Source organism: Neofelis nebulosa, chromosome 11 (genome assembly GCF_028018385.1).
Source record: "Neofelis nebulosa isolate mNeoNeb1 chromosome 11, mNeoNeb1.pri, whole genome shotgun sequence".
In the NCBI taxonomy this organism is placed as follows: domain Eukaryota; kingdom Metazoa; phylum Chordata; class Mammalia; order Carnivora; family Felidae; genus Neofelis; species Neofelis nebulosa.
This window is the reverse complement of record NC_080792.1, coordinates 33,434,935-33,507,023: the sequence shown is the minus strand read 5'-3', so window position 1 is coordinate 33,507,023 and position 72,089 is coordinate 33,434,935.

Here is a 72,089-nt window from a genome sequence, read left to right as displayed (position 1 = left end):
TACTAGTGGTTTCCAGAGTTTCAAGTAAGCTTACCAGTTTGGGGCTATTTATCCATAATACAATTCTAAATATTCAATATCAAAACCATGGGTTTTCAGCTTAGAGTAGACTGATGAATGTTCTTTGAGGATTTCGGGGAAAGAGAGGAGTTCAATATATAAGGGATGTCATATGATTCTACCTCTCTGTTACTACCTAATATTTACAGTGAAAACTGTACCACTGCAGAACTAAAAGAGGCCTTGGAGATAATCTGATTTAATGCATTCATTTTGTAGAAAGGCCTGAAAATGAGTTACCCAAGATCACACAGTTATTTAGTAGAAGAATAGAAATACGAATCTGGGTTTATAACTCTGCACAGGCGTATACTCTATTCAGAAATTGAATTGAATTCACTTCAACAGAAGCCCAGAGATGTTCTACAAAAGAAGTAAAAGGCATAATATTTTTCCTCAATAGCCTTATGCTGTCTACAAAACACATGGATAAAGTACATGATTCTTTTTTGCTATATATGATTCTAACCTAAACTGAATCTGTTGAAATAGCAAACGGGTGATGTTCTGGTCCAGAAAACTTATTGAAGGTGCTCATTAAGTTAATCTTTGAAGGATAGCAAGGAGATGTATGGATAGAGAAATGAGTACTTTTTATACTATAATACATAAACAAAAAGGTGTAGAGCCATGAAATTAAAAAAAAAAGGGGGGGGGGGAAGAGAATGAAAACCAGATCCGAATGTAATGAAGATAGAGAAAATACATATAGTCACATTTTTAAAATTAAGACTCAATGATATTACTTATGAGAGAAGTATTTCATTTACTTTCAGAATCTCTTCTAGGCTGATCAAACTATCCTGCAGGAAAGATAAATTATATCTATAAGTATCAAGCAGTAGCAACAGATTTACTTGTTACTTTGTCTTTCAATATGTGAATTTTAATGTAAACATGTGTGAAAAGAATATGTATTTTTATTCTTTTTAAAAGGTTTATATTAATAGTTTTTATTTTGAAGTATGAATATTTCAATAATAGTAGAGAGTTCCTATGTAACTTCTCTCCACTTACCCCAAAAATAACATCTTATGTAAGTTTAGCATTAAAACCATGTTTTTACATTTGTACAACAATATTATGTATTTTTAAAAATCCCATCATTTTGGGGCACCTGGATGGCTCAGTCGATTAAGCATCTGACTTTGGCTTAGGTCATGATCTCACAGCTCATGAGTTCAAGTCCTGCATCAGGCTCTGTGCTGACAGCTTAGAGCCTGGGACCTGCTTAGGATTCTGTCTTCATCTTTCTGCCCCTCCCCTGCTCATACTCTCTCTCTCTCAAAAGTAAATAAGCATTAAAAATTCTTTTTTTAATTTAAAAACCCATCTTTTTACTTATCCACTTTGAAATACAGTTTACTGATTGCCCCCAGACCTGACAAACAGAGAGGTCAAAACAAGAAAATTATTTAATACCTGTTTTAGTTAAGGTCCCTTCAAGAAAACAAATGGCATGCACAGAAGAGTAACTGAAGAGATTTTAAAGACAATTTTTAAAGTTTGGGCAGGATTAGGAGAGAATGACAAGAGAGAAGCTTCCTATAGTTATCAACAGTAGCCAGTAAGTGGCCCAAGCTTAAACCACAAGCCAGGACAACAATGAGCAAGGAAGAGAGCTACACTGTTCTTTGAGTGCAACGGTACATCAGACAAGAGCTGTGTAGCTTTTGGAAGAGGAACAGAGCTACTATGTACCAGTGGCGTTGCAAAAAGCAAACTAGGGGATAAATACCCCAATTCATCTCTCTCCTGGTCTTCTGCTGTTTCTTCCCATTGCCCCAACCACCCAGAAACAAGAGGATAAGAGGGCAATTGATCCATTCAATAGAGGTTAACTTCCCTGAACACTGAGTTGAGTGAGAAAAGCAGGTTCTAAGTCCAGAGGGGAAAATAGAAAATATCCATCGAAGTACCTTAAATATATAACAAACAATTCTAAGTAGTTTATACAGTATTTATTCATTACCAATCCTGCCATTCATTTGTTGGTAGATTTGATAAAGCAGGTATGTTATTGATTTACCTACTTACCATCAGAACTTTATCATCTCGAATCCTCTCATCTTTATGAATGCAAGCAGTTCATAAACAACCTAGTCTGGTTCTTCCCTGTGAAGTTTCAATCCTCCCACCCCTTAAACCAAACACTTTCTGGATTACTTCAATATCAGTGCTAATAGTTTTAGACTTCTGCTTCTGTCCAAGAAGGAGTAACAGAACCATATTTCACTGCCTTCCAGAAGCTATGAGTGAAAAAGTGACAAGTGTATTAAAAAACAATTTTCAGGACACAACACATCAAGAAGCAAAGGAGTTATATCTGAGACAGGACACAAAGTGAGGCATAAGATTTCCCCAGCCTACTGCCATGAGCATTTCCAGTCTCTGGACATCGAGGTAGAGTCTAGTGAACTTACTCATTTGAGAAGTTGGAGCTAAACATTCCAGAGACACAGGGCAGCTAGAACTAACAGGACAGAGTGCCAGAGAGAAAAGATTATGCAGAGGGAGAATGCTGGAGATTTGCGGAAGGCTCCTTTCAAGAAATGAGTAGAGTAATAAAAAGTATAACCTCGTGAGGAAAATGTCTGATACTAGGGAAAAATTCAACTGAAAGAATTAGAGGAAATAGTGCCAATATTTAGCCATGTCTGGGAAGAGTGCTATTCCCATTAGACAGACTGGGAAAAACAAAACAGAACAAAACAAAACAGAAAACGAAAACACCTTGTAATTGTGGCCATTTGGTAGTACATTTAAGAAGCTCTTGCCACAGCATTGGGAAATAGTTAGGTTTAGACTGAACACTGCTCTAGACCTGCCTTAACAAATGATAGAAGCATCAAACTGTTTCTACATAACTTAAGTGAATCCCAGAACAAAGCTCAAAAATATTTATAAGAATACAAAAATTTCTAGCACCCAACCAGTTAAAATTTACAATGTCTAACATCCAATTAAAGAACAGGAGGTATGAATAGAAGCAGGAAACTATTTCCCATAATGAGGAGAACAATCAGTCCATTAAAACTGTCTACAAATTAACACAGATATTGGGATTATCAGACAAAGATATTAAAATAGTTCTTTTAACTGTATTCCACATCTTTAAAAGCTAAGCAGAGGCATGAACAGTATTAAAAGTGATGAAACAAAGCTCTAACCAAAGATAACTACAATACCTAAAACAGAAATATATATATACATATATATATATGTATAGGTTTTCATATGTAACAAATGTACATATATGTATACATACATATACATATATATGTGTGTGTATATATACATATATATATACACACACATATATATATAGGTTTTCACAAATGTAACAAGAGTTATTATCATTATTCAGATACAAGCATTTGATTTGGGACTGTTCAATTGTGCCATGAGGTAAGGTATAATAATGTTTCAGGTATAGTGTATGAAAAAAGTCCATCATGTGTACTTCTAGAAAGCTCCAGTTCTATAGTGGAAACACTTTAATTAGCTAATAGGAATTTAAAAATAATACAGAACCTGCACAGAGGCTTTTATGTGCCTTATGTTTTTAAAATGGAGTCTATTGTATTTGTTTGAATATGCAACATAACCAATAAAGCAAATGCTCCCCCTGTCAGAAAGTATATATATTTAGAGAGAGAGAGCATGCATGCTGTGGGACATCAAGTGGCTTTATAAATATATCATTAGAGTTCTCCCTGCCAAAAGATTGGAGGAGGAGGAAGAAGGAGAGAGAGTGAGTGAGAAAGAAAGAAAGAAAGAAAGAAAGAAAGAAAGAAAGAAAGAAAGAAAGAAAGAAAAAAATAATCAAGGGACAATGGCCAAAATCTTTCCAAATTTGGAAAACTATAAACCTACCAATCCAATAATCTCAATTAGCTGCAAGAAAAGGATACCTGAAGTAAACTGCACGAAGGCACATCATAATCAAATTGTGCAAAACCAGTGATAAAGAGAAAATTTTTTTGATGATTCAGAGAGAAAAAGAATATTTATATTTATATTTATATTTATATTTATTTATATTTATATTTATATTTATATTTATATTTATATTTATATTTATATTTATATTTATTTCAAGAGATGCCTGGGTGGCTCAGTCAGTTGAGCATCAGACTCTTGTTTTTGGCTCAGTTCATGATCCCAGAGTCATGGGATGGAGCCCTGCTTTAGGCTCTACACTGAGCAGTGGAGCCTGCTTAAGATTCTCTCTCTCCCTCTGCCTCTCTCCCCCTACTCATGTGCTTTCTCTCTCTCCCTCTCTCAAGAAAAAAAAGGGAAGAATATATACTTCAAAAATGAAGATCACATAAAAGTTCAAAGAATTTATCAGCAGCCAACAAGCATTACAAGAATGTTAAAGGAAGCCTTTCACAGAGCAGGTAAATACTAATCGAAGGAGATATGAATCTATATAAGTAATAAAAGCACTGAAATGTTAGCTAAATGAGTAAACGGAGGTATAGTTAGATCTATAGATAAAAATGTCATGCATATTTACAAATATATAATGTATATTTTTAAATATATATATGAAGCCCCAGGAGGGAAGAAGGAGCAAAGCATAGTTGAGGTGGATGGAAATCATTTGACTATTTTCACCACACAGCCATATATCTCCTGCCCTTTCTACTCGACTGACACTCCTCCCTCTTTTAGCCTGTCAATGGAATGTTTTTATTCTTTGGTTAAAGGGTTTCCTGTTGCTCCTTTGTGTTCTGTCTGGCTTCTGTGATCTCTATTTCTCTTCACATGGCTACCTCAGAAATGTGGCTTTCATGCCTAAACGGTGGGGTAAACACCAGAGTGAGAGACCACCGATTCCCATTCAGAAGAGTGCTATTGAAACTCATGCTGGTTTCCTGAAGATCTCACTGAAGTGTAGCTCCTTCTTCATTCTTTTTGCTATAGAGTTTCTTTTTTTTTCTTCTTCCTTTCTTTGAAAGATGCTAGCTGGTCTGTTAAAACCATTTTCTCTTAAGCTGTACCACTGCATGGCTTCCATTATGAGCATGGTTAAATAATTCTTAATGAATCCTCCTTTATCAGTAAGACTCAGCTCTTGTGAGGAGGATTTGCTACTTTTAATTCTATATGGAACATAAATGGGTCACCAAACTGTTCCATACTCTGACAAGATATGTTGCCATCATTTAATTACATTAAATTTTCAATTTTTGAGAGTCATCTTTAATGTATCTGACTACACATATGGCGTACAAGGGATATGACAAAAAATTGTGTCCAGGGTCCTGAATTGGACGTGGCAAGGCAATTTAAAGAAGGGCTAAATTCTGGGATAGTGTATGAAATATAACACATGACTTCAGAGTGAGAGCATTTATAGAAACCAAGTGCTTCTCAGAATTAGTGGACATAAACATGCATTAAAATGGTCAAAATATCATAATTACCGAGACATTTGGAGATGCTGCTATTTGAAGACAGACCATTTAGAATTCTAGTTGGGGAAAGGCCCAGAAGAGATCCAATGTGCTTCAGTGATCTTCTAAAAGTTACTCCAATTGCTGCCTGTATAAATCATTTGCTAATTAATCACACCATGTGTTCTATAGCAGTCTTGAATTATAACTCAAGTAATTCTTGTTGTATGCTTGTCCTGTATCTCCCCAAACAAACTGTAAGATTCTCAGGGGGAAGCCCACATGTGCTTGACTTACAAGGGGAGGTTGTTTATAGTGTGTGCCCAATAAATATGTTAATTTTTGATAGGTTACTAGAACAGAATGAATAGGGCTTGTGTGACAAATAAATATAACAGAATTAAAGGGGATATTATAAAGTCTTGAAAATTTTAAGGCACATAAAAAGAAGTCCCATTTAAGGGTCCAGAGTGGGAGAGGCATGAAACCTGCTACTTTGTATGTACTGAATGGATCAGGAAATTGAAAAGTAGGGAAAATTATATATTAATGGTTGTAAAGGAAAAACATACGTATTTAGGAGGCTTTTCTAACTTTTGAAGTTAGTACAACAACAAAAATCCATGAATGTAACAAAGTACAACAACAAAAATCCATGAATTCTACTAACCTTCCTAGATTTCATGAGAAGTTGCATCTTGAGCTTTAGACTCATGTATTCGTATGATCTCATTAGACTGACACAAAGCAGGCACATGACATAAGAGAGATGTATTTGTTTCCTGTGGTTGCTATAACAAATCACCAAAAAATTGGTGGTTTAAAACAACAATTTTTTTTTTTATCCCACTGTACTTGAGCCCAAAAGCCAGAAATCAGTATCAGTGGTACAAAATCAGGGTATCAGCAGAGCCACTCACCCTCTGGAACATTTAGAGAATCCTTTCCTCGCCTTTTGGTGGCAATCTGTGGTTTGTGTCTGCATCAACTCCAAATTCTGCCTCTGTAGTCATATTGTCTCCTCCTCTTCTGTGTGTCAAATCTCTCTGTGCCTTTCTCTTATAGGCACACTTGTGATTGCATTTAGGACACACCCAGATAATCCAGGATGAAGTCTTGATTATTTAATCACTCATGCAGAGAAACGTTTTTTCCAAATAAGGTAGCATAGACAGAGATTAGGTCCTGACATCTTTGGAAGCAATTATCAGTCTACCATAATAGCTATCTTTGCTGTTGCTGTCATTCAATGTAGCAACATATTCATAGCTTTGTGATTAGACAGAGCTACCTAAGTCATATTGAAGAAATTATGTATCTTTGCGTTTCAACTTCCCCATCTATTAAATGGGATATGCATGAGTAGAATCTCACAATGTTGTCATAATTATTAAATAGGATAGTATATATTAAATTTTAGCAGTTTGGACTTAGTATGTTCTCAATAAACTATAACTATAATTATTTTTATAAAATCAATAAACCTTCTCATTTACTCAAAAAAAAATGCTAGTTAATATAGCAGTTCAAAAATATTCTAAGGCCAGGGGCTCCTGGGTGGCTCAGCTAGTTAAGTGTCCAACTCTTGGTTTCTGCTCAGGTCATGATCTCAGAGTTCACAGGTCTGAGCCCCAAGTCAGCCTCTAGGCTGGTGGCATGGAGTCTGCTTGGGATTCTTTCTCTCTCCTTCTCTCTCTCTGACCTCCCCTGCTTGTGTGCACTCTCTCTCAAAATAAATAAATACACTTAAATCATAGGGCCTGGCCACTATTTTCAGAAGCTTACAATCTAAATGGTGAGATAAAATATACATGCATATAAGAATACCAGAGAAGAAATGCATACTGCAAAACATAATGCTACAGCAGTTCAAAATAAGTATTAATCAAGGGCATGGCAGGTGTTTCCACAAAAGGTTTGGACTGGTGGGGCTGACAGATAAGAGATGAAAAGTCACATGGGAATAGGACATGTGTGGTAAGTAGTAAGGAAGGATAAGAAAGGATAGTAGACAACTGATAGACTAGAACACAGAGGGGGTGTGAAGGACTGGAGTAAACTAGTAGAATGGAAGGCTAAAGACATATTGGGGTCAGTACACTAGCCTAGAAGCTTGATGAAGGCAATGGCCATGTACCTACTGCAATCTTCCCTATCCACCACCCCTCCCCCCCCAAATTCTCAGTTCCTAGTTTGATGCTTGGCCTTGAAGAATTATTTAAACAGCATTTGTTTCATGATTGCATGAGAAGATGGAAGAAGAGTAGAACAAAGATTGAGAACAAGAAAGAAAGGTCTTCCTGAAGCTGGAATTAACTAGATAAATAGATTAAACTAGGATTTCTAAATCATTGGTCTATTGACATTTAGGGCTGGGTAAGTCTTCATTGAGGTAGGGAAATGCCATCCTGTATAATGTGTAGTGTGGGATTTTAACCATCTCTTTCTACTCACTAGAGGCCAGTTTTACCATTCCCCATGTTGTGACAACCCAAACTGTCTCCAGACATTGACAAATGTCCTTAAGACAATGGGGACAGAATCATCCTGGGTTAAGAACTATTGGCTTAAATCAAATGAAGCATTTTGGGACTTAATTTAAGTTGAACAGTTTCAAAAGAAGAGAAGCCAGAGTAAAATCAACCAAATATACTAATGGATTTTCAGAAGACATGCACTCTACTGACTTTACCTAGTGAAATCTAGAACTTGATTCCCTTGGTAATATAATACTGTAATTATTTATAAAATTCTAAATAATTTTTTAACACCCAAAGACCACAGACTGAAATGTTTCATATGTTGTCATAGCTCATACATTTGGAAGGGAGGGTCTCCATGAAGCACGAGGCACCAGCCTGCCAGGGGTGCCTAGAGGGCTGTGACCTGGAGTTCTACACCTCATGTTTGCTCCACAGAGGACACCAACATACGAAGGTGTGCCAGTGCATATCCTCTTATCAGAACTAGACTTGATTTAAAAGGAACAAAGTGAACACACATATTGATTTCTACTGCATTAAATACATTTACACATCAAAGGAAAAAGAAGCCAGAAATGTTTCAATCTGAGTTACATACTTAAAATTCCATTATTTAAAAAAAAACACATACACACAAAAAACATTCCATGTTCTCTAGCAAATTTGGTTATATTATTTTTGTGCACTTTCAGAGCCAAATGGTTTCCTTTTTACGGGCTATATTTTTTGGAATACAATGAAACTGGCCACGGTCATAGGAAAACAAAGCATGCAATTGCCTATTTAGTATAACAATATAAACATAACAATACAAAGAAATTTGGAAATACTCCATACTATAAAATTTGATATTAGGAACTCCAGATAGAGTTACTTTCCATTAACTCGTGGTAATAGAGTAAAATTTGAAACTGGACAAATTAACAGAGAATACAAAAATCCCTGTGTTTTAAGCAATATTTGAAGTAAGTCCTTGCTCCAGGTAAAATAATAAAGTTGCGAAAATTTTGGGGGGTCACCCTCTGTTCCTTCTTCAATAGCTTTTTTTTCCTTGTTGAATGTGCCAGTGTATGGACACCTAGTACTTTGAGGCTTCTATATGGGTGATGTATACATTTAGGTATCAACAAACATTAATTTGCTACTTACTGTGTACCAGACACTGTATTCAATGATGTTACTATTAAGATGGATAACCTACAGATCCCCTCTTCTCCCTGACCTTGTTTTTATCTTTAATTAAGGTTTTCTTGCCCAATTTGATTTCTTTCCAAACCTAGTTTTCCTTTTACCCATGGGAGTTTTATTCTATGTTATAGATGATATGATGAATGAATTATTGCTAGTGTATTTCTTAATGATATATGACCCCTTTCTGATAGTAAAAATAATAGCAATAGATATTTTAAAAGTAAAAATAATAGAAAGCAGTTTTTTTTTTAGTATCATAAGTGGGGCCAGCATTATTTGAAGGTGAGGCTTGTTATAACATCTGTCTAATCACATCATCTAGGAAGCCTAGACTTATGATTACTTGGAATTTATGTTTCCCCAATTCACCTTGTTTTAGAGCCCATAAATTACTACTCTTGTCTACTGAGGGGAAAAATATTGGAGAATTTGGTTGCTTGGCCAAAAGATATTAACAAGTGTTGGGAAGCAAAATAAAACAGATAAATGGACTGGTTAATTAGCTTTGTCTCAAATGTACACTTTCCTTTTTTTTTCTTTAGGTAAAAATTCCAACTTCCCAGTGGCCAAATCACAATGAATTCTTGACAACCCCAAGAAAGAACTATTTGTAAATGAAAGTCATCAGGGACTGAAATATAAGTGAAGAAATGACTGAATACTGACTCTATTTCTAGGCCCTGTTCTAGGCCCTGTGGAAATGCAGAAACTATGCCATAACTCATTTCTCCCTGGGACAGCTAAATAATGCAAGCATGAAATATTCCAGAGTGTCAAAGTGGATAGAGATCAACATGAGTTGCCATGCTCAGGGATGACTCCATGGTGAGTTTTGATATATCCTTTATGTGTCTTTATGTCACAAAGAAAGAAATATGTGAAAATAAGCTTTAAGATGATTAAATTACCCCAATTTGCTTTTATTTACAGTTGTATAGTTCCTGAGGATAGTGTTTGAACTGAATTCATTTTGACAGGACAACAATACAATTCCCATGTTCAGTATGAGATTACACATTGCTGTACAGATCCATTACCTGCTTTTTTGCCTTTTCTTATATCTGGTTATCTACCATTCACCATGTAGTAGATAATTACCATCTTATTATATTTCCATCTTAAGACGGAGTAGGCTAAATAAAACCAGAGGAATATGAAGAAAATCAGACAATTTCATTGAACCAATGAAATGTAATTTGTATTTTTTAAGATTGTGAACCATCGTGTGTATTTAAGAACATTTGGATCTCAGTGCTAGAAGAAGGCAAGGAAAAGGATAAGCAAAGTATTCTTTTACTGTACTCAAAAAAATTGGTTCATATTTTCCAAAACCGTATTTTCCTCCAACTACTTTTAAAATCCTTGGGGGGGCGCCTGGGTGGCGCAGTCGGTTAAGCGTCCGACTTCAGCCAGGTCACGATCTCGCGGTCTGTGAGTTCGAGCCCCGCCTCAGGCTCTGGGCTGATGGCTCGGAGCCTGGAGCCTGTTTCCGATTCTGTGTCTCCCTCTCTCTCTGCCCCTCCCCCGTTCATGCTCTGTCTCTCTCTGTCCCAAAAATAAATAAAAAATGTTGAAAAAAAATTTTTTTTAATTAAATCCTTGGGAATTTTCATAACAAAAGATGCTCTAAGCGCTCAGTGCATCCACAACAGAGATGCAATTATATGAATCACAAATAGGTAGTTTTTTCACACTTGATTTCCAAAAATCTGAATTTTTAAATTTTGAGATGGTGGGAGGACCACACTCTTTTATAATGAGTAGTAACAAACAAAAGTATCTGGTATCTCTACCTGTTGTATACGTGGCTACAAAGGGTTAAATACAAATCTCTCTCTTATTAAGCATGTATTGCACAGAGCAAAAGGTCTCTAAGAGATCCTGACTTGATTTTTTTTTTCCTTATGGCTCTACGTAACACATGCTTAATCAAGTAGGGTCATAATTTGAGAGCAGTCAGATGGTTCTCTGTTCAAACATATCTCTTCTACCAGTATGCCAAAATTATAAAATGTCCATCATTAGAATCCTTTTTAGTTAAGACATTAATGTTTCTTATTAAAATGCAAATATATTATTAGACATTAATATCTTATTACTAATTAGTTAATCAATTTTATCCTGACAAAGAGAGGGACTATGAGACAGTGGGAGATTGGGCTCGGGCAAGAATATTTATGAGGTGAAAGATCAGCAAAGGCCTGAACCATAGGGCATTTCTGGGAGAGAGTTCAGATGAAGCAGCACCAAGGAAGGATTGTAGGAAGGCAGATAATATTCTGGGAGCACTCAGACTTTCAGATCTCTCTCAAATCTCGATACCAGAATAATCATATATGCTAACTGAGCCAGTGACCTGACCTGAAATGTGTGTGTGTACTGGGAAGAAGGGAAGAGTCATATGTACATGGCTTTTATGGATTTGCATTCTGATCATTTAGATTTACTTTGGAGGAAAGATGTAAGACAGAATTCATGATTTTTCTTGGACATATAAAATGCCTAAATTTGAGCACATAACATGACCACAATTTGGGGAAATTATTGTGGTTTTGTGAGATACTGAGAACACACAGCAAGACAAAATAAAATAATAATGATTAATAATTAATAATAATAATAGTTTAGGCAGCAGCCAGTGCACAGAGAGACTATGCAAAGGTGAAGAAATGATAGGGAAATGTGAAAGAGCGTAAAGGAAGGTCAGCTGGGTTGGCATGAAAGTTGTCTCTGGATGTTTCACTCTTGTCCTTCCCATGTAACATCCTCAGAGAACAGTCCTCTCTAGTCAGTAAATCCTAGTTCCTGTGGTTCCTTCTACAAGGAGAACATTAGTTGGCATAAGCTGTGGTCGATATTAATAATAGCTAAATACTTTGAACCCTTGCAATATATCAGGCACTCTGCTAAGCATTTTATATGTAAAGGTTATGGTTATGGTTATATGGTTAAAAAGGCCACGACAGACAATAAATTACAAAGTCATCTAGAGAAACCATCTCCAACATAGAAATGTATTTAAATGTAGTGCTTTAGCCTGTCTTTCCAGACATTAGGATAGAAAGGCTTTCTTTCTGTCTCACCTTCTAAATAATAACAAATACTTCAATGTCATAACACATTACCACTTCACTCACTATCAACACTTTGATGCCTAGAACATTTACATGCTTACAATTTTTAATTTCTTATTCAGTTCTCAAAACAACCTTGGAAATAATGATAAGAAAACTGTGACATAAATTAGGAAAGAAATTTGCCCAAGTCACACAAGAATAATTATTGGAGTCAGGTTTTAAACCCAGGCAGAGTTTTGAGGCAGAGCTCTCAATCACAAGACAGGGTGTGTGGCTTATGGGCCTTGAGTTGGTGTGACCTCAGTAAGTCTCTGATCTCTCATTGGTCAAATCTGTAAAATATAAGGGGTGGCATTGGAATTCTGAAGTCCTTTCTAGCTTTTAAATTCTATGACTCAATCCTAGTGAGGCTATGGGGAAACAATCATAATCATATTCCACTAAAGGGTCTAAATGTAGATTGCTTTATAGCAGAAACTTGTCAATGTATTATTTCATTTGTAAGAATCCAACCCAGGGTTCAGAAGATATAAAGGCAAAACATGGTAAATGAGAATGCTTATCTGAGGTGTATGGATACTAGCAGACAATTTGGGAAAGGGGTTGATTATTTACATTTTGATACATGATCATACTCTTATTAATATCATGTTTTAAAAAATAATCAATGATATTTAAAAAGTTCACAATAGTAGGAAAAAAATAAAACAAGTTATAAATTATAAATATGAGACTATCCAGTCTTGATTTATATTGATGCATACATGTGAACAGTATATGTGTTTATATCTTTTAAAGGTAAATGCTTGCAAGTATTACCTTTTTTGATAACATCATTATTCATAATTTCTATTTCCAAAATTTCCCCCAAACCATTACTTTTATAATCAGAAAAATAAAACAATTTGAAACAAAATATATTCAACAATATATATCAAATTCCATGAACAATTTCTCTCTTTTACTTTTTCCATTCCCCATATCTTACTTAGCAAATCAATGAGAATCTAGTCTAAGGCTGACTAGAAAGTCAGGATCCCTCAGGAACTCGTCACGTTCTTGTTGCAACCACTTGGATAAATCTGTGGAATGGCCATATACTTTTGGAATGATTGCAAGAATTCCTGCATGGAGAGCATGCTGATGGCAGCAAGTTATCCATGGTCTGAGACCCTATTTCTGAAGGCTTGTGTAGTGCTGTTAAACCCATGGTCATCTGATACTGCCTCTAATAGTATGTAACATATTGTTTGCACTCAATAAATTTTAAGCCATAGTAATCAATAATAATAATAATGAGGCAATAAAAAATAACTGAACTCAGTAGCACTGATGCAGTAGCTCTTTATGAGTTCCCGATAAGGAAAGCAAGATATAAGCAAAACTAGGAAGGCCATAGTGTTCAGCATGAGAGACCTTCCAGAACAACCTGCGAAGCAGAACCAATCTTAAGTGTGCACACATATGGGCATGTAGTAACGCCAGTTTGCAATTCTAGGAATCAGGGCTGATTAAATAGTGTAAGAAGGACTGGAAAAAATTTTCCTGACTCCGATTATCTCTCAAGTGTATCTATGCTGTTATGATAACAAGGTTTGACAAATATGAGAATGTCATGAACTTGATTGGGTATACAGGCAAACCCAGTGTGAACTTGTTCCATTGTAATTCTTATCTTCCCCAAGGAATCTGTTTAAGTCATCCCAGTCTTGGTGTTCTTTTCCCTTCCATACTGGAGTTAGCACTTGTCACCTTATTGGTGCCTTCAGATATTTGAATATTTTACTTTGTACCTTGGATGTATTTATGCACTTTTCCCTCTGTATCTTCTTTGTGAATTTTCCAAATTATAGGATTATTTGCTTGGTTTTTGTTGTTGTTTTTGTTTCTTTTTGTTTTTTGTTTTTTATCCTACCAACTAGTGATGTTAGAAAGTTAAGGCTCCTGTGAGCAAGACATTGGTCTACTTCTAGGAAACAACAATGGAGTAGAAAGAGGGGCCTGAGCACTTGATATGTACATATTTATTTCTTCTATTATTTTCTTTCCCTCTTTGTTAGAATGTAAGTTGCAGGAGGGTATAGCTTTGTTTTATTCATAATGTAACTCCAGTCATTGGAAAAGTATTTGGAACATAGGGAACACTCGATAAATATTTCTGGTGAACAATATGTGTGTGTGTGTGTGTGTGTGTGTGTGTGTGTGTGTGTGTGTATAGGAAAAGTTGCCCTCCCAGAAAACATATATCACTATGAGAAGTCATCTCATCAATTCTCAAAAAAAGGCCTTTTAAATCCATGGGGCTTGGCCAGGTGAAGGGGTGGAGCAGCTGATTTGAGAACATTCAGCCTAAAGGTGACACAATTCCCTTGTATCTATTAGAGCACTGTGCGAATTCATCTATTTTCCCAGCCCCTGACAGTGACCTGATTACTTTCTGACACTTAATTGTGACAGATCAAGTATTTCTCCTTGTCCATCTTTCATCACGCTTTGTGATCCAAGACACTGACTTTAAGCTTGTTTAATCCAAAACAATCACAATTGACCAGGCCAAACAAAACAAAACAAAACAAAACAAAACAAAAACAAAAATCATAGGTTTGGCCACAAAGGGGATATTCACTAAATACCTATTGTGTCAAATGACACTCTACTTGCACAGCAGCCATCACAGGAAAGAAATTCCTATGTGTATAAGACACAAAGTAAAAGACTTATAATGATAATTGTTATTATTCAATAATCTCTCTTTGTTTTCAGTTAATACACAGAGGAAGTGGATTATGCATTTTCACTGAGCTTTCAATTATATAGCTGTAGATAGTAAATATGAGATATGCATATGTTGAAGAATTAAGACTATTCTGACTTCCCCTGACACCTATTTTTAGGTTTTGCTGAAAGTCTCTGTGTGACCAGGGAATTGAATAATAAAACACATGATCAAACAAAATTTAAGGAGGTTGTTGTCTACTGTTGAGTCATACTCCACAAATAGCATGTTCAGACACTCTCAGATAAAGATTTGTTCCTGTATTTAACGCTGTGTGCCTGTGTGTGTGTGTGTGTGTGTGTGTGTGTGTGTGTGTGTGTGTTTTCACTAAGGATGTCACGTCTTTTTCAGAATGTAGGTTGTTTGGGTTGAAAGGTTTCCTAGTGCTACCCAGAGGTAGCAAAGGAGCAGGCCTAAGAAGCATTTCTGGATTGTTAGTCTATTGTTTGAAGACTTATGTTTAGGATCCCTGCTTTGCTTTGAGCAGGGAGATTTAATGTTCATCTACTCCAAAAGATTTACCTTTGTCTTCCTCAAAATTAATCACAGACTTTCTCATCTGAAAATGTCTGTAGGGATCATTTTGCCAATCCCTGATCTTAAAACATGAAATTCATTCATCCCATGCTGAATGGGTGGTCATCTAACAAATTCTGGGCTGAGAAAATTTAAAAAGTAGAAATTCAAGGCCTGCATGTTAAATATGAGATAGCAGCAAAACCAAAGAGACAGGATCCCGGGAAGAATAAAGGACAATTGACTTTCAGAAAATTTGACAAAGAGATATAATATCAAGTCTGATACCAAGTTGATCAGTGTCAGGAAACATCACCTTTTACATGAAAGTAAATCAACGAGACCTCCCTCCTCTTCACCCATGCCTCTTTCACAGTCCAATTAAAATCATGTTTTCTTTGAACACACAGAAAAAGAAGAAAGTGTCTGGGCACGTAAGGGACATCAGTCGTCTGGTTCTGCAGACAGGTGCATTTGTCATGCCCTGGGGAGCAATGACGGTAGTTTCATTTTATTAATTGAGAAGATTATACATCCATGATAGCTACGTTTCCTCATTCTCCTTCTTGGAGAGAGGATGGAGGAGCGAAGTGAACATTCCACAGTTAAGCAGGAAAAGCCCCCCCCCCCCACCTTTTTGTTTTATTGCATTCTAATTAAGCATGATGGGAGTGAGAGATCCTACAGCAATGCAGCAGGCTTGAAACACTGACAAGGTCAATTATCTCCTGATAAGCCTTGCACCAGCAAGGATTAATAATATGACTAATATTAATTGAATGTGAGTTCATTGAGTTTTATTTCTTATTTTAAAGTTCTCTTGGCGGGTGTGCATGCCATGGTGCACAGAGAATGATGGATGGAAGTGGCAGAATCACTAATAAGCCCTTAGACCCCCATGGCCCACTGGGCACAGAGAGGATGCAGGTTTGAATTTCTTTCTGGGTTTCCAAAGAAACCCTGGCAGAAACCTAAAAGGGGCAAGTTTTATAATGTAATTTCTTCCATGAATAAAAAAAGTGTGAGAGATTTTAGACCTGTGGATTCAGAAGTTCTCAAAAGTGCAACCAACTGATAATGTCACTTATGGTGAATTCGGTCTAGGTGCTTTCTATAGAAAAAAAAAAAACAGAGAGGAAAGAGGGAGGACAGGTCCTACTTTCTTTAATGGGATCTAAACTCACAGATAAATTGGTTATTATATTATTATATGATTCCATAAATTCACATCTCTCCTTTTCAGAGTTGGGAAGAAATGTAAGGGGTGGCATATTCTAAAACACAGAGAATACAGTGATTTCTTATTTTTGAAACATTGATTCTATAAAACAACATCACACCATATACATATACATACACACACACACACATATATACATATATATAGTAAATCCTGTATAATGTTCACTTTAATTTTATGCATGAAAGTAGTTAGGAAATTAGGAAAGTATGTCCGTGGATAAGACTTGCTTCAAATGAATTGAAAGATGAACGCCAAAGCATATACAGTGTGTTGTGATCCTGAAAGTGATTTCATTGACTTGGGAATTGAGATACGCTATTTTGGTCCAATTTCTTCCCCACACATTGGCATGCTTTCATATCCAGAGGTATGACTTCCACTCACTGATTCCATAAATTCACATCTCTCCTTTTCAGAGGTTGGAGGGGATGTAAGGGGTTGCATATTTGAAAGCACAGAGAATATAGTAATTCCTTGTTTTTGAAACACTGATTCTATAAAACAACATCACACTTTATTTTACTAATCCTTTGTGTTTGCTTTTAAATAAGTGTTCAGTTAAAATGATTGTTACTCGTGGAAATGAACATGAGAGAACCAAGGAAAGAACCAAGTACAACAAATAACATAAAGGACCTAAAAGCAATTTGAGCACAGCTTTGTCGACGCTTTGGAGTTACTAATTACATGTGAGATTCTAAACACAATGTCGACTTCCAATTTAACCCATCTTTAAATTTTTCCTGCCCACCTCAGTGAAATATGAAAGGAACCTCTCTCCCCTGAACTCATAATGCAAAATTGGGTAACTCTAACTTGGCAACTAGAAATTACCTTTACTATTTGTATCTCTACCATTTTTCAATTCAACTTATATATAAATCTGCATTCTTTCATGTGGGCTGGTCTAATCTCTTCCATAGAGAAATTACTTGAATATGGAGTCCATTTCCTTAACAATTTCATATCCTGTACAGTAGCATGTGAGGCAAAGGATGCAGTCAGTGCTACGTATTACATTGAGTAACTAATGCTCCAACTTGTTCAATATTCAAAAAATGACAGGAAATCAGTGACAGGCATAATCAAGGCACATGTGGAGGCGTTTCGCCCCAGGTGATCCTGATAACTTCTAGACAATCATTTGGATTTAGCAAATGATAATCATGCTGGGGAGAAGAGCAGAGATCATAGGACACAGTACCTACTATTCAGAATGAACATACCATAATGGGAAGGGGGAGTGAGGGGGTGAAAGAAGAAACAACTTTTACTGCAAAGCAGAGAGGAGAGGAGATTCATTTGTGGCAAAACAAAGCCATAAGCCAGACTCCTCCAGAGGCACCAGAAGTTCAGAGCAATGAAAAAGGCGCTGGAGAGGTTAGGACCATCTGTAAGTTTATATGTTGATAGCTTAGGGGGGAAACAATTACAATTATTCAGAAATACTGATGAGAAAGTTCATAATTAAGGAAACCGAGATTTAAATAGAATATAAATAGTTGGAGGTATTGTTCTCTGTTTTGCTGATTTCCTTAGTTTTCCTGTGATCTACCATTTTACATCATCCAGGACGAGTGAAAGATCCAGGGCCTGATGATACAGTTTCTGATACACAACGTGCCCAGTGATTTTGTCCACTTATTTGTCCTCCTCTGTGAGTGGCATTGGCAACAACACCCACCACAAAGTGACAGCAGTCGACGGCTAGAATATTACAGTCTGATGCATGTGACTGGGGTTCAACGAAAATACATCAGGAAGGATGAAACCCTTCCAATCCAGTCATACACTTTGCTCTGCAATTTTCAAAACCAAAGTACCTGGAGTCTCTATTGAAACACAGTGCAATGTCCCTTCACCCGTGTCTTTGAGAATGCGATCTGACATTTCCTTCTCCGTTTTCCATTTTCTCAGTTAAATGCAATGCATATTTATAGATGGTATTTATTTTATTTCTGCCTTCTCTTAATGAATTCCTATGAAGTAAATAGAGGTGGGGGCCCAGAATCTAGACAGACATCTTCCCAGTTACCATGATGGAGAGGGTGACAAGTTGGGTTTGGAGTCACACTCTGTGCTTATATTTGGAATTATACATTACTGAAATGATGCTTAACAGTTTTTACATAATAATGTCTATTCGCCCTTACAGAATTACCTGTACCCCTACTCTTTCTAATTCTGTTAGATGGTAAAGATCCACTTGGGGGTATGAGACGGCACTCTTGATGAGGAGGCAGGCAGTTCTACATTTATACTTGATAGTGGGAGAAATAAGACAGGTTACGCCTGCCAGTGGCTAAATATTGGAATCTAAATTTTCTTCTGGTGCCTAAAAAACATTTTGAAGCCCCTTTCCCAGAAAGGGGAAGACATAGAATTTCCCTCTCTTATCCATAATCCTAGTACACACTCTTTACATTTCTCCCTCTAGAATCCTGAAGCTTCAGATCATCGTGCAGCATGATATGGAAGACTGCATGTGGTAGTAGGTGGAGACTCATCAACGCTGAATGGTACATAAAGCATTGACTTTGAATTATAAACCTGCAGTGTAAGATCGGTGTGTTTTTGGATAAGTTACATACATTCTCTGAGCCTCACTTACCATTCTTAAAATGAGAATATTAGCTTATATTCTAGAATGTGAGAATTAAAGGAAATAATCTATGCAAAGCATCCATTTCTGAGAAAAGTAAGAAAAAGATGGGGCTAACTTAACTCATCTGGAATTCAAATTCCTTTGTCATAAAACGAAAATGTCCTAATAATTAATACTCTACACTTTAATGGGCCTGTCACTAACCTTGTGATTCAACAGTAGTGCAAACGCATGGAGCATTCATTTCAGGTTGGTGAGGCTGTATTGCAATCATCCATCTGTGAGAGATAAAGAAACTGAGGCTTAAAGAAATAAATTATGTGCCCTAAGTCATACAGGTGACTGGTAGAGTCTAAACTATTTGACTTCAGAGGGCCAGTTTCATTTACTGCAACACATTTTATAGGTATTACTATCCCATTCAATGGATAAATAAGACAGGTCCTTTGTTAAAACACTGGTAAAGAGGAGGAAGATAAACCTATGCCATGTTAACTCTGAAATACTTTAAAAAATATCATTGGGAAATGTTACCTCAAAGACAACCCTTAGATGTAAGGAATTATGCAAAAGTGGAAGTTTACTTTCCATGAAAATATGAATAGGAGACCTCAATTTATGCCATTATGAACTGGGAGTTGTTTTTTAGAATGTGGTGGATTTGTGGTTTTGTTTGGTTGGTTTTTTTGTTTTGTTTTGTTTTTTTGCATCTGGGTTGTTTCAGATATGACATGATAACATATACAAAAGTTCTTTGAAAAGTAGGCAGGCTTATGCTTGTGTCAGATAAATCAATGGCTTACTTGCCAGTAGGTAATTTTGAACAATCTCAGCTCTTCTGTATTGCCATTCCTAAAGAAAAAGCTGTAGGAGGAGATATTTTTTAAGCAAAGGTTCTTAGCAGCAAGGGAAATAATCTCCATGCTCTTAATATTGCTGAAGGGAAATGACATATAGCCTCCTCAGCCCCCTATTTGGACAACTGTGTATAAAAGAAGGTAGCAAAGTAGAAGCAGAAAATAAATACCCTAACCCTAACCCTACCTAGGTGGTAGAACTCCTAACATGCCCTGGAATTCAGAATACATTGCCATTACCAGAAGGACGGGTGTACAAACTTGGACATCCTACAACCATGATTTTTATTCATGAAGATGACTCTAAGACAGTAAGAAAATGTGAAACTATTCTCATAGTTACCCATTTAAGAAGGCAGACATTTTTATAAAAAACTCTTTCCAAAATTTTAACATAAATATTAAATATTTTTACTGCTTTATATTATGATTTTGAGTGAGTGCAGCAGATGATTGACTTACTGCCTGAGACAAAATGTTGCAGCATAACGGCTCCCCTCAATAAAGTGACTGAATATGTCTACACATATAGCAATCCATGTTGAGTGCCTATAAGAAAAGTGGTTTACTAGAAAACGTTCTCTCAAATAGGGAAATGGTGACCAAAAATTGTCACCACACCATATGGGTCCATATCTTCAGTGCTGATACCGATTGATTCCACTAGAGGAGACATCTATCTAGCATCACTTAAACCAAGGAACTGGTCTATCAGATGGTTCTGTGCACTTCAAATGTGGTGACTAGTCTGAAAAGATTGAGAAGCACCCCTAGTGTAAATAAGAAATAGAGGAACCACAGATGTGCTAGTGTCTGAGGAAGAACTTCAGTCTGGTGATCTTATCCGGTCTCATTATTTCAAATATCACTCATATGCTGACAGTTTGTTTTTCTAGCCCATACTTTTCTCTCGAATTCTAGATTTAGTCTTCCTACCACCTGATTAACATTTTTTCTTTGGGTGTATACTAGACACATGTTTAAAACTGGCATGGATGGGGCATGAGCTACTCATTAAGGATGACTAGAATTTGGCAAAGAAGAGAGGAGGAAGAGAAACACACACACACACACACACACACACACACACACACACACAAGCATGGGCATGTGCACACCACCTCCCCCACACACACATGCACCAGAACAGAGTTGTACAAAAGCATGGCATAGATCGACCGGGAGAAAAAAGGAAAGTCACAGTACAATTATGATAAATGGGAATCTTATTTTGCAGAAAGGAAAAATGCCACATTTTATCTCCAAATATGATAGAAGGAAAAGAATGAGAAATTTTTCACTGCCTGTATGAAGGGTTCAGATAAGACACAAAAACAGAAGAGTTAAACATTGCATTTTTAATTTTAAGATTGCAAGTGTCCCCAAAATTCTTATTGATAAATCACTTTCTGGAACCACTTCAGATTTCCAACTAATCCCCAGTCTTCAATAGAAAGAGAAGAGAAATCAAAATGTGCTATCAGAATTTGGGGGGATTTTGTTCACGTTCTATGCCAAGTCAAGGCCTGGTCCAGAATCAATCAGGTTCTATTGCCACCACCTACCCTCCACCTTGGCATATTCCTCATCATATTCAGGTGGCTATAGTTTTTATTATTACAGCCCAGATTGCCTTCATCTAACTCTTTCCCAGCAGCAGTGAACTTAGAGGCAATAGGATAGCAGGAATCTTCCTTTACACCTCCTCTTTACCCCTAGTCTTTATTGCCTGTGCATTGCAAAAACAAGCATGAAAAAATAAGACAATTTCCAAAGACAGTGTAAAATCCCAAAAGGTAACATATAACCATCTGGAGTACAACAAGCACATCATATTTTCTTTCTTTAGCAAGACAGTTCCGAGTTTTATGGAAGGCATCCCAGTAGGCAAAGACCTACTAGCTGTTTGTAACTCTTTAAAAAATTTAAAAAAAAATAATAAAACTGCAATGTTTCTTTAATGTCACAATCTGAATTATAAGCAGAGAGTTGGCACATCTCTCATTTTATTCATTCTAATTACAATTGCCTTGTCACTGAGATGCCAACCTGACGAAGAGCAAATCAGGTAGCAAATCCCCAGGGGCCGCTTAGTAACAGGAAGGCTGTCTCCAGTGGAATCAACGTGACAATTTCTTCTTTCCCTCTTCAAAGTCGAGAGTCCCCCTGGACAAATTCACATTTGATTATTTTCGCTAGGCTCTCTGTCTTCAACTGCTTGATTAGCATCTCAGTCACCTAAGAAATTAGACTAAAGTTTGTGACCATTAAAAGGAAACCAAAGCATGTGAAAGGGTGTCTGCTCGAGCATGCAGCACACCTATGAAAATCCATGCTCTTAACTTGGCATTAAGTACTGACACCAATTCTACTGTATAAGGGCCACTCTGTGTGTGTGTGTGTGTGTGTGTGTGTGTGTGTGTGTGTGTGTGTGTTGCTGTTTATGTTCTTAAGAGGTGATCTTTTCACACAGCTCAATCTAGAAATGTGAAGTCAAGTTCGAAAACCATAGGCAAAGGTGTGGTAGTTGCTTCCATAGGTACCTGCTTTTCCTTCCTCTAACTTTCCAGCAGCTGTGCTTAGAGATAAGACCACTGTGCCTATTGCTACTGAAATGTTTAGTATAAAACCTCATTCTCTCTGGTAAAACACATTTGTATACAATGGTGCAATTAACATTAGAAGAGAATTAATATATCAAATAAAAAAACATTCCAAGAAAATTATTGGGATAGTCTCCTCTCAGTCCATTGCCAACCATTGCTTGTGATTGATCAATGGCCCAGGAAACAGAATAGAAAAGAGACCAATGGAGCCAGAATTCTGCCTTCAGAATCTTTCTTGTACCTCTTCCCTGATGTCCTCCTTAACTATCCTGGTTGATGGGACAATAATTCTTAAATCTTGGTGTATATAAAGAGCAGGTAACTGGGCACCTAGTACAGACATTTCATTTCACTACAGGTGAGCTGTAGCTCAAAACCTGCATTTTAACAGTAATCAGGGTGAATATACTAGGAACACTACCACAGTTACTCTCTCAATTCCAAAAACCTATAATGATAATGTCTATATCATAAAACTGTCCCATAGCTCAACTAGGGCGAACTTTTAATTATGATGTATGTCAGCTCCTCCCAAGCAATTTTCAAGAAAGGCCTGGGTATTAACATTTTCTTTTTGCTACATAACACACTATACATAATAAGTGCTCAATAAATGCTTGCTGCTAGGAGTTGATTTAATGCAGAAACCAAAACTATTTTGTTTAAATGTCTTCTTTCTAGAAGGTAAAGCTTCCTTTGCCAACATATAGACCATATACCTTTAGAATTCTAAATTATTTCAGAAAAACTTTAGTCTGTTCAAAGATATTGGCTATGGGTGACTAACTCTCCCAGGAGATAGCAGATCTCCAAGCTACATCTCTGGCTCAGATGAGGTGAAATGATTCAGTGTTGTTTCTGTCCAGTATATGGTTGATGGTTTGGCTCCTCCACTCATGGTCACTTGAGCTGTCCAAGCTGAAAAAATACACCTCTTCATAGGACTGCTAGGTCAGCCAACAAGAACAGAGTTATATTAGCTTGGATATAGAGTAAACACTGTAGCTTCGGACCTTCATGTCAGAGAATAGGTTCATATTCTCCTTCATGCTCAGAGATCAGCAAATTGAATTATCAGCCTTCCACATGACAGTTCTGTGCCCAGGGCTTTGGTGCTTCAGGGAATGTAGAAGAGTGAGATGTTGTCTTTGCCCTCAAGTATCTTGCAATTTAGTTTGGCAGGCAGATGATACAATGAGTTAAATAAAATAAGAATAAAAACTTAAATAACACTTAATGATAGAAGGGCACTAAGTATGTCATTGTGTGCCAAAGAGTAAGAGTCCTAGAGGTGTTGAGGCAAGAGAGAAACGATCTGGGGTGGTCTGAAAAACCCTCAAGATGGAGGTGGATCTGGCTGAAGAGAACAAATGAGTAGATTTGAATATATAGGTTTGTCAGCCTGAGTGGAAATGGATGCAGCCAGAAGTATGAGACAGGGAAAACTGGCCTTGTCCCTTTCTTTGTTCCTCTTATAAATTGGCACTTATTTAAAGGTCTGTCATCCAATCATCACATTAGACCTTCCTTCTCTGATCATTCTTCCCATCCACTAAAAACTTGCCAAGTCATACATTCACATATTTTCTTTCTTTTACAGAATATATTATTTAGACAACCCATTTCGTACTCAGGTGTTACATTGCATAATACGCATTTTTCTATGTTCACGCAGCTCCCCTCTACTCATTGAAACTTCTGTTTACTATATTCAATCTTCATGCTGCCAACTTACAAATCAATGAATTAATCCCTACAAAAATAATAAATGAGAAACTCAAGGGAAGCCCTGACATTAGGTAAATAAGGATACACTTTGCTGAGAGACTGGGGAAAAGTCTCAAGCCACATCAGGAGGGCTATGACTCACATAGAGTAAGTCCTTAGCAGCAGGAGATGTTCTCTCAAGTCTAAGAGTTTTATCTTTCATTTAACCAAATTTCTATATTTGTCCATATCCTACTAACACCTGTTCACAAAAACAACATATCTTAATCTGACTCTACCCAAAAGGACTATGGCTTCCAATTACTTAGGAGGAAATGGCCCTTTTGAGCCTGTATAGTAGATTCCTCCCTATCTCTTCAAATACCATTGCCATTGCCCAGTTGCTCACACTGTTATTTCATTTCATTATTCTCTTTACTCTGTATTTTCTTGCTGTAGCATTTTGCTCAAGTGCTCCATCCTGCATGAGAGTCTTTGTTCTCTCTTTTTATCTGCTCAAAAGCATCCCTCCAGACCTAGACAAAGCCTAGAAATTTTTCAGATGTTATTATTTTTTCTTCTACACCCTTGGATGTAGAGGCATAGGCATTTAACACATGGGATGGGATTTGATTGCATGTGTACACATGTATGTGTATGACTCCAGAGCATTGGAAGAGCCATTATTCATCTAAGTGTGTACTGTTTGAAAAAGGGTAGAGTTTGGTCACAGGAACTGGAAACAGTTTGTACTAGAACTCTTTGCCTCAGTTGCTGGAGGGAACAGACTTCACTGCTATATCCAATGTATTTTTATAGGTCCACACAGGACTTCGTTGATTCCACAAAGATGCTTTGCTACAAAGATGATTCCACATCAAGCTTGCCTAATCTACTTGACTGTCTCCAAATAGAGACTTTTCCACAGTAGGAGTAAAACACATCTCAGATGCTTTTCTCCTCTACAAGAGTAAAGTGAGTTGCATATACCTGGGTAGTTTAGGAGGTATGTAAATTGCAAAGCAGATAACCATTTACAAAATCATTGTCCTTTGTGGGGATAGGATGGTCCCTGTACATTCCCGTGAGGAGGGCGTGATTGTATGTATACCTGCCTCAAATTTTTAAAAAACCATTTGACAAAGCAAGTTCTCTATTTTTCAAATCACTGCTTCCAGCTTCAGTTTAATAGCAGATTAAGCAGTTCAGTCTGTCTGGGCCTGAGCCAATAAAACTCATTTGTAGTATTTAGTGGATGGCTCTGGTGATCAAAGATGGTTGCAAAGCCACCTTTTCCCTCAGGTAACCATTCAACTACCAGAAATGTGTTCCAACTATGAGCAGCAAGTTTAAAAAACAAACTCAAGTGTGACTCAAAGCTAATATAAATCAATCACCATTAAAACCTTTTGGAATATGCTCTCTTTTCCACAGTGCTTCATGTCAAATACCAATGAGCATGTCATATATTATTATTCCCCAGGATCTTAAGAGAATGAAGATATCAACAGCCATTTAGATAGGCACCAGGAACTTAAATGAGACTAAAGTGAATGAAAACAAGACCTAACCAAATGACAGTTTTCTCTTTTACAGTATCCTTAAATATGTCCCAGAGTTACATCATATAATCATTCAATTAAATAATAAATCCACTTGTAGCTAAGGAAGGAGGAGAGAAGATTCAAAGATGAGGGAGATTTGGAGGGATGGAATGTTTTCCATGCTGGGAATGGCAGCCTTGAGAATCAGTAAGATTAGAAAAAAACAAGCAGGCAATTCTCTATACAGGCACCTGAGGGACAGCTGACTTAATCCCAACCTGGAGACTCCATAGAAAGAGTGAAAAAATTTCTAATATAGAGGGAATTTATGTAAAAAAAAGTTTAATTTAGGCCTGGAAAATGGACCTAGTTTGGGAATGATTCCCGGAAAATGCTGGAAATGGCAGAAAATGTGTTAAAATAATTTATAGGGTCCAGTTGCACTTCATCAAATGATTAACGGTATTCCATCTGCTTTCTAAATATTCCCACCTTCTACTAATTCCTCTGAAATTTTGCCATTTCAGTCAAGCTAAAATTTATTAGCACCCACTTACTGTGATTTACATGCAGGATGATTTGCACGCCTCTTTCCTGGGCTATTTGCATGTCTTTATCCGGGATGCAGCTTATTTGGGGGCACATTTGATTTATAAGCATTTGGCAAGTCTGCCCTTCTATTCTTTTTTCTTTTTGATTCATGCAAGGGCAGAGTTATATTCCTGGGGCTCATTCATTCCCTAAGAAATTAATTTTTTAATGAAATCTTCCCATTTGGTTAAAAATTTGTGAAATATTAGATTCAATCTCCTTTGCTTGGGTACAACAAAAGTAGCAGTTAGAATTAGGACTTCCCTTTGGTAAAATTTTGAACTAGATAAAGTTTGTATACAGTGGCTGTGGGCTCACCATTCTATGACTCTATTCTGTTCCTGCTACCTAACCCTCTCTTTATGCTTTACCTCAAAATACATAGATATCGCTTTAAAAAAAAAATTCCCATATGCAAATCTTCCGTCTCCCTACCATTCTGTCTCTTTACTCCCTTTTCTACCTTTTGAGGACCACTGCTCACTGGCCTGCCCTTAACTGTCAAGAGAAAAATGATCGAATAAAATTATACCGCCAGCATGAGAACAATGCCTGCTTCCATGAGGCAGCTGGGATTTGAAATGGAACACTTAGAGAAACAACTCCTTAATTATAATTTCATAATTTATAATGAACCATTCACATACAGTATGCACTTAAATCCTTAAAACATTCTTCAGTATCATAATTATACATATTTCAGTTTTGTATTAGGGGACACTATGGCTCAGGAAAGAGGGGGACACTATGACTCAGGAAAAAGATTTAGGGGAAGATTGTGGATAATGGGGCATTCAGAACCTGGCCAACTATCACTGAATTCTGTAAGTTCCCACTCCTGCACTGGCTCCTTAGGGCTACGGGAAAATGCACTAGTGTTGGAGATTTATTTCTGGAGCAAACTATGAGATGCATTTTCTTCTGGGCTAGACAGCTTTCTTTTATCTTTCAAATAAAATTACCCAGGTGGCTTCCTATTCTGCCTAAAACTGAGGAAGAGGAGGATAAAATGCATGAGGAAATGGTTGAATACAACTACAGGGGAATTTAATTTAGGAGGTGATCTCATGAGGCCTCATGCCCACACAAAACAGTCCACAGCAGGTCGGTCATTCTTGTCAGATTCTCCAATCAGCCTATTTCCATTTTTAGTCTAATGTTGTTCCGTGACCTTGTCCTGTGGCACAGCCAGACAATATTGTGGGAGAAACAGGAGCAGCAATAGCCTAATTATACAATTACATATTCATTTACCCCCTAGAGAGCCTAAGACTTCTGAGAGCCAAACAAGAAGTGGTTGGCTGGAGACTCATTTTGAAAGATTGCTTCACCCCAAGATATAGAACCTTATCCACATATGGAACATAAAATTATCAGCTGAGTTGCATTGGTAGATGTCAGGAGAAAAATTAAATTACTGAAGACATTTAAAATTCATAGAAATGTAACCAGATTTAGAAATGTATAATAAAGTCTGCATTATTTGGCACGGTAAATTTTATCAGTGTAAGATAATTCACACTCAGATTGTGTCCAAACATTTTATTATTTGAGCAAGTCATCGTCAGGACTCTTCTATTCTCTACCTGTGCTATTTTTACTCCTTTCTGATATAAGGGATGAGATGCTAGGTAAGAGTAGGCACTTTAATAAAAAAGAGATTTAAAATAAAAGGAAGAGCAATCATACCCTACCAAGTCCCCTTCTACTTTTATCTATCTTAAAATTGATTAATTCATGATTAGTTGACTAATTGTCTTTCTTGATAGTAGTGGTATGTCCTGACATCTACATCAGATAGTAAGTATTTTAGGCTTTGCAGGTCACATGTTCTGTCTCAATTCTTGACTCAATTCTGCTGTTATAGCACAAAACTAGCCTTGGAAAATATGTAAATCAATAGATATGATGGTGTTTCAGTAAAACTTTATTTACAAAAAAATGCAGCAGGCTGCATGTGGCCCATGGGCATGTAGTTTGCTAACTCTGGTTCTATAGAGTCCACAATATATTTCAATATGGTAGTAATATATGTTAGGGGAAGGTAGGTCATTGTTCCTTTTCCACTGTCTCCATTTTCAAAATTGTTGTAATAACTAAAGAAGATTAATGAGTTCATTATTTTTCATAGTACCTCTTCAATTTATTATCAAAATACCTCATCAGAATAATATAAAAGCAAAGGTATAATTTTACTGAGCAAATCTCAAACATCTCTAACAACTTCTAGAAAAAAGTCCAAACTTTTGCATACAGGGTCATTTCAGTGGATAAAATTTGGGCCCCATAATGCATTTGTGAGATTACTCTGCTATAATCAAACATAAATATCTACATCTACAAATTTGCTTTCTTGTTGTACCTTGTATTCCTATGGCTTTGGTTCATGTCATTCTTCTGTCCTTTGGCCATTCTCCTCACATAGACTACACCTTTCTTTCTTCTAGATTCACTTCAGTCTTTCAGGGCTAATCTATGTCTCATATTTTCCTATAATGCCGATTTGGTTACCTGAATTGGCCACTCCTTTTTATACCCCTTAGCCTGTTTTCAAGTCTTCATATCTAGCTCCACTGTCATTTTTCCATGGTTTCAAGGAAGATGCCAGTGCCTTTACATTTTCCCATAAGCAGCTCTTTGTACAGAGAGGAGCACTTGCATTTTAACTCATTTCCCCCTGGCAGGATGGTGATTCTGCAGAGTAGTCATACTACCAAGTATATTGCAGGTAACAATGAACATGTATGAGATGCCTGAACAGAATATAAGACTAAATATGGAGATTTGCCTTATTTATGAATGTCTTGATCTGAAGACATTCATTGCCAGTTGCTACAGTGCTGTTTGCAACTTTTTATATCAGTTGACCCACATGGAGACCCAAACTATAATTTCCATCTCATTATACAAAGCTCTAATTATCTCAGTTAATCTTCCCTGTTGTTGGGAGTGAGCTTGGATATACAACGAGCTTTGATATTGTCTCTACCTTACAATTAGAGAAATAAAAGCTAAGAAATTACAGATAACCTGACTCAAATGGCATAGTTGTCATTCTTATTGTAGACTACCTAAAATTCTATACACTCAGTCAAGTGTTCCTTCTGCTTTGAGGATAAATATGACCTCTATTACCAGAATTAAGTGATCAAAGATAAAATTTTCTCCTATAAATAATTTGAAACAAACAAAAACAAACATATAGAAACACCAAAACATCCTTGCCATAAAGAGTGTAACTGAAACATGTGCTTTCTCACGGGCACTTTGCACCCAAACAGTTACTATCTCATGGACACTTTGGAAAGGCACAGACTATTTGAAAAGGCTCATTATATTCCCTTAATTTCCTTACCCTCATTCCTTAATAATTAATGAATCAAATGTATGGTGATGATAACAGGACCCCATCCTTTAAGTGACCATCCCCAACTGCTCTTATTCCCCACCTGAAACTATGGCCTTCCTTTTAGGCCATCACCTGGGACAGCTGGGAAGTTGAACACAAGGTCATAAATATGAGGTTTTGAAATGCAGCCAGACAGTTGCAAAAACTGTAACAGACTGGAGGTTTCTAACTCTTAGAGTATTGGCTTCCTTTCCTTCTGTGAAAATGTGTTTTTATGTTTGGTGCTCCTACCACATCTTCAAAAGTCTGCAGTCTGGTTTCTCCACTGATGATAAAGAGATGTCAGATTTCCTCCTGTTTACAATATCGCCTCAGTCTGAGTAAAAAGAAAGACTTGGGTCTCTTGTCCATTTTATCTTGTTGGTAGAAAATGAATATATAATACATGCACACATTCCTAAATGGAATGTAGGATTATCTTTTTACATGGCTAATGACTGAGATCAAGTTGATAAATTCAAAATCCCACAATATTTTTTACTAAAGGAGAAGGAGAAAGGGAATTTATGGTATATTATTGAGACTGGTAGCAAGGAGGTATGCAGGGCTGGGGTGGGGGTGGTTGGAGCACGTGCAGAGGAGATGTCCTGATATAAAATATGAAAGGAACAGAGAAAGGACATATAAAAAATAAAAGATGACAGAAGGGGAAAAGAAAGCCAGTGGAAGTCATCTGTGTGTAACTGTAGCAAAAAGGCACCCTTAACAGTGCCTCTAATTATAAATCTCCAACCAAAAAGCTAGGCAGACTTGAGAAAGTATTTTAAACATTTCTATAGTTTGCTGTGTGCATCTATCACCTAAGAGTAGCAATAATAAGGCATATGTGAGCATCAGAGAAAAAGATTCTGTGCCAGGCACTGTGGTTACCTCCCAAGAGCCATTCTACCCTTCTTTTTCCTTGGTAAAGATCTTGAACCTTGTTTCATATTGAATCACCATGTACTGCCTGGCACTTCCTCCGGTCCTGGGATGAAAGCTAATTAGTCTAAGCAATCATGTCCATTTATTCTGCCTATCTGCTTTGAGTTCACTCAAGGGCATATGACACAGCCAAACCTGCCCAATGATACTAGAGGAGAGTTTCACTGGAAAATTTCTGGGAAAGCAACTTGCCCAAGGAAATACAGTTGGCTGAGTTAAGAATCAAATCCAGAAAGTCTGACTCAGTCTTCTTTTGAAAAGTGAGTAAGAGAGACCAAGAGGTTGTTTCTCTCATACTCTACGGCAGATATTCTCAAATTATAATGTAAGAAAGATTACCTTGGAGAGCTTATTAAATGCAGATTCTCTGGTCAGGTTATTGTGATGCAGGTGAACTTGGGATCATACCATGAGACATACTACCTGACAGAATATACTGAGTCTTGCTCTGTGAATGGAGCTGAGGAATAGGCAGCCCTTATCCCTGTTGTATGCAGTGGTTTATTTAGTCTGGGGAATTGTATTAATTATTTATTCTCTAGTGCTATATAGGCAAATGCATGTTTTTTAAGTGATCTATGTTTGGTGAATAATCCTAGATTTCTTTCCCTTGTTTAGACAGAACATGTGCCAACCGCTTTTTTTACACTGGTATGTGCTTGAAGTAATTACTAGGGCAATCATTAAGAATGCTAAATTCATTTGTTTATTCTTCTAGAAAATGCTGTCTAGGACAATTTGGTAGAACAATGGAACTGTTCTACAACTGTGGTGTCCAACACTAGTAAGAAATTAGTTACACATGGTTATTAATGTAGACATGAAATGTGCCTGGTTCAACTGAGGAACTAACTTTATAACTTTATTTAACTTTTATTTTATTTATATTTAAATAGCCACCGTGGCTAGTGTCTATACTACGCAGCTTTAGAGTAGTGTGCATATACACACAGGTAGGTATTTTAAGAACTTGAAAAAATTATTTTATCTTACTGACATGTCTAATTTGTAGAATGGTCTATGCCATGCCGTTTCACTCCTGTTGAGAATTTAACACGTGATTCTAAGCCATTATATTCATTGAGGAGAAGTGCGTGTCTTCACAGCCTTGCCATTCCCAGGATGCCCCATCTCTGTGAGGCAATGTAATCTCAATGTCAGACACATTCATGGAAGCCAGCCTCATAGAATCCTGACAAACAATAGCCTGGCATCCTGACGAGCCACCACAGTGCTCCCAGGACAGGAAGCACCTTTACAGAGAGATGAACTCATTCATTGTTCTGAAAGATTAAGTACCAAATACCTCATTAGAGAAACTGCAAGCTGAAAATCAGATAACAGCTGGAGAAAAGGAAAAAAGCCACTTGCAGAAGAGAAAGTGGTCAGTGTAGAGACAAACAGGTTCTGCACCGGACGGGTCTGGCTTTCTTTCCCAGTCTCCCAGGGCCACACATTGCCCAGAACTGGTGCCTATGAGCTTCTGGATTCTTACTATAGTATCCAGGTAGTAGTCACCTGGTGAGTATCCAGGTAGTACTAATTCCTGGTGGAATTAGTAGAAATGACAGACTGCTCAATAAATCACATGCTGGTTTCTTCCATTTGAATGAGAATTGACTGGCACAAATGATTGATTAACATTGACAAAGCCATATGGGTTCAAATCACATTCCTTTTGTTCACACTTTCAAACAATTCCTATTGCATCCTTCTCTAAGTTCTAGCACTGAGGTTTTGGTCCGTTTTATTTTTTCTCCATAGGAACATGGGGTGACTAGGTTGGGCATAGACTTACAGTAAATGCAAAACTTCATGATTCTCAAGTCACATTGGCTGCGTGATCTTGAGAAAACAAGGAACTGTGTTTCTTCATCTATAAAACAGTATCATCCTTATTGGTGTAACATTTAACAGTCTGGCTTTCAAGAATGGAGTCATCACCACTAAGACAGTTTCTACCAACCCTTCATGTATTTCCTGTTTCACACACTTACAGTATGATTTGGACTCTGACAAGTTAAGTATAAGGTGTTCTATCATTTGAGATTTAACTCTTCCTCTCAATTAGACTATATGCTCTCCAAAGACAGGCACAAATTGTTAACTGTGTGAGACCCTCTCAACAGTATGTTCAATAGAACACAACTTACTATTTGTCTCAGTCACCAGAGCTCACTCTTTCTTTCTTTCTTTCTTTCTTTCTTTCTTTCTTTCTTTCTTTCTTTCTTTCTTTCTTTCTTTCTTTCTTTCTTTCTTTCTTCCTTCCTTCCTTCCTTCCTTCCTCTTTTTTCCTTCTTTCCTTCCTTCCTTCCTTCCTTCCTTCCTTCCTTCCTTCCTTCCTTCCTTCCTTTCTCTTTTTTCCTTCCTTCCTTCCTTCCTTCCTTCCTTCCTTCCTTCCTTCCTTCCTTCCTTCCTCTTTTTTCCTTCCTTCCTTCCTTCCTTCCTTCCTTCCTTCCTTCCTTCCTTCCTTCCTTCCTTCTCCTTCTCCTTCTCCTTCTCCTCCTCCTCTCCTTCTCCTTCTCCTTGTTTTAACCTCAGTCACAGTCATTGGAGGAAAGTATGAGCATTACTGGAGCTATTGCAAGAACTGACTCTTGCAAGAGCTTGTCAAGAATCAATAAGCATCAGAGTCAGGGTTGGGGCTCAAATAAGGTAGATGGTATTCAGTACTGTGAGTCAGGGAGAAGAGCAGTAATCATTAGGATCTCCCTCCTTGGGTGGTAGATCCTATCCTGAAACTGGTGGACAGAACCTATTATTCATTCACAGGAGGAAAGAGACCCAAGAAGAGTTAAGTTGGACACCTAACTCAAAATTTTATTTCATAAAACAATTCTTATAATAATATAGTGCTAGGAAACCTGACAAAATAACTGGAATTCCAAGATAACAAAAGTTCAATTTTAGGCAAATGAGCCAAGAGGAAAGGTATATGTTGAGGACAGGAAAGGACAGATAGAGTCAAGGCCATTGTTAGTGTTAAAAACTTGGAAAGGGAAAAAGAAGAGGGGGATCCACATTTCCCTGGAGTCTCTGTCCTAGATCTAAATGGATAACTTTTGTCTAATTTACAGTAGGGCTAGGGGGTAGGGGAAGTAAAGCACAGATCTGACACTGGGTTAATATCCTGCCTCATTAGGACTGACTCAAGGTATGAGGCAGATAAAGCCTAGAAGTGGATTCCTTGAGGATCTCAGCTGAGTTGCTGGGCAAAGCAGATGCAGAAGAATTCTGTTTGTGTAAAGTGCATGCATGTAATCTTCAAGAAATGAATATTGGTCTCCTGCGTACCAATAGTCCCAAGTATGTATTGTCTGTCCTTATGCTGACCTTTCACTATTATAAAGATTAACCCAAGTCCAGTTGGCTGTTGACCACCAGAACACTGAACAATGACCAACAGGTGGGGTCATATAACACAGCTATTCAAGTTGTAACCATGGGAATAAATACGACCAGTAGACCAGTCAGTCTCAGAATGTTGTCACTGCAGGCTTTGTGTCAAAAGTCCTGGCGTTAAGAGAACCATGGGGGCCTCTGAGCTCACAGCATTTCAAGCTGACCTCTCTCCTATCTCCCTATAACCTGGACTATGGATTTGAGGTTATGTATTGTCTAAACCTTCACTCTGTGGTATGCTTGGATTCTGTCTGGTTTCCCTTTCTGCCCTTACATTTCCCTCTAGGACTAGAGGAGTTTTGAAAAAAAGAATGACTTTTCTTATCAACTCTCAGTCCCAAGCACTGAAATCTGCTGTATCCTCTAATTATCCTATCTGTATGGCTGTGTCAAGAGTATGCAGAAGTAACTTGCTCCTCCATTCATCACACATGTGTGTGCATGCATGTGTGTGTGTGTGTGTACGTGTGCACACACACACACACACACACACACACACACAAAGGTCCATTCTCCTGAGGTGTGAATCGGACCACATCTGTGCAATCCCTTTCTAACAGTACATTTTGGGCAGAGCTTTGTACCTTTTCAACTGATTAAGAATGCAGATTCTGGAGTCAGAAAACCTTAAGGCAAAAACCTGGTTCCACCAGTTGGGGCTAAAATTGAGCAAACTACTAGACCTATTTAAACATTTGATTCTTCCAATCTTTCATGAAGAAAATAAGAGTAATCTATGTCAATGTGAAATTTAACATTCCCTAATGCTTAGTAATCACTCATTTAATGTTGTCTGTATTATTACATAGTATTACTAACATGGTTATAACATTTCTCCCATTATCTTCACTTTCAGACACCAGATAAGACCACTGTTTAAACTTTTAGTCATTACTAATTAACTTCCACCTTTAACAAATTGCTTCACCTCTACAAAACCATGCTCCTTCATCTGACAATGCTCTCTTATTTATCTTAGAGCAGTGTTGCCAACACTTAAAGTAATTCATAGATGAGCACATTTAAAAATTTTAAACTATTACAGATGACTTTCCCTAGGACCAAACCACCACCACCAGATCCCGTATTGAACACTTCTACTTTGCAAGTTTGACACCCTGTTCTTTGATCTAAGGTAAAACAAAACAAAACCAAAACCAAACAAGAAACAAGCTAAATTTCATTTTCCCTAGTAATTTTCTAGGTAATTATTACTACCTACCTACATCATGTTTATCATTTAAGGTGAGCAGTGTATTAGCCACACATTTTATAAACAATTTTCCCTTACATTGCTCACCTAATCCACTCATGTGGGTCAGACTTTATAATTTATTTACATATCAGGAAATGGAAATACACTAATATATGATTTGCCTATGACAGAAAAAAAAATAAAAATGAGGGCATGATGGAAATGTTGGGTCTTAAACTAGATTTGTTACCCACTGGTCACCAGATTCATAAGAGCTCATGTTGCATTGTTACAATCCATAGTATGTACTCTATTATTTTGAGTAGGAGAGTAGAAAAAAAGATTTTCTCAATAATAAATGAGAAGTCAGAGAAGTTTAGATAATAATACCACAAGTTTCAGTAAAAATGATGCTGTCTCAGTGAAACAATGGTTTGCTACTTCCTCTTCATTTCACACACCAAACTTGAGCCAGATTGCCACATGTTCTCCCAGATGAATTTCTTCCATCTAGTCTTTGCCCTGTCTAATAAACTCAGCCAGACTAATTTCCTCAAGATTCTTCTCAAGAGCCTGAGGAGTCTTATTTTTTTAAGCCCACTAGTGTTTGGCTGGGAATTTCTGGGCAACATTTCTTCCCACTTATATTTCTGGGTAGGTTAGGTGGCCTCCATATAGGCCATTTCCATTCCTCTTCTGACGTTTTCCATTTTCTTTCCTGACTTGCATGTGCCTATCCACACAGTCTCATTCCTCCTTTCCTGGGCTAGCCCTTCCTTTCCACTCTTGTTGAAGTCTTCCCTCCTTACTCTGTCTCTGAGCTCCTAGGACTTTTGTCATTTGACCTCCCCGAGCTCTTGTTCTTAAAAGATTTGGGATAGTTTGCTATCTCTTGTGTTTATTTTTGTTGTTGTTGTTTTAATCAACTGCATCTGAGAACTTTCTTACAGCAGAGATCATGTTGCACAAATCCTCTGTTCTTAGAACCCAATAAAGCCTTCTTGGAGGAACTTTAAAGATCATTTGAGTGGTTTCTCAGTATTTTAAAACTGCAGCTCTTTGGTCTGAACAGAGAAGCCTACAATTAGGACAGATTAGAGCTAGATAGACTGTCCATACTAACCTATTCTGTTTATCTTGTTCACCTATTTCTCTAGAGAATCCCCAGAACTCCAAGGAGCAGAGTTTGAAAGTCACTGAAGGGAAAATTTTATTTTATAAATGAGGACCTGGGGACTCTGAGAGGAATGTAGGATACTTGCCCAAAGATACAGAGTTGACACCTTGCACAGTGCTGGCAAATCAGTCAACCCAGGATAGGTAGTAGTTGAAATGAATGTTTTGGTCGACTGCCAGTTTTCAAGTAGCAATTACCTAAGCTTCACTTCAAGAACCAAAAAATAAGAGGGGATATCAATTTATATCAGGAGAAAATGTGTACTACAATACTTAAGAGACCTTTAGCGATACATATTTGTGTCTGGTAAGATTTTAAGATTTTGAAAATATAAGACAATTCATGCTTAGTTATTTTGCACAAGCACCTGCAGAAGTTAGCGAGGTCTGTGAGCTGGACCATCGTAGAATCTTCCCTGCTTCCTATGCTTGCTGAAAGCTCTCTATTTAATATCACTCTTCCAAAGAGGTAGTTAACCAAATAAGATGAACAATGGTCTTACAAATGGAAATCACATTCCTCAGGGGTGAACAGCCTTTTTAAAGGGGTCCTCTGCTCTCAACCAAATAGAACGGTAGCGTAAATATTTTTCTGCCTCTTTGAAGTGACTCTGATGGAATGGGAGATGTATAGCCCCACTGTGTTCATTATTATTAACTCAATCCTTAGATAAACTGAGTAATTTGCAGCAGGATTCTTAATATGACATAGAATAAAACTGTAGTTTTTTCCTTTGCTCATTTGTTCATTTAACAAAGTGCCACATTCATTTAGAAGGTAGTTTACTCTGTTCAGATAGCTGTTTGTAACCTGTAAGCCTGGTGGGTTGAAGAGGCTTGCAGTATCAATCCCAGGTAGCTATTGCTTTTCTCTCTCTGTGAAGTAGTAATTGATCTATGAAATTTAGGAATCTCTTAATTAATACTATGAAGCCATTTCTTAGGTGGATGTAGAATTCAGGATATTCTATTTGAAGGTGACTCAGGACTTTACACTGCAAGCCATAATCTGGATTTTATGACCTATTTTACAGCATCACCTCCCCTTTCTTGACTTGCAGAGGAAAAAAAGTCAATATAATATGTGTGAGGCAATATACCTGGAGGACAAATGTGTATCTTTTGAAAGGTGATGCACATCCATGGAGTACAATCGTATAATATGTAATTCACAATATTGACTAATAGGGAATGAAATTTTGCTTTCAAATATAATATATGTCTTTTTAACATTTTTTTCCTCTCAAATTTCTTTGTTATTTTCTCTAATGTTGATCTAGGTCTCCTGGCACCATTTGTTCTTCCTCACTCTAAACATATCCCTCAATAACCTCTATTAATTGACTCAACTTCATTGAAAAACTATACAAATACGCACAGCTTGCACCTTTGAGTATGTGCACCCAACCATCTTTGGTCTTTAAATAGACAAATAAATGAAACTTTGGGTTTACTTAAAAGGCAAACTTGCTCTAATAATTACATCTCATGGTTAATATGAAATAACAGCATTGGGCTAACCCAACTTTTAGAGCAGTGAGGTGAATCTGAGACCCTGTTAGGACTATGTACTCCTTTACTGAAAACAAAGAGTAAGGGAGGAATGAGCACCATCCAACAAACCATCCATCCCTGCCAGTGTGTGAGTCCTGACCAACCAAGTATTTATCCTAGGAGGCAGGATTCCACAGATGTGCACCCTCAGCCAGTTGGAGTTCAACACAAACTTAGATCTCAAAGTGCACTGATCCAGGGCTTGATACTTCATGCCCATTCATTCCTCCTTTCTTCTCCCAGGTTCCTTGTTCTCCAGTTTTCTGCAGAGTGCTCTGACCCTTGTCTTCCATCTCACTTTGTCACGTGTGGATTCTAGATCCCCTGATCCTGCAGAATTGTTCAATTGTCCCTTGGTATTGACAGCCTCTTGTCCTAAGAGGACTGGAGTTTGTCTTACATGTGTGGATGCCATTTGTCTGGAGCCTTGGGATATCTATTCTCTTTGTACCCAACAAGGCTCTGCTGTCCCTGAGGACTCCAGAGAAATTCATGATACCTAACTAAACATTGAGAATTAGCTTTAAATATTTGGAGATCAAAAATAATAAAAAAATCAACTGCTTAGTCAGAAACCAAGCTAGGATCCCAACATTAGTTTTCTTATTTTTTGCTGGCTTAGGTGCTTGTTTTTTTAAACAATGAAAGCACACTGCATCAATGCAATGCATTTCGAAGTTTTTCAATGTTAAATCTTTCTATGAATTACTTATAATTCCATCTAAGGCTGAAGTTAAGGAAAAGAAACATGAAGTACACTTCAAAAAAATCTGGTAAAAATTATAATAGCAGAATAGCAATAGCCCGACCACCCATATAATGAGACTTCAGCTCCCCGAAAATGTAGTTTAACACATATGTCAGTGTCAACCCAGGGCTGAGATCTAATTAGGGCGCATTCAGCCAGTCTGATTATGTGTTTCTTGTTTGGTGACAAATTCGTTCATTTTGCAACATTTCTGTGAACGTCCAACAATTTGTTTCTGAGCCTGAAGCAGATTTAAAGAAATATATAATTCCATGGGGTGGTGAATAAGAGTGTTCTTCAGTAAATAACCATTAACACATACTCTCCTCATCTGACCCTTTAGATGAAACTGCCAAGCCTGTTCAGTGAATCCACGGATTCAATCAATTAATATGTTTGGATGCTGATTTGGCTTGTTTACTTTACTGGAGACAATTGATTAGTAGAACTTCTAGCTGATTTGATTTAAATGAGTAGATCAGTTGTGTATGTGTAGGCTGCATCTGATTTTCAAGGACCAAACGTGTCAGGGAAATAGGTTTGAATAAAAGAAATACACTGCATGCTCGATCTGGGTTTGTCACAACCTTGTGTGACCCTGGGAAAGTTGCTGGATTTTTTCGGCTTCTATTTTCTTATTGATATCATATCCTTCACACTTTCATCACTTGGAAAGCAAAGTGAAATAATGGTCCTGTCTTTGCCTGGAAGAGTTTATAATCACACTTACGGAACATAAAGGAAAATATTTTAGTTTACTGGATATCACAAGGATATTTTTATGAAACAAACTGTTTTTTGAAAGAAAACATTTTGATGAGACCTTAGGTCTAGACAAAGACAGAAGGACATGTATGTCTCTATAACCCTAAGCAATGAGGGGCACTTGGGTGGCTCAGTCAGTTAAGCATCCAATCTCATGGCTCATGAGTTTGAGCCCCGTGTCAGGCTCTGTGCTGACAGCTCAGAGCCTGGAGCCTGCTTTGGATTCTATGTCTCCCTCTCTCTCCTTCCCTCCCCCACTCGTGCCCTCTCTCTCTCTCTCTCTCTCAAAAGTAAATAAACATTGAAACAACTTAAAATACTAAACAATGAAAACTTTTCTGGAAAATAAAGAAAAAGAGAGGGAGGGAGGGAGGAAGAAATCTACAATTTTGCTTCTTAGATATTACAGTAAAAGTGTAAATGGGAGGCTGTGAAGGAGAATATAGAGGAGTAAGTTCCTGGTGATGGGGTAGGCAAATAACATTTTACAAATAAATATATACACGATTTAATTTGAAGTTGTTTGTATTGCTTTAATATAAATTCCTCCTCTCTCCCTCTCTTACACTTTCCCAAAACCATATTCCAGGAAAGACTACAGTATTGTCAAATCCCAATTTAGTGATGAGATTAATATTTTGTAGGATGAAAACAGCTAATATAGAAACAGTTTCCTAAAGTAGTGGTGATTTTGAAAAACATAAACTCTAGAAAATGCACTACAACCTTAGGTCAGGTCTTTATTGTTCACAAGCTGTGTGGAGATGTGCACTCTATAAAGCCATATAGAAGTCCCAATGACTCTAAGAATGGGTAACTTACAGTCACCATCTTTCAGATAAGGACACTGAGGCACACAGTTTAAGTAACTGGCCTGTGATCATACAGGGGCAGAGCCAGGATCTAAACCCAGACATCTGGGCATTACATTTATGGCTTGTATAATATTGACTCAAAGTTTCCAGTTGCATTATCTGCAAAATATTTCAAATTGCTGAGTGACTAAGGCCAATATTTGAGTGACACAGAATTCTGAAATCACAAGGTGTCAGGCTGATTGGTAGACAATTCTGAGGTCACCAGATTCTAGCCTGGCTCCATAGTCCTGCTTCTATCGTCCTGATAGTCTGCAGTATACCCAGGGCTGAATGAGATCTCACTAAAGGGATGCAAATGAGCTCCTTATAAAGGGAGCTACACAGGAATCCAGGAGCTCCAGAGTTTAAGCTTCAGTTCTGTGCACTCAGGGACTACTTGTCTTCATATATGAGGAATTTGTATTAGGGGCTCCCAGGGTTAGCAAACCAAACTTCCATGTTTCTCTCTTGTAAGCCATCAATTGTTCCAGGTTGTGTTCTTAGTCAGTGGTATCTTAAGCTCTCTTGACACTCAAAAGAATGTTTCAGAATGGGTCTTTTACCCTCTGGTGATTGTAAAACACATTTCTATGTGTGGGCATTCATACTGTGTCCTATGTGGGGTAAGAATAGTTTTGTTCTACATTAAGGAGGAAGAGTGTTCCTCACTGCACACAAAATACTGCTTCTGAACAGTCCCCTCAAACTTTTCTTATTGTGTTGGAGTGGTATGCATATGTGTATGTGTATGTATCGCATACAATATTAAACATAGCTTGAGGGGCCTTGCTTTTCATATGACCCCTGAAGTGATTCCTTTGTATACATACACCACATACACAATAAATATATAAAAGAAAAAATGTGTTTTATTTGCAATGTGGACTCATGTGAACAAATTTTTTTTCAGTTTGCACATATGCATTTTTATCTTGGAGTTTTCTGAAGCTCTCTGTGTATTGTGTAATTCTTACACTCTCTTTCTTTTTATGTACATATTGATGTCCAGGAATGAGTGTTTGTTTTTCTCTATAATATTTATAAAGCCTTGTCATTCAGACTTAACCATCAGGATAAGATTTGTCACTGAAGATTTTATAAAGGCTCTAAATAAATCACCAGTTACAAGAAGTGCAGTTGTAGTCTCTTGGGTTATAACATTAAGATGCCCAAAAAGAAACAGAACAGTCAGTAAAACTAGGTGTTTGATGCTACTTATGAAATTCGACATGGGGAATACCTGAATTTGGGTACGTTTTTAACAGCTTTTTTCTTTAGCAAAGATAGGAGTCGGATGTTATTTTTCCCTGATGAATATGTTTATACAGTATCAAACTGAATTTAAGTTGGTTATATTTTTGCTTACATTTCTAACCTCTCTAATTGGACTTGTATTATTTTTCTGTCTTCACCAGCACTTTCAACAACTTCCAATTTAGTTGCTTCATCACTTCTTGGCCTTTTGGCTAAGATCGAGTGCAATTTAGTTGCTTCATGGTTTCATTAGTGTGTGGCTCCCTCCATCTTCCAGATCATTAATGAAAATATTAAATAAAGCCAGCTCTCCTAACTGCTGGTGCTATCCACCCAATGCCTCCTTTGAGTTGGACACATTTCCATTCAACATTGCTCTCAGTTTACCGTAATCCAAACAAGCAATGGAAGTACATCTTTTTCAAGTCTATTTTCATTGTATTCTTAAATTGCATTTCATTATCTGTTGGACCTGATGTTTTCCTCCAGCCTACATGGATCATTACTAAAATCAAACCTAGTGGAAACAGGAGAATGTTAGGGAAAGAAAGCCACCAGCTTAAAAGGTGTTGGTATAATGGGTCCTTTTTGTAATGGTAGGGGAAGTTTGAAACTAACAACATTGATGCAGTTTGCATCTCAGAAACAAGAGATAATCTTTGGGGCTGGGACAATCACTTCTGATTCCTATAGGCTGGAAAAATGCATCAATGGATAGACAGACATGTTTATTATTCCCAATAAATGCTCTGGGTCTGACAATTTTTCTTAGTTTAATGTATGCATTTCATTTCATAACAGCAATAAGACACTCCAGGCTGTGCATTTGTTAGGGATTATTGCACTTCTTGGGTGGTTTAAGTCATTCTGCCTTTAGTCTTATGCCATATAACATGACCCAAGGCACCTTATAAATAGCAGAGCAATGCACTGCCTGTCATGTGTTATAGCTTGAATAGCCTTGTAAAGGGACATGGATTATAGAGGTATGATAATAACTATAAAACAGGAGTGGTAATTTAAGTGCCTGTGTTGGATAATCTGTATGATTAGGTTTTTTTTTTTTTTTTTGGTCTTTTGTGTTTCATTCTACCTAGAATTCTCATTTACTGAAATCACTGCTCAACAATACAATGTGCTAATGGGTTGAAGGTAATTCAAGATTTAATTTAATATTTTAAATCTTCTCATTGTTTTGTTTACCAATTAGCTGTCAGAGGTTAGGCTGGAATTAGCTGACTTACACAGCAGCCTCACTGGCTCAGAGATCATGAGTTACCATCATGAGTTATAGCAAGTACTCTAAGGGTTGAATTCTTAAACTTTGTGAAAAAGTGATATCACAAAAAGAACACCTTAACGTTTCAGTATCACAACCAAAAGAGCAAATGAGGAGTACTTGTGCTTTAAAGCTAAAGTTGTAAATTTATGGCATATAACATTAGGCCTATGGAGATTTGACATTTTGTAAGCCAGAATCTTATTATGTCAGATGCACTTAGTTTGTTGTTGTTGTTGTTGTTGCTGCTGCTGCTGCAGCCAGATGTTTGACATAATCATCAAAATTTATCCATTTTGTTTCTTTTAAGTCATTTATTATGAGGGAAATAATAAAGACAGTTTGAATTGAGGCTGAGTGTTAATGAAGGAAAAAGAGAGTAATAAATATGCAGGATCAGTTCCCAGACCTTCTAGTCCCTCCTTATTAGCTGACTTACACAACATACTACCTGCAGCTTGGCATTCAACATTTTCCTTATCACTTCCAGTGGGAAAAATATTAAGTTAGTATATATTTAGAAGAAGGGAAATATATATATACTTATGATGTGTGTTATTTGCATCTATCTATAAATCTACTATCCATCTATCCATCATCCACCTGTGTAAGCATGATACATGAAGGGTTATGGAAGATAACCTACCACCACACATCCCACATAGCCACTGGCCCCCATGACACTCAACTGTCACTGCATGTTAGGACATTCATTTTTACATCTCATCTTGCATAAAATGATATGGCTGTATCATAGAATTTCTGAATTACTGGAAGCACTGTAAGCATTGAAGAAGACCAAAAACTTGTTTTAGAAACAAGATTTCACCCATGTCAGAATTCTTACTAAAATATGCTGGATGGATGGTCATTCTCTCCTGTAATGCATTTCTACTGTTGGAGAGCTATAGTTAGAATTTTCTCAAGTTATATCAAAATATGTCTGTCTGTAATCTCTCCACATTGGTCAAGGTCTGGACTTGAACAACATGAAAAAAAAATTGCCGTTCAGCTTCTGATTCTAAATTCCTGTGAACACTAAACAATATTTTACTTTTCTTTAGTTACTTTTAATTCCAGACAAGAAGTCCTATAAGGCACGTTGCTAATTGTAACATGTATGCTTAATGATGAAATTCTGTAGTAACTGTAGAGTGTTCTGCAAAGCAGTTTATAGATTAAATTTGTCCATGTTTCATTCAGTGAAAGGAGAAGAAAGACAGATAACATTGACAATAGCCTCCATTTAAATTCATGTAATAGATCTAATATGGCACTTTGTAGCATTTTGCAGAGCTGTTCTTATTTTATCAGGATAGGAGTAGTTACTTTTTCACAAAAGAATGGGATTGAAAGAGTGTATTAAAAAAAGAATAAGTACCTTGGTATTAATTTTTATAGTCGTTCATTCTAGGAATATATAGACTATCATGCATATTATTATTTCAAAATTCTTATTTTTCTTTTCCCTTTATTGCTCTTAGAAATCACAAGCCTGCTGAGGGCTAAAACCAGGCCAAATCACTTATCTTAGCAATTGCAATATGCCTGCCAACAAAAAAGATATATTCTATCCATGCTAGATAACTTTAGTTATCCAGCTTATATATAATTCCCACTCTACCTTCTGGCCACACCTCCTTCCCACCAAAGCCTTCTCAGCTTACGATAGCCTAGAGTCACTTTTTCTTCCTCTGTTGTTGTGTAATAATCAATGGTCATGTCACTGTTACCAATCATTCATATGTTGCATTGTGCAATCAACTGTATTGCCATACTGAACTATTTTTTAATGTTATTATATGATTATTAAATGTTTTACTTGTTATCTTCATTGACCAGGGGAACTTCATGCTGCTTAATAGCAGCACTGCTCTTGCAGGCCCCTTACATTTCTTCAGTACCTTGCCTTGACTAGGCACATGGCAAAAACACAAACAAGATTTGCACATCTTTCCTAAATACCTAAGTGGCTTCTAAAATTATTTCCAGCATCCAGGCCATCTGATCTTAATGGGGGTGGTAGTAAATGGTAGAGAAATATGACTCACATACAGCATCTTGTGTGGTTAGAACTGAGTATCAATGAGGGGAAGTGGAATGTGCTTCATCATTAAAGTCTCATTTCAGAAACTGCACAATGACAGCCAAAAGTTTCCCCCCACACACACACATATATTTGAATGCTCAGAAAAGATAAGAAAGCCTGAAGAAGAACAGATGTGTTAGAAGTGTGAAATGGATTAACATCAAAGCCCCCTGGGAAAAATCTGAAACATGAAATGCAGGCTCCTGACTGACAAGAGCTATTCAGAGAGCATTCAAAGCCCGGCAGTGCATTTCAGGCTGTGTCTCTCTGTGAGCTGTGAGAGGCCTGTGTGGCAGGTAGAGATGCAGGGCGGGAGAAAACCCTCTCTGAACTTTGGGGAAAGGTAGCCTACCGTGTGTGCTGATGTGCAGGAGATGGGAAAGGCAAGGCATTTTTTTTAATCCATGTCAGGACAGGGTCTATTTCATATATACGCAAAGAAAGAAGCCACTGATGTATTTGATATGAAGGCTGGTGGAAACACCCCTGTATAAAAGCCTACTTACCCATCGCAATGACTCAAGTGTTCACTATTTATGCCTAATTTCACTGGTCTGTATAGGTGAGTTCCCTATGTCTAGCCAGGTGTCACAGATTTTAAAGAATCATTCAAAATTGACCTATCATCTTCATGATTTAATAGTACAAGCCAGGGACTAGAAACTACACTATCTTTCTCAATAGTTTCAAACAAGTTATTTTTGAATAACAATATTTTTAGAAATAGCCTATTTTGTTTTCAAAACACAAACCTAGTCATTTTACAAAATTGACAGGTAAATTCAATGGAAGTTTAGATGTGGAAATCTTGCACATAGTTGGAGTCTTAAAAATGAGACAGAAAGTGGGAGAGATGAGTTTGGAATGAGAGAGGCTTCTAATTAAAGGGTATGTTCTGCCCATTACTGTAGATCTTAAAATTGAGCTATCACCTCACTTTATGACCATGCTGTAAATAGCTCCCCAAACCTTTAGAATGTGTCTGTAAAGTAATTAGACCTTTGATTCTTCTTTTCAAAACTGCAGTGAAACACATATAAACAATATAGTCACCTGGTACTTAACCCTGCTGCCTATATAAAGGTATATTCAAAGCTATGACATGCCTTCCGTTATAAAAGTGAGTTTGATCTTTGAGAAGAGTCAAAGGTTAGAATCATACCTGTCAAATAAGATGATTCTGTTGTTCATAAACTCTAGAAGCCATTTGTTGTCTGTCAGGAATGTTGGAAGGTGGTAGAAAGAAAGTATCTATTTCTACTAAGAATCAGGACTATCTCAACCCACTTCCTATCAGACATCACATCCACGAAAGAAAAAATTCAGCTCTGCTCCAATATTTTGCTTAAAATTTACAATACTAAATAATTAACTGAGCTAACAATATTTACCAGTTCATGCTATTTTAGGGAATGCTGTAGGAATACAAGAGAAAAGAAACAACAAAATTAAGCACGATTGATAAACCTCATACCACATAATTGTCTATCCAAATCAATCATGACACATTTATCATAATTGGCTTTTTTATTATTGGCTACCATTTTTCTTGGTACATGACCTGTCTCCCCACCGAGTTTTAATTGTACTGAGGTAAACAAAGTTAATAGTCAGTCTGCAGAGTCAGGTACATATGGATTCAAATACTAGGTTTTCCATTTAATAGCTTTGGCAATATTTAGCAAGTGCATCCATCATTGTTGCAAATGCCTCCAATGTTCAGTTTTCTTAGTTGTAAAATGTGAAGATAAAAAGAACATATTAGTGATGTTATAAAACAAATAAAATAACTGACATTAAGAACTTAGCACAGTGCTTGGCACAAAGTTGCTCATCATCGTTCTTCACTCAGTCCACTGGGAGTCCTTGTGCCATACCTATAATGACGTTAATACCTAATGCAGTGCATTGATCAATTTTGATATACCTGTAACTAAAAGCTTTGAATGTATTGTGAAAGAAAACACTACCCAACCACTTACAAAACATATAAAGCTGGCTCTGCAATTGGTTGTCAACATGATGCTATCTGAAATGCATAAAATACAGGCCCTACATTGTACAGCACTTGTTTCCTGGAAATGTGATAATTTCATAGTCTTTCAAGATAAGCATTTTTTTTTCATTGCAGTCTACATTTTAAATGTAGATATCAGTGAGATGAGAAGCTTATTAATTATGAACTTTTTCTAAAACTTAGTTTATCAAAGTAATTATCTTAATTTAAAAAGTCACTCATAGAATTCATCAGGTACAGAAACTGTCTTATACGTCTTTATATTTACTGTGCATAGAAGAGTATACAGTAGGTACCTAACATTTATTAAATGAATCAATGTATATAAGTCCATGCATGATAAGAAAGACCAATCTTTTATAAGCATGCTAATGTGTGTTAAATTTCCAGTAGGTGTTGGTGGTGAGTGATTGGTGGTTGTTAATGAGTTGAATTCAAGTTAATGAAGCAGAGAACATTTAAGATTTTCCCTCCATCACTTTTCCTAGAATCTTTCCCTAGTGTTATGACATCAAAAGTCCATTTGGCCAGACTGTAAGGTCTATCAGCCCCTGTAGAGGAAAATCTTGGCCTTATTTATGTTGGAGAGAGAGGGGAAGTCTTCTCCTGGGCCAGAGTAGATCTCTCTCAGTAGAGCCATTATTTAGCCCCAGAGAAACCACCCAGGGGGATTCATTGCCCATTTCCTCTATGGGACAAAAGGGAGATGGGGAGAAAAAAAAAAGCTGTCAACAGAGGTGACTTATGAGCTAAGTATAAATATTATCTAAAGGTAAAACTTAGAGCTGTAGAGGATATTTATCTCAAAAGTTTTGAAGGGAAAAAAATGTTGTTGTTGTTGTTTTTGTGTGTGAAAAGATTACAATTAAAACAAGTCCCCTTTTACTGGACTTGGATGTCTGCTTGAGGCCATTGTGTGGTATTTACCTACTTTCTTCTCGATTGTTCATGAAGTTTCCACCAACTTGTTCTTTATATGGGAAGGAATCTTTTGCAGCAACAAAAGCTTGGATTACAAACGTATGCTTTACTGTACATGTCGGGGGTAGGCTGGGTCGTGAGGTGAAGTATCTGTCTCTTATTATGGAGATAGGAATGCTGAGACATGGAAAGAGAGCACAGTAAGAGCTCTAAGTATTTAAACTACCATGTTACAGGCTTCATGCATCAGGGTTTTGCCAATGACATTTGAATATGTCAAATCAGAAAAAGATTGTTGATCTATTAATATTCTACCTATTAAAATATATTATTGAATTGATGGAAGTAGTACTAGAAGAAGGAAGGAAGAAAGGAGCAGTGCTAGAGAATGCTTTTAGTAATAAGTTGGTGACAACTTAGGCTGGAAAATGACTAGAAACACCTGCCAGGATAGAAACCCAGGAAATAAGAAAGCTATCAGTGAGAGCTAATAAAAGGAAACTCAAATAATTAGGCGTGAACATTAGAGAGACATAATGCAACCAATGGGCAAGTATCTCAGCACCAAGATAGAGAAAATAATTTGGAAAGTTTAGTGAGTGTTAGTAAGTAGATATTTACATAGATGCATCATTGGGGCCAAAGAGGTCCAATAGTGGAAAAGAGAGTCTAGAACCCAGCCATGCACCCAGTCTTCAGGAAAATATTGATGGCACTTAGGGGTTCAAAGTTATGGCTTAACCCCAAAGTGAGTACCAATCAAGGAAGTTAGTGAGTTACTAAAATTGGACACATGATGGAAGTTGTTATGATGTATAAAGACATGAAATCAATTGCTGAAATTTGTGAAGAACTAACAACACACTGATTTAATGATGTATCTCCAGGTTGTGGATCTACCATATTTTATGTCATCTTCCTGTGGACCAATAAGTCCCACTGTCTGCAGTGCATTTATCCTGTAGGTATAGATTTGAGGTTTTCCAGTAGAGACCCACATGAAGCATAAAAACACTTATGCCAAAGTGAGAAGTCACACAACTATGACCTTCTAGAGAACAGCTCTTAAGGTGAGGCTCGAAGTTCACAAAATAATTGTCAGGAAGTTCATACATGAAATCCATGACTTTCATTAAAGAAAAAATATATAATCAATTTTTCTATTCAACTTAAGAACCCACGAAGCAAATAGAGTGTGTGTCTGTTAGAAATGTGGGTGGACAGGGGCGCCTGGGTGGCGCAGTCGGTTAAGCGTCCGACTTCAGCCAGGTCACGATCTCGCGGTCCGTGAGTTCGAGCCCCGCGTCAGGCTCCGGGCTGATGGCTCGGAGCCTGGAGCCTGTTTCCGATTCTGTGTCTCCCTCTCTCTCTGCCCCTCCCCCGTTCATGCTCTGTCTCTCTCTGTCCCAAAAATAAATAAAAAATGTTGAAAAAAAAAATTTTTTTTAAAAAATAAAAAAAAAAAATAAAAAAAAAAAGAAATGTGGGTGGACAGAAGTGAAGGGGATGGTATTAAAGAATGTGACTTCAAATGTGGCAACTGACAGCTATCAAGAGCACTGGACAGGAAACTGTACTATTGCACAGAACAATAATGAATTATGTTGATTTTCTCTTCCATTTTCTTTGCTTATAAGTCAGGCAAGCTTAAGAAACTGCTTAGAAGTTCCCAGCCAACATGGCTGGGCAATGGGGTAAAGGAGGTCATCTACAGGCTTCAATTATCTTACAAAACTACCTGGGTGCAGCACTTGGTTTCTGGGGCATTTTGTATACATATGAGGTAAGATAGAGCTCTAGGAATAAATGGCAAGCACAGTAAACAAACAAACAAGCAAAAATCAAGTCTTACCATTATTGAGAAAATGCCAAGGTGACTTCTTTTAGTGGTAATCCTCAATACTTTCCTGAACTTAGAAATGAATGACAATTCCTGATCCTGAAGTCTTCCTTCAGTTTCCAGCTGAGCAGCTGAAAAGCTTCAACTCTCCTCCTTTATAGACACTGTTGCTCAACAGAGATTCACTAAAGTCTTGGATCTTGTAGGTTTTACCTGTTTATTTGATGATTATAATTTTCTGCTCATTATTGATTTCTGCCACTCTTAGAAGCAACATAAGTGTCTGACACAAGTGAGTTTATAAAGTAGACCATATTTTGTCCATTAGCTGGCGCTTCATATATTGTCCCAAAGATGTCGTGAGCTTTGCAGCATTTCCACAGAAGTGGCACCTGCCAGGGAGGAGCCGTATATCAAGATGCACCCAATACATCTGCCATAAAAGAAATTGACTGTTGATGATATTCTCCCCATCCCCTGTCCTTCCCCTCTACTTTTAAATTTTTTTTTTGACGTTTATTTATTTTTGAGACAGAGAGAGACAAAGCATGAACGGGGGAGGGTCAGAGAGAGGGAGACACAGAATCTGAAACAGGCTCCAGGCTCTGAGCTGTCAGCACAGAGCCTGACGCGGGGCTCGAACTCACGGACCGCGAGATCATGACCTGAGCCGAAGTCGGCCGCTTAACCGACTGAGCCACCCAGGCGCCCCGCTTCCCCTCTACTTTTAGAAAAATGGGACACCTCTCCAGGATAATTTTAATAGTTCTGTATCTAACAACTAAGTGTGTTTTATGATTTTTGGTATCTGTTATGTTATACATATTTACATGCTTGAGAACATACTAAAAATTATAAAACTTCAAAGAGAAACGTCAATAACACTACCCTAAAACCTTCAAGGCATTCAAAATCAACCCCTATAACTAAAGTATGGGAAGGAAAGAATCCAATTTTTGGATGTCAATGAATTACCAGATATTTCCCTACATGCTTATATACATCATCTTATTTAACACTCACAGAGACCTTGTGAGGTGCATGTCATTTTTTTATAGTTGAGGAAGCTGAATTGCACTGGTGTTATATGAAATAACTTGCCAAAATAAGACCAGGATAAGAAGCCAATTCATGGGTCTCTAAAGCCCAATATTTTTCCATTACATTAATATTATCTCTATAATAATGGCATATATTTGCTTAGAAATGCATAATAATGACAACAACAATAGCACAATAGCCAAATAACTAACATTTATCAATACTTAACATGTCATAGGCCATTTTCAAGTATGAACCTATTTAATCATCAAAACAACTCTGGACGAAAGATTATTCTTATTTCAAAGGAAAAAAAAACTGAGACAGAGAAGATGAGTAATTTGCTCAACTTTGCACAAATGGTAGTGATGGGCAGGTATTTAACCCCATGTCTGACTCCAAAGTTCATGGTCATAATAACTGTGATAAGTGCTTAACTATGGTAAGTGCTTCCACATTCATTATTTTATTTGAGTCTATAAAACTTTATGAGAAGGGTAGAACAAGCATCTGCTCACTTCACAGGCAGTGAAATGGACGGTCAGACTTGCATAGAGCTGGGAAGTGGCAGGGCAATGTCTTAGGCTTGGATCTTCTAACTCCAGTGCACACACTTGCTATATTCTATAGGAAGTCACATGATACCTGTGAAATGGAGAGAGCATGGCATGTGACCTTTTGTGAAAGAAAATATAAAGTTCCATTCTCTGCTCCATACCTTGCATATGAAGCACACTGGGCATCATGAAAAGAGTACAGGAATATTGAAGTGAATCTTCTCATCTCCTTGAACCTGATCTCTCAGTCAGCCTAATTAGCCTAATAGCCACCTCACAAACCTAATGGTTAGAGCAGAAGAGTGAACGTGTGTGAATACTCACCTATAGCCCTGGTTTAGCTAATTATGAGGGCTTGACAGTAGTTTAGAATAAACAAAATACATTCTTGCCCTCAAGTGACTTACAATCTGGTTGTGGGGGTAAGAGTGTCACTCATGTGGTACTAGCAAAAAATGAAAAACGTGTGATGTGTGCTATAGATGTTTAACAAAAAATGAATATGAATAAGAGATGGTATTATCAGGCCAACTTTAGGAAGAGATGTTGAACTGATTCTTCAGGGATCAGCTCTGCAATCAAGGAATGGAATTCCAGGTGAAGAGAATGACTTGATTCTCTGTGGTGTCTGTGGTTTTCTTAATTGGCTACCTTGAAAAAAGGTTTCCAGGCTACATTATTCAATGGCTCCTCAACAGAGTTTTAGGCATAGAGTAGCTGATTCTCTACATAGTGCCTGAAGGTCACCATTTAGCATTAATGTTTTTGAGCACATTTTTTTCAGAGCTCTAGGAATCGATTGTAAAAATACACGAACTTCTGGCAAGAAAAATACCATAAATTCTTACCTAGCATTCACATCTTTGGATGTATAAATTTCTCATATTGTTATTTTGTCTAAGAGCCAAATGAAAGCCAAAGGCTAAGAAATGGAAAGGTGTAAAAGAAATAATTAGGGGCACAACAGAAGGATACTAACCCAAGTTGGCAGTTCTGGTAAGGTATTTCTGACAGCTGGGGATATTAGGAGGGTATCCAGAGAAAAGGAAACTTGAAAGTTTGCTGGTGGCAATGCAACAATATCTCATTTTCCAGCTTATGTTTGAGCCCTATCAACTGACTTGTCTTTGGAGACACAGTATTTGTTCAGAAAACATAGATTATAAGGTACAGTAAACAACAGAGGCAGTCTCGGTGAGCCCAGGCTTCCCTGCCATCAACAAACATCTTTTGCACTATTCTCATGTCCCAAGTAATCCCCACTAATATAGTTCTTCTTTGATTTGACCTAAATAAGGACAATAGATGTAAGCACAAGTTTTTCTGACTTCTTGAAAGCAGAGAGCTTGGTTTCTTCTAAGAGGTCACAAAAACAGAGGTTGCTCGTCCTGAAGGCTCATATCGCCTCAACAAGCTCACCAGATTTTCAAGCAAGCTCACCAGATTTGAACTATAAGCACTGGCATCTACTTGCCTCAGGGTATTCTTTACCCATGAATACCCATTCAGTACTATGAGCAAGGTACAGGTGACTTACTGCCTTGTGTGGGATACCCTTAAGCAAGGGCTGATGAGAATTGTGGATAAATACCCTACCAGCTCGGTAGGGTACCTCTGACCCACACTCCTTAAGCTGACTTCCAGTGTTTCCAATGTTTCTGGGAAGGGGGGAGGGGGCAGGGGGAGTGGGGGTGGGCAGGGGAGGGTGGAGCCCCAGCTGCCCAAAGTAGTAAGTGGCTTAATAATATACCAGTTATTGGATTCTTCACCTTTCCTGTCTTACCTCTCCATTCCCTTAATGGAGTTTCCTGGGATCACCCCCCAAATAAGCTATCTGCAATTGAATCATGTCAGAAAACCATCCTACCCATGATAGAATTTCACTAACAGAAGGGAAATGTGCCCCACTGACTCCTCTTCAAGTCCTGGTACTCTCATTGCAAGACATAATAACACAACTTCATAGCATTTCACAGTTAAGAACACCTTTAAAGCCACTTTAAATAACATTCCATTTCTACCCAAAGAAGCCAAGTAAGAAGCCCATTAATAGTAATGCTTTGCTCTTGTGCATAATTTTGCACTTTTTAAAGCACTTTCCCATATTTAATATTATTTGATCCTCATGACAACCCTGTAAAAAATGTAGGGCAAATGTTAGCTTGAGGGACAATGTGGAGTAGTGGAAAGAGCTCTCTGAACTGGGAGTCTAGAGACCTGATTCTGTCAGTAATTAGCAGTGCAACCACAGGCAACGCCTTAACCCTCTCCAGGCCTCAGTGTCCTCATCATGGCATGGGGCTCTGGTCAATGGAATTCCTAAGATTGCTGCAACTACTAACATTCTATGAACACAACAGACAGAGATGGAGGGTGGAGTATGTGAATGGGAAATAGGTTCCTTGAGGTCAGACAGTGGTCAGTAGTGAGGAAGGACTAAAAAAAAGATCTAGTAACTTTAGAAAAAGAATGTATCAAGTAGCAAGTTATATCTGCCATTGATGAAGACCCTCTCATGCCAGCCATTGTTATTAATCCTGAAAACAAAATCCTGCAAGTTATATTTTATTCCCAATTTATAGATCAGGAACCCTAGACTCCAAAGCTTTATGTACTTGGCCTACGTCACAACCTATCAATAGAGCTTCTATTGGAACCCCATGTATGTGATTCCAAAAATATCTTCTTCTGTTAAACAAGTATTTGTGTTTGTTTGTTTGTCTGATTGACTGATTGTTTGTTTATCCCAGTACATCTCACAAGAACATCAAGAATATTATGACAAATTAGAAGTTTGATAGGTATGGGTTCAAATATTGATTCCTTCTCCAATTATATTTCCTCATCTATAAAATGGACATAAATTATTCCCTTGGGGGTTTTGAGAGGATTAAAAATGATAAGAATTCAAAGTCTTTGGGATAGGATTTCTACTGAGAGTACACATTGCTCTTCTTCCCTACTTCCTGTCAAACACATAAACCCAGTTCCCTACAAAGGCCATACCAACAGCTTCACACAGCTGAAATCTGCCTCTCTCCTGCAAACACACATGAGTAAGTTTGGGCAGTTGGGTGGTACATAAGAAAAATGAATATCTTGCAAATTTATTTTTTTTTAATTTTTTTTAACGTTTATTTATTTTTGAGACAGGGAGAGACAGAGCATTAACAGGGGAGGGTCAGAGAGAGAGGGAGACACAGAATCTGAAACAGGCTCCAGGCTCTGAGCTGTCAGAGCCCGACACGGGGCATGAACTCACGAACCGCGAGATCATGACCTGAGCCGAAGTCGGACGCTGAACCGACTGAGCCACCCAGGCGCCCCATCAAATTAATTTTTTTTAAACTGTGTCTTGATTCCAGCCTATTAGGTTTGTGAAAAAGTCTACCTCCATCTATGGTGCTAGGATTCTTATTATATTTAACTATTCTATATAGCTCATTCTTCTCAACTTTTTACCCATGAACCTGAGTATGTCCACACACATGCATGCATGTGTCGGAAGGGGGAATGAAGGAGAGTATTTCACTCATTTTAGATTCCACTAGTCAGTGATTCATAGCTAGTAGACTACGACTTTATCATAAGGCTAGTAGGGCATGTTGCATATACTAGGGAAATTGCATAATCATTATATTTTAGCTTAAATAACATCAGAAAAAGTTTAATTAAGACTTTTAATTAATAGTTGAAAGATTAATCAATCAATAATTATAGCAATGATTATAGGGTATAATTGAACTTAATTGGAGGGGACTGATTAATGATCAGAATAAATCTTTCAGATTCCCTGTCTTGAAAATATTCAGAAATGATGGATTTTGGCTCACAGAATTAAAAAGAAATGCCGGGATTGTAGATTATGGGTCCTTGGCAACTAGGCCATGAAAGGGAAAACACATGATTGAAGTAAAAAAAATTATTCTATTGTTAAGCTTGTACATCATCATACTGCTAATTTGTACAAGTTTAGATTAATAGAGGAAAATATGCATCTGAGGACATCTATAGAAAAAGGAAAAAAGAGAAACTGCTTGAGACAGTTTTCTTTGGAAGCTAATTTCTCAGGGGCGTTCTTTCCATCTCCAAGGGCAAAATGGTTGTGTGAATTCAAATGACATTCTTATCAGAGCATCATAGGAATAGATTCGGTAGAGGATCAGACATCTCAAGGAGACAGTCCTTGTTTATAGGATGACGACCCCTCTCATTTCTACCTGATCTGTTCTAATCAAATCCAAGTGGCTACTGGGACCAATATCAATTCTACCTGAAGACAGTTCAATTCTCTTTGGAGAACAGGTAGGTGATCTCATTTCAGGGTCATTTAACCAATGAGGATGGATCCCACAATGTATGCCCCAAATGGAGATACATATGCTCAAAAGTAGGGGTAAATGCTTGTTTTTCAGGGCAAACAGCACCACATTATTGACCCTGCATGCCATTCTCAGGAAACAGGCCAAATATAGTCTCAACATCCCTGAATACAAACAAGATTAGTCGTACAAAAAGACAACCTCACAAAGTATTTTAAAAAGTCTTTTAGCCCACCAGAAAATCTATTTTGGCTATAAATCAGGAATCGACTGCTCCCACATTTGCCAATTACTTACACCTATTTCCTCTCTCCTCACCCCCACCGCCCCCCGCCCCCCCGCCTCCACCGTGCCACTTCCAACTTAAAATATTCCTTTCAACCTAAACGTAAACCCAGTCATGGTAAGGATTAGGTATACAGAAATATTTAACTAAGAAGTTCATGAACTTAATCAATAAGAATATTTGTATTGATTATTATTGCATTTGTCCAAACATAGACTGGTCACTGTGTTAGATGCAAACAAAGGGACAGATTGTATAGCCTTAGTCTTAACTTCTGTAAAACTAGCATACATTATTGACAGAGAGCACAATGTAGATAAGAGTAATAAAAGCAATGCAATTAAGTCTAGCACTAATTCACTCCAACTTGCTGTTTGGTTTTGGGCACATTACCTAAACTCTTTTGTTTTCAGTTACTGCATCTGTAAAAGAAAGCTTATTTTGATTTTTTCCATAGTTCATCATCGCACTGTAATACTGCAATGCAATCCTGACACTATCTAGAGTCAGTGCAGACCTCACAAGTTAAGGACATAGATGTTGAAGTCTATCTTCACTTCAGACAATGATCACAAGTTCTGGGGTTTCCAGGCCACCCAAACCCTGACCAACTAACTTACTACAAACTTGGTGGCTTCCACTGTCGCTTTAGGTTTGATAATTCACTAATACAACTCATAGAATTCAGCAAAACCCTCTTACTTAGGATAACAGTTTTATTATTAATGATAAAAATCAGGACCAACCAAAAGAAGAGACCCACAGGGTGAGATCTAGCACCATCCTGAATATGGAGCTTCCATGTCCCCTTCCATGGAATCAGGGTATATCATCCTCACAATGCATCAATCAAAGTATCCACCAACCAGGAAGCTCACCCAAGCCTTAGCGTGAGTTTTAATGTCCAGAGTTTTTACTGGTGTTTCCTACAAAGATGTGACTGATTCAATTATAGGCCATGCACCTCTTTGGTGGTTGAGAGGTTGGGTTGATATCACATGGCTTAAAGCCCCAACACTCTAGTAACATGGTTGTTTTCTCCAGTGTGGCTGGCTTCCATCCAGAAACTATGTAGAGGCCCATCATATGTTACTTTATTAACATAAACTCAGATGTGGCCTCAGGGTCACAACATGAATAACAAAGAAACCTCTATCACTTACAAAATTCCAAGAAAGTTTCTTCTGGAGGACCTGGGTAAAGGGGCAGATAAATTCTTTATTATACAATACCCAGTGGTTGCTGTATTAAGTAAACAATATAATTTATGTAATGGTGTTCTTACTTTAAGGTATTAAACAAAAGTAACATAACTTTACTATTAGAAAATAGGGGATCCATGCAAATTCTATTTTATTCACTGTGATACTATCACTGTGATATATCACTTAAAATTTCAGAAGAGAGAAATGCCAATGCTGGCCTCAGCAGTCAGAAGAATTTTCATAGCTGAGATAGAACTTAAGTTGGGTTTTGAAAGATAAGTATAATTTGTTAGAAAAAATCCCTTCTGTTCCATGTAAGCTGTCGATGCAGTCAAAATAATTTGGCAAATAATAAAGGTAGGCTTGCTGATTGATCTTTCACCTTTTGATATGCTGTTCTAATGCTTTGTGAACACACAGCTCAAAATAACCTAAGTGTTCTCCTTTAGATGCCCATAAAAATCAACTTAAAAAGAAAGGAGAGGAGGAATAGCCTTTATTCTGAGTCTCCATTTCCATCTTCTGTGTGTGTATTTGGGCCCATGGGGCACCAACCAATCTGTGTGGCACCTGAATTATGGGGCAATCTTGGTTCTGTCTAATCTCTATCAATTTCTAGCTTGGTCATTCTATATGTGATTCTTGACCTCTTAGAAACCTAGTTTCTCCACCTTGCCAAATGGGAATAGTATTGGCCATGTCTACCTCACAAGGTTATTTTAAGATCCAAAAGTGCTTTATACATGTAACAAACTATCTTATTTTAGAATTAAGTTCAAAGGTAGAAATTAGGAAAAAGTTGAAAACACACCACACGTCTTCAGTGGTATCACTGCCCATTTCTGCCACCCTTTCTTACCTTATAGCAAATGTTCTTTCTCTTACCCTCTTAGAAACATTTCTATTATTTAAATTTATTGCTCCATAAGTTGTCAAAAATACACTGTGATACATTTTGCAATTAGTTGCATAGCAAATTAGGATGGAAACTAAAACATATACAATTCCATAAACAGGAAAATAATGTCCTCTGCTAAACATGGTGAGTGAGTGACCCCATTTGGGTAGGATGCCATTTCTAGCATTCTGATCTGGAAGTCACAATGGCAGGGGGTGGGGGCAGGGCAGAATTGTCAACAAATAACTACATTGCAATTCCTACTGTGGTTACGTGCTATAATAATGTAAGCTAAAAGTGCTGTGGAAGTTTACATGTGATAAAAATTAATTCTGACTGAGAGGAGGGTCAGGGCATGATTCAGGAAAGTGATGCTTCTGCTTGGTCTTGAAAGACAAGATAGGTTTTGAGAGGCAAATAAAGGGGTCCTGTGAGCATTTCCAACATAAGCTCTAGCATGAACAAAGTGCAGAAGGGTGGAGGAACAAGGTATGTTCTGAGAATAGGGGGTGGAGTATCAAAGCCAAGATGGATAAAACACTTTGGATAAAACACTGAGAATATCAACCACAGCTAAGAAATACACAGTAGGTATGTGGTTTGTGGGGAGGAGGTTGCTGAACACATCTTTGTTTTAGCAATACCATCCTTACTCTGGTGAGAAGACTTGATTGGTTGCACAAGAGAAACTGACATTAAGCAGTCTAGGAGACATTTCAGAGAGTGACCACAACAGGTGATTTTTATTGAGTGCTTGCTATGTGCAACACTACATTCAAAGCCTGCTAAATGTGTGAACACCTTAAATTCCTGAAGCAATGCTGTAAGGTAGATATTCACTTTCTCTGTTTTATACACAAAGAAGCTGGGAGCCCAGGGACTTAAGTGAATTAACCAAAGGAGTATCAGGTCATTGACTCCAGATTCATGTTTCTTCATCACCACAAGTTGACCAGAGTCCAAGCAAACAACAACAACAACAACAAGTGCTTGACTGAGAGCAATTTCAGAAATATGATCCTTTGATTTTTAATATCTGGTACATGATGAAGCTAAAGGGGTAGGTATAGAAAAGGAAGATAGAGAGTATGGCTTTAGCTGGGTGAGTTTTGTGCGTCTGTAGAATATATAGAGACATTTAAGAGTCATTAACTTTCAATGAAAATTGAATCCATGGAAATTCATGAAACTGCCGAGAAAGAAAATGTATCACAAAAGTTGAAGAGAAGTAGGTTACATGAAGAATTTTAGGTCAGTGGGGAGTGTCCAGAGCCAAAGTTCAGACATCCCCTCTAATTGTGATCGCAATTCCCTTGCCTATGGGGTTGTGCTTGTTAAGGCAGTTGCCATGTGCTCTCATCACAGTCCAGAATTTTGACAATTGCTTCTCACTGGTTCACCGCTACAGACAAGAGTAAGAGTCTATGGACAAAGGCCTAGGACTGTTGGGAGACATTTAATTACCTTAAAATCTCTACAACATAATGGTTAATGGGGTAATCAGATGGAAGGTGTGGAATTTTAAATAGTAGAGAGTGTGTCACTAGAGTAGATTGTTACTGCTTTGGAGATGATAAAACCCTAGTGCATAAATGCTGACTGGAACATACCTTCAGCATTCATAAATCAATAATTGATAAAATGTACTCATGTATAACTAAGTAGATTTTTGTATGGTAGGTTGAATAAACTGATTACAGTATACTGCAGGACTCAGTGGAATTATGGGCAGAGTTTTATTCATAAAGATGAACTGGAGTTGGACATTGCTTTATAAAAAGCTGAAGTGTGGATATCTCTACATTCTTAAAACAGTGGGGTACAAAGCTTAGGTATAAATTGGAAAGGTGCTAAGGCTGTGTCACAGGTAAAAGAATTAATTAGGCTGAGGAATTTCCTTCAGCATTCCTGGAATCTAGCAGTTTTTCCAAGTTGAAGTGCTTCTGGTCTTTGGAGAACACTGCTATATCTTCTGGCAAGAAAAAAAGGAAAGAGAAGCACTTGAAAGGCTATCTTAAAGAAGCAGGTTGGCCAGGAGCAAGGGATTGGAAATTTTTTTGGAAATCCCACAATAAAGGAGACTATGGGAATTGTGAGCCCAGTAAAGGACTTTCTGATCACATTTCTGGTACCTTATCTACCTTGCAGCTTTTGTGGTTCACTGGACAAAATATTGGGTCATTATTGGTATGTTGGCAAATGTCATAATGGAGATGTAATAAGGCAATCACTGGCAGGTTTTGAAAGTTCAAGGGGGAAGACTAAAGTGTGGTGTCATTGCATTTTAATCTTCTGGAATATGTGAAGACCTTTCCTTGACCATCTTAAAATCATTTTTGAAAACTGAAGTAGTTATATGATGCATCTCCTAATTAACTCCTTCATTCTCTATATTTGTCTCCTATATGAAGTCTTCTCCAACTATATCAATGGCTAAAAATGTCCTATGTGCTGCATCCTTATTTAGTGCCAGTCTTCATCTCAGGGTCTTGGAATGTTTGTGTGTGAAGAACCATTAAAAAACATATAATTAAACACCATTTTCCAGATTCAAAACCTGAAAACAAGACACTTAAAGATTTCTCCAACTCAAATAATCTGTTAGTCTGAAGATCTATCTCTGTAATTAACATGGACAAAAAGGAAAAAAATGCAATGATGTGACCCAGGTAGGGAATAACGAACGGTATGAGATGGCCAAGGAGAAACACATGGGAAGAATGCTAGGAAGTAGCAAGCAAAGTGGGAGAATTGGCATGACATACTAAGTGGGGCCCGATAGGTGATGGAGAGCATGTACAACTACCAACTTAATAAAACTTTGTCACATACAGATTTTGGAATGATAATTCTGGAGACATTGGAAAGATAATTTTGGAGACAATTGTAAAGACTAGGTTTAATTGTGAGAATAATGAAATATTCTTGGTAAGTAAAAAGTTCTAAACTGAGAAAACCACCTCATGTTTCTATCAAGTGCCTTATATTATCTATACTTTACGTTTGTTTTGCTCCTTGGGTTAGATTCCAAATTCATTAAGGACAAGAGCATGGTCTTCCTTTTAGCACAGAACTTAGCATAGGATGGGAATTAGTAGAAGATCATCAAATGTGCTTTGAACCAAATGTGTGAGCACACACTAGCTTTGTGTAGGTATATGGTAAAAAGCATTCCAGTCTCAATCTAACAAACATCCATGCTTCAACACATACTAAATTCAAAATATTATGTAAGTCACCTAAATTTGAGGAGCTTCAATTTCTTCAATTATAAAATATGAGAATTGTATTTGATACACTCTAAATTCCTTTTCAACTTTAATGTTCTATCATTTTGGGTTTCAAAAAAAACCCTCAAGCACGTAGTAACAGTCACTGTCTCCAAACTACTGAACAAATACATCACATTGGTTGACTAATGTGATACCATCAATGTGGTTTCTGCACATTTGCCAATTTTACATTCCTGGTAAAGGAGATCCATGTTGTTCACAAACTTTAAGTTTCAAAGTGATTTATATTTTCTACATTGTTCACTCTACTATGGGGTTGAAAATGGTCTCATCATATTTTAAAATAAAGGACACACTCACAGCCCTTCGATCACATTCATCTTAAGAAGAAAATAATTCAGTTATCATTTTTTTAGTCTTAAACTTCCATTCAATATATTTTAAGTGCTCCAGACTATCTGCAATGCAAGAAAAGTGAGTTAAAACAAAGTGTCTATTTTTATGTATGATTTGTAATTACTGTCATTTGTCAGAATCAATATACTTTTTCCTGAATACTAGAGTCAAAACAGAGCAAACAAGAAAGAGCCTTCAAGAGGAAAGGAAGGAATATGTTCTTGTTATTATGAGTGGGCAAGATTAAAATGCTTTGGGAATCCTCTGCTCAAGTGGGAGACCAATAGGACTGGGATGTCCTTATTAGTAGACAGTTACCCATTTCTACAGAGAATTGATAAGCAGACAACCACATCTGACAGCCATGTATTTTAGGATCCTTATAAGATTCCTTGTAGAATACCTCAGAATTTGACTTACTTTTGACTTACTTTCTGGGGCTTTTCCCTCAGTATTTAAAAAATTATCAGTGGGAATATCAGGCATTAGACAATATGACGGTTATGTGTATGCAAATGATAGAAATTTTTAAAAACCATAGCTGCAGTTGATCATTGAATATAAAAGATGAGATTCTGCTCTTGTTAAAGAGGCTGGAAAATGAGAAGGGACCTACCTGTTTAGTAGTTTCTGGGGATAATATTTAATGGGGTCATCTAGGGAGACAGGCTTGGGAAAGTGATTTCCTTTCTTTCATCTTTAGTTTCTGCATAAATAAAGGAATTTGGTCAAGGATATTTCTAGCTCTAAAATGTAAAGACATATCTTTATATATGTTTAATGTTTGTGATAGGCACAAAAATGGTCCCCAAAGATGTCCATGTCCTAATCTCCTGAACCTGAAATCAGTCTACCTGACAAAGGGGTGGGGGTGGGATCACAATTTCAGGTGAAACTGAGGTTGCTAATAAGTTTACTTTGAGATAGAGAGATTATTCTGGATTATGAGAGTAGGTCCAATGTAATCCCAGGTGGAAGAGGAAGGCAGGAGAGAGAACTAGAGAGATGGCAGCTTGAAAAGGAAATCCTTTTCTTTTTTTAATTTTTTTTAATGTTTATTTATTTCTGAGACAGAGAGAGACAGAGCATGAGTAGGGGAGGGGCAGAAGCATGAGTAGGAGAGGGAGACACAGAATCAGAAGCAGGCTCCAGGCTCTGAGCTGTCAGCACAGAGCCCAACGTGGGGCTCGAACTCACAGACCACGAGATCATGACCCAGGATGAAGTCGGACGCTTAACTGACTGAGCCACCCAGGCGCCCCAAGGAAATCCTTTTCAAGGAAGACTTGCTATTGCTGGATTTGTAGATAGAAAAACTGACCCTAAAATTCACATGGAATCTCAAGGGATTCCAATTAGTCAAAATAATCTTGAAAAGGAAGAATAAAATGGGAGAAATTACACCTTCTGAATTCAAAACTTACTACAAAACTATAGTAAACAAAAGAGTGTTGTAGTGACATAAAGACAGATATATAGATTAGTGGAATAGAAGACTCAGAAGTAAACTTGGATATATGCTCAATTGATTTTTGGCAAAGGTACCAAAACTATTCAATCAAAAAGGGACAGTCTTTTCACTGATGCTGGAGTAACTGGATATCCAGAGCAAAAGAATGATTGGACCCTTACCTAAAACCATATAGAAAAATAACTTATAATGTCTCAAGACCTAAATATAAGACCTAAAACTCTTAGAAGAAAACAGATGGGAAACATTTCATGGCATTAGGTTTGGCAATGATTTACTGGATAGGATACCAAAGGCACAGACAACAGAAAAAGAGATAATTGAACTTCAACAAAATTAATGTGTTTTTTTTTTGTGCATCAAAAAAGGATACTATCAAAAAAGTAAAAAGACAGCCCACTAAATGGGAGAAAATATTTGTAAATAATATACTTGATAGGACATTAATGTCAGAGTATATAAAGAATATACAGCTCAACAACAACAAAAGAAACCAGTTTAAAAATGAGCCAAGAACGTGAATAGGCATGTATTCAAAGAAGATATGCAACTGTCCAGTAAGCACCTGAAATGGTGCTCAATATTTTTAGTCATCAGGGAAATGCAAATCAAAACTACAAAATACCATTTCTCACATATTAAAATGGTTATTATAAAGTGAAAAATAACAAGAGTAATCAAGGATATGGATAAATTAAAACCCTCATGCATTGCTGGTAGAAATGTAAATGGTATACTTGCTGGAGAAAATAGTTTCTTCCTCAAAAAGTTAAACAAAGAATTATAATATGATCCAGTAATTCCACTCCTAGGTACACATCCAAAACAACTGAAAAAAAAGGTGTCAAAACTGGTACTTGTACACTAATTTTTCACAAGATATTTTTCACAAAGGCCAAAAGGTAGAAAATCTAAGTGTCCATTAACAGATGAATAGGGAAACAAAATGTGGTATATACATATAATGAAATAGTATTCAGCTATATAAAGAAATGAAATTCTGATACATGCTACAACACGAGTGACTACTGAAAGCATTATGCCACATAAAGTAAGCCAGACATAAAAGGACACATATATAACTGAAATTATATAAGTTGGCTAGAATAGGCAGATGCATAGACACAAATTGATATAGAGATTACCAACTGTTTAGTGAGGAAGGGAAATTGGGAGTTATTCTTTAATGGGTATAACATTTCTCTTCAGGATGTTGAAAAAGTTCTAGAAAGGTATAATGTTGATGTTTACTCAACACTGTGAGGGTACTTAATGTCACTGAATTGCACACTTAAAAGTCATTAAGACGGTGAGTTTTACATTATGTATATTTTGCCACAATAAAAAAATGTGAGAAAACCCAATCTGAAGCTTTTAAACAATAACAGAATTAGCAAAGATATACTATGCATTTAATTTATGTGATGTATATTCTGACTGCTTTACCTGTACTAATTCTTTTAACCTTCACAATATTAGTATGTAGAAGATTTCTTAATTATTATATCCATTTAAAAATATGAAAACACGGGCTTCATAACTTGCTCAAGGTCACATAGTAAGTGTGTGTCTATCTTGGAGGGGTGGTGGTTGAGAGGAGTCTCAGATTTGAATCTACAAAATCTAGCTCCAGATCCATGTTCTCATGTTGGCTTCCAAATCATCTTGATGCTTCTCAAATTATTGCTTAATTGTAAAGAAGTTCAAATGTAATAACAGTTTTATGATTTATTCTAAACACAATACTCTATTTTCAGAACCAATGGAGTTTTAGCTATAGGTAGTAGACTCATTCTCCGGTTTGTGTCTCAGTTCGGTGATTTACTAGGAAAATAGACTATGGGTCTCCAGTATTAGCTTTCTGCCACCCCAGCCCCCAGTCCCCACCATCAGGCAAGGTCTTTGTTGGGGTAGTAAGGTCATAGTACATATAGGACCAATGCACCTGAGGTGTATACAGAAATGGATGACTTTCCCTCCAACCTCTACTTTTCTCCTCACATTACTGGTACCCCTGTTTGTAGCCTTATGTCCTTCCAAACCTGTCTTGTACAAGGGAAATCTGCATGGATTTTTCAGCTGAATTGGAGCCCAAATTTGTAAGTTTTTAAAACCAGTCCAGTCAGAGCTTCTGGCAAAGTGGTTCCTGAAAGCAATTGCCTATATAACTTTGCATTCTCTAATATGATAAGCAAATCCTGGCAAAGTAACTTTCTTCCTGGGGGAGTCACTTCTTTATCTTGTGGTAAGAAATGTAACCTCTTTAGAAATCACATTTGCCTAATCCTAGAACCCTTGATTCTGCGACCTGCATGTGACTTCAGAGAGTGGTGATCTTTCTTAAGAAGACATGTGCCATATCTGTCTTACAGATGGCTCCTACATCCTGTGTCATTTGCTATTTCTCTCTGTTCTGCAGTTAGGTGGCTCAGATTCTTAATTAAAAGATTCATTTCTATGGCAGCTTTTATAAAGCAAATATCTGCACATGAAGGAAGAGGAAAAGGGAACAGAAGGAGGAGGGAACACGGTCTGCTTTCCACCAGATACTGAAACGTTCTACTAATCTCTTTCGCACCTTGTGGAGTTTCAATTTTCCCTTTAAAATGTGGATTAAACAAAGTTGCCAAAAAACATATGCTTTCATGTCAAACATTTCATTTATTTGGGAGGCTGAAAGCAGCTTGAGAGCGCTCACTGCTTCTGCCTGAGGAAAAGGAGCAGAGTGGTTAAACCTTTTTATTGGAAGCTTCCCCTTGAAGCTGAGGCATGGACCTGGGAAATATGGTATGGGCTGGGCCACTGGTGGGCTACAAGGATATCCTGGGTGGTTGCATCTAGTAGACAAAGGAATCAGGCCCAGTTGCCAACTTGGGTACTGACCATGCCTCTTCGGGTTGTAATCTTATCAGATTTCACAACTAATCAGGGGTAGGATGAGTCAGTACCTGATGCAGGAGACCTCCAAGGCAAATCCATTTGCTGTACTTTGCCTTCTAAGTAAGAATAAATCATGCTATTTCATGGAGGAGACTTGTAAACATAACACATGGGAAGTAGGAGGACAAAGAGTTGTGGGTTCTGGCACAGATATCCCAGAAACTTGACTCTTGTGGTCTCTCCTCACTTGCCAGGAACCCTGAGGGTGACTGTCAAATGACTTAGGTTTAAGGGCAGTGTTGTGGTTTAGCATAAGGTAGGCGAAATAATTGTTTTGAATCATATTATAAAGACCTAGGTAGTAATACTTTGCAAACTCCTAGGCTTCGGACTTTGAGATGTTAATTTAATCTCTCTGAACCTCAAATGCCTCATTTGTCAAATAATATGCCTACTCTATGTTTTTCCCAGGGATGTTTTGATGATACAATAAAATATGCATGAATATGAGATTATAATCTGACAAATTATATTTGTCTCTCATTTTTTTGATTGAGTTAATATGGATAATAGTAATATCAGGTATTTATAGCAAATTTACTTTTTATAAGCTATGAGCCAGAGTTTTTAGATAAACCTCCACCTAACCACTCTGTGAATTAGGTGATACTCTTCCCATTTTACGGATGAAGAAATCAAGTCTGCAAGATCTAAGGTAATTTACCCTAGGTTATCTCACTGATACTTGGGGAACAAAAGAAAGAAGAATAAGAAGGAAAAGAAACCAAAGCTCAGCTGGTCGAGCTCCAAGCTCAGGCTCTTTCTTCTATGTTGCCCTTTGGTATTAATTTTGGAGTGATGTTTTCCTCACTCCTTACTTTCTTACTTTAGTTAGCACCTTATATTTCCAAGTTATTTTAATATAGTTATTTGAATAAAAACTCCTTCTCCTGGCCACCACTAATGCTAAAAATTTCTTTAATTCATGAACCAGAAGTACAATAGTTACATGATTTGCAAGCCAAGAAATGTTGAGTTAGCCTCTCTATCTTGTCTTTGCTATATAACATTACTTTAATGCATGTTTATGTATTAATTCATTTTATAAACAATCAGAGCAAAGAATCTGGAGTTAGACTCTCTAGCATTGAGTTGTAGCTCCTACACCTGCAGACTTTCTCCAAGTCACTCCACTATTCTGTAAGTCAGTGTCCTCATCTGTAAGTTGGAAAATTACAGTAGCTAAGGTCTATTATGAGGATGAAATGACTATTTACAGTTCTTAGGAAAGTTTACAGTATATAGTAAGTGCTGTAGAAACATCAGCTATTTGTCTTAGGCATACTGCGTTGAGATCTACGTTTGCTGTATGATTATGATGGGCATACCCCTGTCCAAATGTCATCCTAGGCTTCCTATAAATAGCAGCTATTATTGCCTACATTAACCGGCAAAGGAACTAATTTCATGAAATTATATCATTAGAGCTTTATTCCTGTTTCTGGAAGACTTTTCAATCTTCTAGAGTCCTATGGGGGAGATGGATAGAGAGCTGAGTTATATATGAAGTTTCTAATAACCTTAGTTTAGAAAAAAGATATACAGGAAAAAGCAAGTGGGTGGGAGACAAGGAGCCTACGTAAGAGGCTAGGGTCAAAAGGGAGGAAGCACATTATTATGTGATGGGACTACACTAAAACCTACTCTGCTTTCTCCAGGAATTTGTCTCTGCTAAGTCTTAGGGGCAGATCCAGTGCCATGGTGATTCAGTGCTTCATCATCTCCATATGGATGGCACAGATGTCTGTATTTCCAGCCTTACCCTTTCCCCTGAGTTCCAAGTTCTGGTGTCTAATCTCTTTTTGGAAGCCTCTCATGGGCACATCAAAACCCACAAGTCCAAAATGAACTAATGACATCCATCCTCAAGCTTACTTCTGTTTCTGTGTTCCTCTCTCAGGAAATGTATCACCATTCACAGGGACACACCCCAGAAACCTGTGTGTCAACTTGAAATTTTCCTTCGGCTCCTTCTTTTTGATAAAAATCTTACTTTGATTTTTATCCCCTTGTCTCCATTTCTATTGCTTCTACATTGATTCAGATTCATAATATCTCATTTGGTTTACTGTAATAGGTGGCAAATTTTCCTTTTTGTCTGCTGAGCCCATACCTACTGTTAAAAGTTAGCCAAAAAGGAGGTCATGGTTTGAATACACCCCTAAGCCAAACCATCATAGTCATGTAACAAGAATTTAAAACTGTCATGATTTTTCCAAATGCTGACCCTGACCCTAAACAAAACTTAAGCATTCATGTCAGTGTGACTTTTAGCTTCCCAGCCAATCAGCTAGAAACAAGTAAGTTTATCCAGGGAAAAGGAATATGAGTAACCAATCAGCATAAACAATATACTCCCTCACCCACACCTCATAAAGGGAGCTGTAACTGCTGGGTAGAGCTTCCAACTACTTTTAATTTGAAGTCTCCCCATTTGTGAACAGTTTGCCATTCAATAAAGTATTCATATCTGTTAAAGCTCTCTGAATTTTCCTTTAACCACTACTTTCTTCTGCATTGGCATCAAAAGTATTTCTTAGAATAAATATAATTATGTCACCGCTCAATTTACATACTGAATAATTTTCAGGTTGAAATACCATGACATTGACCAAAAGCCTTCCCATGGTCTGTTTTCTGCCTGTCTACTCCACCTTTTCTCTCAGCTTAGTATATGAACTAAACCAAAAGTAATTCCAAGTTTTCAAACTGTTCATTTTAATCCCTGGCTCTTTGTACATGCTGAGTCTACTCTGAAGAATGTTTTACTTTCAGTCTCTATCTGCTATCTTCCAGTATATGGTACTTGGCCCAGAAGACATCTCTTTCCATGATCTTTTCAGAAGTCTAGGTCCTTCATTAACATTTCTCATTGGTCCTCTCCTCTACTGGACCACAAAGTTTCTCAAGGGCAGAGATGGAGAATAACTTCACTTAGTATCCCACAGACCTAATATAGTGTTTGTTTTGAGGCAAATTTTGACTAATCAATAAACACGTATCATATGAGAGTAAGTTGGCTTTGGCTATATTATCAGCTGGAGAGATATGTCAGGTACAAGTGTCCTTCTGCTTCCTGACCAGGAAAGTTTAAAACAGATAAGGAAATATATCCTGGGGAGTAAATACAGAGTGCTGTATATATATTGAATGTAATATCAAATCTCTATATAACAACCCATGAATAACAATACAACATGAATGCAAGCAGTAGGGCATTGGGGGAAAATACACAAGGGAGACTCAAGGGACTCAACTTCTTTTCTTAACTCGTTAACTACATATATGACCTTAGGGCATCTTCCTGTGCGTTATGATCTTTGCTTTAAAAGAGAAGTGGGTTTGGAGTAGTTGACTTCCTATGTCCCTTCTAGCTCTACAGTTCTATGAATTGTTGGCAAAAATTATATAATATTACTATGGTTTCTGTTTCACCTAGATTTACTGTATGTCTATAACTTGAGTCTCTGAGTTAACAGCATGTCTTAAACTACAATTTCAAGACATACTGTGATACTAGAGAACATTGCCTTTGGGAATTAAAATACAAGTCAATTCATTGAGCATTTATTGGGTACTTAGTAGAAGCGGCAAAATGCTTTAGGTATAGTGAACATTGCAAAAAATAGGATAAAATCCCAGTCCTAAATGACTCTAAAACTTAACTGAGGGAGTAAAATTAAAACCAAGAAAAAGAAGAAAGAAGATGTTTTAGGGCATTGACCTTGCTCAGTGGCTACAGTACTAGGCAGAAATATATGAGACATCATTGTTGTTGAAGAAGGGCTGATAGTTAAATCATGAATTTAGTTGGACCTATAAAGTCTTCCAAGAGTGGTAATAAGGGACAATAGTTTATGATCAAGTACAGAGCCAAAAGTGGACACTATCAAGTATGTACTAGGAATTGGAAGGCAAGGGGGAGATGAGATGTGGAACATGGCATGGAGACAGGACTTACTGGAGGAAGAATGGTCTCCCAGGTGGAGATGAGATGGAAAAAGGGACCAGACTTCAGAAAGCAGAGAACTGAGCAGGGGCAGCAGACAGTACAACATAGGGACACTTCAGAGTATGAGCAGAGCAGCACAGAGAAAACAATTAGAGTTCTGTCTCAAGAGAAATGGATATGAGGAAGTGTCTCCCCAGGGTGGTGCCCACAACATTCTCCCGGTTAATTCACAATGGCAATCTGCCCTCCACCCTGAGTGACCTCCCTCCTTGGAAACCACAAATCTGGAAAAAACATGCATTTAAACCATATGAATCAGGCTTGCATTTCTGTATCATATTTGATGCTTCATCTCTCTCATTAACTCCCTCATTGCCTGTCTGCTTTGTCAGGAAACAAGAGTTCCATCTCTTTGTCCAGTTGTCGATTTACTCTAGAACAGATGCCCGTTTAAATAAGAAATCTTGCACCTTATCCTTATCTTCTTTAGTGGTGTCATATTCCCAAACCAAAGGCCCTCTTTTTCTTCTTTCTTTATTCTGGAAACTACATCATTGAGAAGATACTTTCCACCCAGTGAGCAGCACTTCCTTCCTGGCAGGGGACTATATGGGTGTGCATATTTTATTTCTTTGCAGCCCAAATATCTGGGTTCTGGCTGAAAAACCCAAAGCAAATAGAACACTCATCTGATCTATGTTTATAATGATTTACTCACTGAATAAAATTGAGATTTGTCTAAATTAGATTCATTTAAATTCTCTTGTCTGTCATCTCTGTTAGAAAACATGAAGGTTTTCTTTCTTGTTGATGAAGGAGCTGAGACTCAATTTGCAGCCTGTTTATTCTCTTTCTCTGTCTCTATGTCCCTGCCAGCTCCACACACACCCCTGCTCATTCTGACATACTCACGTATATTCTCACAGGGAGATGGCCCAGTCCCAGCTGATGGAGAGCTCCAAGGGAGGGATTCGTAGCCTCGGCTTCAGATTAATGAGCTATTTGACTGGGACATGATGTTGGTTTAACAGCAGTTTTCCTTAAATGTGGTGCGATCAGGAATTTGCAGAAGTTTATTCTTAGCTCTTTCTTTTGGCTTCTGCAACATGTTAACAGCTTGTGCATTTTGTAATGCCTTTTTTCATTGCTATGGTAACCATTAAAACTTAAGGTGTATGTGACTAGAGATCTGGCCAAGCTATTGGTTGCTAGCATGCTGGAAAACAGTGTAAATGAAACCAGCTCTAGTCGGCTGCTTTTTACTGGTGTGCCTTGCCTAAATTAGCCTGGCATGTGAAATTCTAGAAGAAAATTAGGATAACAAAATATTAGGAGATGATTATTCACTTCAGAGAGAACTGACGATAGAATCCCTTTATATTGTGAATTCCTCAGTTGGTTTTAAAATATGATTATGTTGACCACATGCTGATTTACAGGAAAATAGGAGAAAATATGCAAACTCTGAGTTATTAAGTCTTAGAAAAGAGTCAGGAGTTCGCTTTCAGAGCCAAGTTAAATTAGTAGGCATGTACCACCCTAGGTCCCTCCACATTTTTTGTTTGTTTTTGCTTTTAAATGTTGTGTGATGTGCTCTATCAAAAACGGTATGGTAATTAATGAAATGTTATAATATTTAGGTCAAGTTGCCGATGCTAAGCAAATCTAGGCGTGTATGCTAAGCAAAGCAAGAAACA